Source organism: Dermacentor variabilis, chromosome 7 (genome assembly GCF_050947875.1).
Source record: "Dermacentor variabilis isolate Ectoservices chromosome 7, ASM5094787v1, whole genome shotgun sequence".
Classification (NCBI taxonomy): domain Eukaryota; kingdom Metazoa; phylum Arthropoda; class Arachnida; order Ixodida; family Ixodidae; genus Dermacentor; species Dermacentor variabilis.
In genome coordinates, this window is record NC_134574.1 from 140,576,114 (window position 1) to 140,637,189 (window position 61,076).

General features: G+C 47.5%; 1 protein-coding gene across 2 annotated transcripts; it reads left to right on the plus strand.

The window, feature by feature from the left end:
* Window positions 1–15,877: 15,877 nt before the first annotated feature.
* LOC142588004 (uncharacterized) lies at window positions 15,878–44,323 on the plus strand. 2 transcript variants are annotated; one of them, XM_075699421.1, is made up of 5 exons: window positions 15,878–16,308; window positions 35,478–35,558; window positions 36,850–37,038; window positions 39,986–40,109; window positions 44,115–44,323. In XM_075699421.1, exons 2-5 carry the CDS (start codon window positions 35,555–35,557, stop codon window positions 44,131–44,133), a joined length of 336 nt encoding a protein of 111 aa, XP_075555536.1. In that variant the 5' UTR covers window positions 15,878–16,308; window positions 35,478–35,554; the 3' UTR covers window positions 44,134–44,323. The 2 variants fall into 2 exon arrangements, with proteins under 2 accessions (XP_075555536.1, XP_075555535.1); XM_075699420.1 differs by lacking the exon at window positions 44,115–44,323 and having other exon boundaries at window positions 39,986–40,301.
* The last annotated feature ends 16,753 nt before the right edge of the window (window positions 44,324–61,076 follow it).

Here is a 61,076-nt window from a genome sequence, read left to right on the forward strand (position 1 = left end):
GACTGTCAGTCACATCTATGTGCAGGAGAGGGTGGACGTCCTTGCAAGTGATCTTGTTGATGTGCTGGTAGTCCACACAGAACCGTATGGAACCATCTTCATAACATGGACGATGGAGGATGGCCATGGACTCCTAAGATCAAATTACCTCGGGGCAAAGCATTTCACTAACTTGTTCATTGATTACACGACGTTCTGCAGGAGATGCAGGATACAGACGTTGCCGCAGTGGTAGTTTTTGAGCCAGTGTCGGTACAGTGTGTAACACTTCACGTCTGGCTCAGGGAACAGTGCCCAACATCGAAAGAACAAAATTCTTCTAATAGGCACAAAAGCTACAAATGCTGGACCAGTGTAAGGCCATCGACAATACAGGGACCAAACATACCACTGGGCGATGTCAGATGTAAAACTGCACTGAGTACAGTCTAACTAGCAGAGTAATTGTCGTCGGGCATGTCCATAACTTGTACGTCGTTGAGTACTTCTACATTGGTATAAGACATTCCCTGCGGAGCCCCATAACATGGTATGGGAATGGCTTGCAAATTAAAATGGTGCTGTAGCCCTGTGTGATGGCCACTGCCGCAAAACGTAGCAGCAGACCTTTCCGAGTTGTCAAGTGGATAAGTGGAGACGGTAGTGCAAGAGCATCTGAAATTCTGCTGCAGTACATGGACACGACCATTGATGCATTAGGAGGAACGTAGGTGGTGGCGTCTTCGACGAGTAGTTTCCTCGAAAGTGAATATTTCTCAGTGAGCAGTAAATCTAACAGTGGCGAGAGTTCTGTTTTGGCCTGTGCACAATGCCGTTGGCTAATGGCATTGTGGCGTGAGAGCGAATCCTAGCCTAGGATGTCATGAGAGCACGGGGGAAGGATGAATTCTATGTTGTATAGAATGTTGTCAATAACAAGCAGTGCAAGCCGCGAAGGAGTTAATCTGCTGAGTACTAACTTTGCAGAGGGACAGCCAAGAAAGGGGCACCGTAACTTTCTGAAGTAAGCTACAAAGCTTAGTGTCCATAACACATACGGTGGCTCCTGTTTCCACAAGTGCATATGCGCGAGTTGCGAACGTCAACAAAACAAAAATGTTTGAGGGTCTGCATTGAGGACTTTCACATTTCAACGGTGCTTCAGCCCTTGCCTCAACGACTGTGACAATTAGCTTTACTCCTCCCTTTACTGCATTTACTGCATGCATAGAGTAAGTATTCAAGCTTTACACTGGGAAGGCTTAAAAGATCAACGGCAAATATCTCAACTTTCGGTTTGTAGATGACATTCCACAACACTGGGGATGAATTGCAACAAATGAGTTAGGACTTTAAACCGAGAAAATGTAAATCTAGGTCAATTACTCAATGGGATCCCCGATCATGAGAAGGAAATTTACAGCATGTAAGCATGGGTTGGAATGCATACGACAGACATTATGAAATCCTGACTGGGATTGTTAAAAAAAGTGTACAGTCATTGCATTCTACTGGTGCAAACATATGGGGTAAGAATGTTGAGGTTAACAATGAAGCTGAAGTTAAGGGCTGTGCAAAGAGTGATGCAATGAAAAATGTTAGTAGGTGTAACATAAAAAGACAGGAAGAGCGTGGTGTAAATCGGAGAGTAAACTGAATAGCCAATATTCTAGTTTAAGACAAAAACTGCACTTGGGCAGGCCATGCAATGCGTAGGGCATAGACTTACAGAATGGGTGGCGAGAGAAAGGCGCAGTCAAGGAAAGCAGAAAATGAGGTAATCAGATGAAATTAGGCAGTTTGCAGCTGCAAGTTGTAACCGCCTAGTGCAGCACGGGTAAGATCAGCCTTCGTCCTGCAGTAAAGATAATGGCAGATTATGTTGATGCTTGGGGATTGCTTGCACCAAGCAAGCAATCCCTAACAACAAATACAACTTGAAGCCTTGAACCTTGCTCTAAATGGTGCCTGGCATGATGAACAAAATGCGATGACTTTAGGCATTCATGCCGGGCATATCAAGTCAAGCATGGGCTTAAAGTTAAGATGCATTTCTTAATAAAAGGGCAGCCGAGCTTGCTGCTCCTCTAAGTATATAAATATCAGTATATGAGTAAATAAAGCGCATTCATCCACCCCCACCTCCCCCCCGAAAAAAGAAAAGGTGTGCTCAGGGCAACCTCCCCCCCCCCTTTTTTTTTTCATGTCCGTAGTTTAAAACGCAAACACTTGCAGGTTTGCCTATGTTGACTGCTCCAATTCTTTTCAATGTTCATGTGACCACCCGTCCTGTTTAGAGCCATAATGCATTAAAGATGATGCGTTCAGTGAAGATTTGTTTACTCACGGCCGCGGCTCCAGAGTGTCTCGCAGAAAAAGCATATCATTGAAATGTTTCCACGTGGATGTGGGCTCTCCAGCGGCTGCACCACTCTTCTTTTTTGCGTCCCTTAGCTTCTTTGCGAATGTGTCCCTCAGGTTGCGCCATCTTTTGCTGATTTTTATTATTTCATCTGCAGAGAAAAGGCACAGTTGATACATTTTCTCTAAATCGAATCACATAGTAGTGTCATAGTATTACCAGCACCTAAATGTTGACATGTTATTCAATAAGTTGTCTATTTGACCTGCTACTGAAGTTTTCCTGAGCACAGAATGAACACAAAATTACAACTGATGCATCTGCCGTGTACTAAAGCTCCAATGAACATAAATATAGGGTTTTTTAGCAAAACCATTAGAGAATGTAGCTTGTTTGCGAGCTGCATGTTCTGCATAAGCTTGTGGCCAGTTCTGCATTTGATATTACTTTGCTATGTGAACATTCTTTCAGTGAGTGTATGTGACCGCTACCTTTTTCGGTATTTGGCCGGAATAATTTAACAATTCCACTCCCATGCCGTTATGCCGTTCCTTTTAGCGCTTCGCCAGTAGTCGGAGCGGAGCTCCGCCGGAATCATAGGCCGTGAAAAGAGTACGATACATTCGCGCGGAATAATAACAATAATAACCGGCTTATTAATAGGCTTATCTGCAACATCAACTAGATGAACCGTCTAAGCTACAGAATGGTCCTTCAAAACGAACGGACGGGTTGGCGAAACGCCAGAAACAGGCAGCCAACTTTCACGACACATGGCGATGAAATGACAATTATCTGCGCGGTTACACCACACACGCGCGCGCACACACACATAAATTGACCTCGTTGCTGGGCTACAGAATAGATGTTTGGTAGTTAAACACTGAGCACTCACCGTTCGTCCCTGCTAGCCCTAAGCTCTTGGCGACGGCAATCCAGCTTGCGGTGCGAAGTGACGTATTCCTATAGTCCACGCTGGCTTAGTCCCACAGCGCGGGGTGCCCGCGAACCAATGAAATTAACACTTCATTTTCGTTGGCACGAACTTCGGCGACGTTCATATTTCTTTTTCGACCGACTAGTGCCGCTTCTGTCAAAAAAATTAAAAAATGGCGTCCCTTGAGCAGCAGGGCTGTCGGAGGTCGGGGGCTACGTCATGTCGATGCCGCGCTGTCATTGGCTGCGGCCGTCCGACCGACGCGGCAGGCGCACGACAATATTCAGCCGGTCGGTCGCATGCGCGGCGTGCGATCCGACGCCGCATGCGGCGGATTCTGTTGGGAAACCGTTGAGTGCGGCAGCCGATGCGAATGGTCGTACGACCGTTCACACGGAAAATCGCACCACGTGTCTCCCGCATAAGTCAGTTGCCTTCGCTTCACATGCGCTGCCGAAAATTGTTGATATGTGAAGTTTCACCAGTCGCGAAAGCTGATTTATAATAAAAACAACATGCAAAATGTTGGGACGATGCGCGCCCATGAGAGGAAGCTCTAGCTCAGGGCCCCTATCTAAATGCATGGAAAAGAAGAAATTGCTTTTCTCTGTCGCCACTGCACCGAATTGTGTTGAAATTTGTCGAATTTAGAAAAGGCTGATCTGCAGTCACTGTAGCAAGTCGATTATTATTCCTATCAGCATTCTTGCCCACTTATGGCGTTCTGGCCCTATCTATCTATCTATCTATCTATCTATCTATCTATCTATCTATCTATCTATCTATCCCTCCCTCCATCCATCCATCCATCCATCCATCCATCTAGCTTATTACGCCGATACTGTGGCATAGGTTGTCTAAAGCTTGGACAACTAGGTAGGTATGTGGTCGGGGTCATGATGGCCGTCGTGGTCGTTCTATCATTGTCATTCCAGCTTTGTTATGTGTCTCGTTATGTCGTCGTCGCACCCTCCATGACGACCTAGTGTCCTTAGTTGTCTAATAGGTTGGGACATTAGATGGTGCTCGTGGGCGTGATACCGTAGTGGTCATTGCATCGCCATTATTCCAGCTTTGTCATCTGACTCTCTTCACGCCGTGGTCATCACACCATCGTCGTCATACAGTCGTCATGCAGTCGTGTTCACATCACCATCATGATGCCGTCATAATTGTTCATTGTCGTCAATCTAGCTTTGTTACACTAGCCTTGTCACGCTGCCGTTTTTATGTCATCGTCGTCATACAAGCTTCGTGATACAGTCGTCGTCAATCCATTGTCCTCATACCGCCGTCGTGCCACCGTCGTCGTACAGTCATTGTCATACACTCGTTGTCATACCATCCTCGAGATGCCGTCCACGTCATTTCATTGTCATCATTATAACTTCGACATCTATACTCTCGCCATGCCGCCGTCGCCATGCCCCATCATCCTCAGGCTGTCGCTTTACCGTCGGTATCATTCCTTAGTCGTTATATCGTAATTATCTTGTCATAGAATTGTGGTTATGCCATTGTTGCCATTGCATTTTCGTCTGACTGTCACTATACTGCACTTACCATCGTCTTCATGCCATCTTGGTCGTGTCATTGTCATCACTCAACCTTTTTAATCCGTTAGTTGTCATACCGTCGTCATCGCGCAATTGTCGCCATACGCCCATCCTTATCGGTTGCCCTCCTACGTCGTCGTCTCGCTGTCGTCGTTATAACCGGTGATCGTCATCATTTAAGAACCGTCATCACGTAGTCGTCGTCATACCACCTTGTCACTCCATCGACGTCATTCCTTCGTCATTCCATCATCGGCACTGCGTCAGCGTTGTATACAGTCGTCGTCATGTCGCTATGCTCATGGTCGACCTTGGCAAGCGAATGTCATAGCAAAGTGGGGTGATACTGGAGTATGCGTATATTGCCGAAGCAAACGAAGTCTCATAATGACCGCTACATATGTTAAATTGGAGTGACTTCGGAAATGGGGCCTCACTACAACGCCCGAATGCTTAACTACTGTAACAACTGTTATCCAATTGAACTGTTATCCGATTAACGGATAACAGTTGTGGCTAGCGGCGCCTCGGCGCCAAGAGCTTTGTCAATGCTTTTCTGTGTGTCTACAGTGGACGTCAGCGCCACAAGATGGCGTCACCAGCACTGCTGCGACTAGGTGACTATTGGGATGACTAGACTAGGTGACTATTTGTCGCCGCCCCGTTTCTAGGGGATGCCAGTGAATCATCGTCATTATCGTGCACATGTCTTTCCGATGTTCCGTTAAAATTCTACAGTGTGTTATAATAGGGGTAGTGGGCTCAGATAACGGCTCCGCCGGAGGCATTTCATGTCGCCTCCGAGAGATGGCGCTACCGACATTTTTACCGGAAGGCTTTGCAGTCTTGCACCTACGCTATGCGGGTTCTGCAGATTATTTCAACGAAGAGCGTAAATCTAAATAAGTTCTTGATATCTGTATTACCGGAAAGGCGCATTCACATTCGTTTTTTTGTACTGTATAGAAATACACTTCACCATTGTGACTGCGACGACTTGGGAAGCGTTATTGATGACCACGCGCGTGTATGGCTATGGGTGCTGGCTCGCTACCAAAGCGTGGGACTTGCGGTAGTTTGTAGCAGTTACTACGACAATAATATGAGCGAGATGATTCGTTTTATCTACATCTAGCGCCAGCAATCACCGTCTAATCGTCCACTGTGGTCCACTGAGGCCAGAGTTGAGCGTGCACCCCTCGCCTTAGCAGTGGACCGTTTCCCAAGTCAATCAACCCAAGTTGACCGCACTTGGTCAAGTTGCGGAGAGTTCTATTTCGTCATAAGTTCATGTACCCGACGCGTGGGTACACATCACCGGAAACAAAAATACGACATACGGCACGTCTAATTACGAAAACTTATTTCCCTTAGAATATCAAACAAGCTGATTTCCAGTTGTATACTATAATTCCAGCAATGATTTCAGCTAGCAGCGGCGTTATTCTTTGAGCGCATAAAATGAGGCTACAAAAATAAGCACGCTACAAAATAATCAAAATTTGTCAATTCGCGTCCTCGTGTCCAGGCTTCAGCAAGCGAGTGGCAGTGACGAGAGCGCATGGACTGGCACGGGTCTCCAGGTGGAAGCAGCTCCTGCGCCCCTAGCGGCCTGCGGCCCTGGCGACGTGAGCGGCTTCAGGTGGAAGCGCGCACCACATAGCGCGAGAGCACACTACCCAATATTCTAGTACGCTATAGTTATTCCGTAAAAAATAATGTATTTTATGGATATGGTAAAACTCTGTAATGACCCCGGCTTTTGAGAAGGAAGCAACTATTTGTTATATAACAGCATCTCAGAAAGGCACGACGTTCTTCCAGGTCGACATTTGAGAGTGCAGTACGGTGGGCGCGCTCCGCATTTCACAGTAGAGTCGGCTTCATATCTTGCTGATAATGTGTCTTCAGCGACCTGAAAATAGTCGTATTTGCACTGTATTTTACGGATGCAGAAATACCAGGGAGTCGGATGTGCGAAGCAGCGCTGGTTGGGCTGTTTCGTCAAAAAGAGCCCAAGAAGCTGTAATTACAATGATCGCATTCTGCCCATCTATGTACTAGTGCAAAGGCATTCGCAGCAAAAACAACTTTTGTGCAGTTGATTTCCTTCTCTTTTGCCCGCTTGCGGAAACGCTGACGCAGAATGAAAATGTTGATCCGTTGAGGTTTAAGAAAGCGTCACTAGATGACGTTACCTACAATGCTTCTATAAAACTCTATGAAATTTTAAGTAGCGACACTCTGCTCCCCGTAGCGCTTTTCTCCTCGATTCTCCTCGCGCACCGGCCGTGCGCGCTGCGCACGGCACACTTTTTCTCCTTGGCTCCCGCGGACGGGCTGCTGCATTCGATGGAGGCGCGTGATTTTGTGCCATTTGGACGCCCCAGTGACGTATAAAATTTTGAAAAATGCTGATAACAGCGTCGAGAATGCTGAAGGCAACTTTTATAAGGAGCTTGGTTTCTTTTTCAAAGCTGTACTAATAAGGCGTACTGCTGCAAAAGGACCGAACACAACGCACAAACGGATAGCTTTGCGGAACTTAACCCTCCTTTCTGTCTGACCGTGGAAGAAGGCTGTGCGGCATAGAAGTGGGACCTTTTTTTTACAGCCATTGGGAAAACAGGGCAACGCCCTATTCTCACTTCGTTGCCATCATTCAAAAGCTATTCGAAAACTTGCAAACGAATTCGATTTTGTAATAATTTTAAACTTTCACGGTTTGATTCGTTTACCGAATCGAATGGACGAAAATTTCGAATATGTGCACACCCCTCCAAGAAAGGTATCGTGGCAGTAGGGACTGCTTTGAGTATCACTGTGCCATTGGCACAACATAATGAATAAAAGGTGTAATTTGCCATTAGTCAAAACTGGTGCATGGCAAGCAGCAGGTAGGTCACGGCAGTCTTGAGATGGTCCTGGCGGAGGAATGAAATTATTGCATGAGCGCACGGCCGCTCACTGACTTTATGCGTATTTAAAGAAACAATAGCTTACAGCAGGGATCGCTTGGAGAAGGGACGGGCACTATTGCCGATAAATTGTAGCTTTCGGGCAAGCGTGCGGTGGCCGCAGGCGCTGTGTAAAAGATCGTAATGTCAAAGGAAGCAACAATAAAATGAATAAAAGTTACCATCTACCTTTGATCAAAACTGGTTCGTAGCAGCAGGTAGGTCAGAGCAGTCCTGAGATGGTGCTAATGGAGGAACGAAATTATTGCATGAGTGAACGGCCGCACACTAAATTCGTGTATGAAAAGAGACACTGACTTACAGTTGGTTCACTTGGAGAAGTGGCGGACCTTATAGCAGAGGCATTTTAGTTTGCGGGCAAACACGCCGTTGCGACAGGTCTGCATAAAGGATCATAGTGTCCTTTACTACGTTGTTAAGCCACCGAGACCATCATTGCTAAAATAATTAGCGGCGGGACAAAGAGCAAGCACCAGTAATTAGCTACTTCTATCAGTTCGAGGCTCGTGTCTCTGCCGAGGGTGCTTCCTGTGCTTCACGACAGCTCGGCAGGAGAAAACTCTTGGTACTGCGTTGGCTTTCAGTTCTTTTTTCCCCACCAGTTCTTGTAATATGCGCGGCTCATATTGGTCTTCAATGAAATGTAGCTAGAACATTTAGGAGTTGATCACTCGGGTAAGGTGAATAAAACACACTCTCACGTGGTTCCACGCTCCTATGGGATCCATCATGGGAGGCCCCACAAACCTCAACGAGCTGGCCCACTCCAAGGCGCGAGGTCTCGTTTTCCGCGGCTATGGTGAACTCCCCCGCCAGCCCGCAGTGGTGGAGAACAGAGAACAACCGACCACATACAATGAAATTACGCAGCACTTTTATATCGGCAGGAGAGTTTTTCCCTTCCTCACAAGAAGTTAAATAGAGCCCAGGCATTGACCCTCAGATTATTGCAAACGGGCTCAAATGCGAGCCCGGCTTTATTCCCCAAGCTTTATCCCGACACTTATGCCACTAGTTCTTGCAGGCGCTGCAATGATTTCGCTAGCCTGGACCATATGCTGTAGCGTTGCCCCTCGTTGCCTGGCACGGAACAATTCAAGGAGGACAAATGGCTCTCCGCTATCAAGAGCCCCGATGCCGGGGCGCAACTATGGGCTGTCCAGAGGGCCCACGATGCGATGGTCGGGCATGGCCTGACTGTCCCAACGTGGGAGCGGCCCGCAGCGCGCTGAGTAGCGTACCTCAGGACTTTCATTAAAGTTTTGCATCCATCCATCCATACAGTTGCAAGTGGCTAATACGTCGCAGTGCTAAACATTAGTGTCTGCAGAATATCCTCTGCACTACTACATCATAACCGTAATCATTATTGCGCGTTAAAACTTCGTAATCAGAGCGCATTGATGCAATGATCTTGGCTCGTGTTACATAGATGGAAAAAAAATTTCCCCCTAGCAAAACCACAGAAAGGTGGTTTTAAGGCATTCGCTACTAAAGAGAATATTTCCAGCCTCTGCCTAGAAGTCTGTATCAACAGAAAGCGTGTGCAATCATGTCAACACCCCCTGCACATTGCCTGTATCCCTGAGAAAGCCAAATTATAATCGTCAACTACTCATATGTGCGGGCAACCCAATTCTAAGCAAGGTCAAGAACTGAGAAAAAAAAACGCAATGTGGACTAGCTAGCGCTTATCACCGACAATACCACGGGTGTACATGCAGTTACATTTTTCAGTGCCTCCGTTCAGTGCATCTAAGTGGCTGAAGCACACATCGAAGCAAGCTAGAAAGAAAAACTCCTCACCAAGCCACTATTCCGATTTTCAATAAAACAGGCAATGGATCCTAACAATCACGAAAAGTGCTACCGAGAAGCTGTATCTTCGCCCATAATTGTTCACAGCGTAAATCAGAATCTATAGTGCTGTATTTCCGCCTGAATAACAGTTGGCGACATGCGAGGTGATAGAGTGCCAGCGTCGTATTGAGCATACTCAGGACAACCCCATTTTTATGCAATGTACATATTGCCGCAGAAAAATGTTGATGAGCAGGCCGGAATAATTAAAGAAACGCAGCATTAGGAGATGCTTTCATAAGAGTAATAGGAAAGGCGTCTTACTTCGCAAACGACGCTGTTCTTTGTCGGAACAAAGTTCTTTCGGCCAATGTTGTGCAACCACTGCTTCTTGCGCAAGCTGTCACGCTTCTTTTTTTGGGGGCATCAGAAAACTGCATAAGGATCTTCAGGCTTCTTGCTGCATTTATATGCTCAACAGCACGGCATAGCGCTAGCACGCAGTGCAGCAAACACAACGTGCAGCGTTCGCTACGCCATGCCAGCCGAACTAAGGAGGAAAATGGCACCAACAAAAAAACACACACAAATGCAAAATCTGCGCTTTTCCAAGGACAGTGGCAGCGAGACTAATCGTCGGCCCGAAAAACGGGCGCAAATAGGAGATGGGTAAGGGGCGACGAGGAGGTGACGAGGTCGCGCGGCGGCGACAGAGTTCAAGGAGTGACGGTACTTCCAAATTATCAAGGCATTTTGTGCTGCTATCATGCTGGCTGACTCACTCCAGAATTCACGTATTCCGTGAAACAATTCGTTTAGTTATTTTTATTCATCCTACCTTACAGCTTCCTATATGAAGCATTGAGTAAGGGACATAACATGATTAAAGTGGCCCCACATGACTACTCAAAGTAACATCAATAAATATTTGTGAAGCAGTATTGCGTTGTAAGAGTTGTCGGACGATCCCACCGCTGGCATGCAGTTGTAGGAGTTGTCGGACGATCTCGCCGCTGCCACAATTTGTAAGGGTTGACGGTCGTAGAGATGAACTTGGGAGGAACTAGGCGTACAGGGTTTATTTACAGTAATTACATTTTAAACAAGAAATACATCGACAGTCTAGCGTGGCTCCCAAATGGAGCACGCAAGACGAGCATACAGCAAACGAGCACACAGCTCACGAGCACGATCACAGAGCACGACGACGAGCACACCCAAGCAGCCGACAAATAGCCGCTTATAAACACTCCTTTCTCCCTAGATCCCTAGGTGAGAGAACCGTTCGACGTCATCGTCAACGCAGTCGACCCTCTGGTTGTCCATTATCTTGAGGCTTCAAAGGCGCGTCGGTTCCCCGAGCTGACCCCGGCAGCGCGGCTGCCGGTTGCCCATTGTCTTGCGCCTCTAAATTCCAGAGCTGCCTTTCTCCTGTAGTCGCCACGAGTGTCAGCAGACTGTGACGAATCCTGGGGCCCACGTACCGCAAAGCACCCTTTTGTAAGGGAAGCTCTTCTTGCTACGGAGAGAGACCATGAAGACCCGGCAAATCAACCAACAATACGTTGGGTGCCAAACGTGGCCCGCCCTGCTGTTGTCACCGATTCTCCGAACGATGCGCATGGAGGACTAGCGCTGTCGTCCTCGCTGGTTCTCCGAAGGGCGCCAGCACCGCGAGTCGATCGATGCACATGCAGCGGGCTGAAATAGCTTTGCAGAGCAATACCCCTGCAGGCCGATCCTAGCAGCGTCAATTAAGCAAAACACACTACAATCATATAGCAATTTACGCAGCACTTGAAGACAAAATGAGACAATGTGGGACATATATAAAGAATCAAACTCACACAAACAAGAAAGAAAAAGCGCAAGACTGCATCAACACGTTCGTGATTGGTCTATAGCGGTTGCATCTTGCAAGTCGGATCTGCAAGGAAAACGCGGGCTCGACGGTTCCCGACGAGACAGTAGATGATGATGATGATGATGATGATGATGATGATGATGATGATGATGATGTGGGTTTCTTGGCGCAAGGGCAAGGGATGGCCAAAGAGCGCGAGAATGCAGCATACAATTCACAGGAAAGATGTCATGCAGCCTTTGCTAGATGCACGGCACCCGACTACCCGAGCCATCACGCGCAAGGACAGGGTGCTGTTGTCACGGCACAGGATGCAGACGGAAGTAGGGGCTACTACCATTTGCACATGCAGATATTGCCCTTGGTTGCGGAAGTCTTATATCATTGGCTATGGAAAACATTTCTGTAACAAAATTTTCTTTCTGTCTCAGGCGTTTTAGAACGTTCATCCTCCTGGCCATTCACGTCTACAGCCATCCTTATCCCGCGCTATCCTTCTCGTATCATAATATTCTAACACTTTTACACAGGCAGGGCTCAGCGACTGTAACGCGACATTTGGCCCGCATGACGACCGCTGCTTATTCGCACCACCGCGTTGAGGCATCGCTGGGGAGCCAAATACAGTCACAAGGCGTCGCAAAGGTCCTCGCCTTCATCGCATACCACAGTGCATCAGCTCAGCCTCCCCAGTGCCCAAGCCCTCCGGAGGATCAAAAAATTGCCGGCAGCCATGTCGGCTGATGATCGCATTCGAATCGCTGAGCCTGCGCTGCACATCTTTCATGCGTATACCGGTTACGTACGTTCGACTTGCCCGCTCCGATGCTAACTCTCGCCATCAGCGTTGCTGCTTGCCGTTTTGCCTGATTGTCGGAGACATAAGACTGTGCGCCTTTTCCTGTACGCCAGAGGCTAATAGTACTATACCGGGCGGTGCCGGTGGCGGGTACCTTTTTGTAGGAGAGCAACAAACGAAACTGTGCGAGAAACGCTAGATTTCTACACGAAAGCTTTGACTTACGCGTACGCGTCTCCATCTCGGAAAATTTCAAGCTTAACACGTTCTTGCTCATTTATTTCGCTTGCTTTATGTTGTGTACGAACAAGTATAAGTATGTGTAGTAAGTATAAGTAAGTATTTTGTAACATAAGTAAGTATTTAACATAAGTATTTAGGCGTTACGTTGACGTTTGGCATCACATGGGGCACACACGTTGCCAACATTAAGGCAACCGCACTACGCAAGCTGTTCTATAAAAAGATGTTCAAGAATGGCACCCACGTCCGCAAACTAGCATACACTACATTCGTAAGACCAGTGCTAGAATATGCTACAGTTTGGTTCAGTGCTACAGTTTGGTTCCCCCGTTCCCTAACTAGTATAACAAAATTAGAGTCAGTACAGCGCTAAGCCACAAGATTTGTGCATAACAAGTATAAACGCACGGACTCTCCCACTAACCTTCTGGCTTCTTCTGGCATTATGACACTATCAACAAGGGCAAAGCAGGCACGTCTCAAGTTTTTCTTCCAACTGCTGCATGACATCTATAAGATAGATGTGTCCAAGTATGTCGAATTTTCACGGTCGTGCCTGACTCGTCATAAGCATAAATGCACAGTAACTGAATATTTTTTCATTAATGACTCGTTTGGGCAATCGTTTTTTTTTTTTTTCGCTTACGATACGCGAATGGAATCGGCTAATTCCAGATGACACGGACGCCGAAACAGTGTCCTAATTCGCTGCAAAGTGAGAACATACGTGTAGCCCCTATTACCATCGCCAATGCCGCGCACACTCTCCCATTTGAACGCTAGTCCCGTTTTCTTATATTCCTGCACTTATACAATGTATTTACTTTCCTAATATTTGTTGGTGATGGCCGATGAAATGTGTACCAGTTGTTTTGGGGTAAGAGATTTCTTATGCTATTGCACATAACTTTATTCTTGTACTATCACTTCCTTGCTTCTTTTTTCCGTTCCCATTATTGTAACAGATTGCAATACTGTGCCTGGTTGTGCTTCACTTTTTTATTTTCAATATTATTTCGTGGTGTTTGCACATTGCGCATGATCGATACGGCGTTGATTCTCCTTGCTTGGAAAAACTGACTGTAATCCTTCCTCGTGGTTGTGCTTCATTTCGTGTGCCCGGCATGCATGTTTTCGAAATGTTATATTTGAATTTGTGGGTGATCTTTGCTTTAAACGCTCTGTATAGAATCTTGCTTTCCTTTCTTTTTTCTCGAATGATATTTTTTGCACAGTGTGCTTGATTGTGCACTGTTAAACTTTATTACAATATTGATGTTCTTGGTGGAAAAACTGCTTCGACCACATTTATTGCTTTAATGCTATCCTGGTGGATGTGCTGCGTTATTTCCTTGTCGATCTTTCTTTTTGTTTTTCGTTTTTTTTTCTTATTTTTGAACATGATTGCCTTTGTAATGACCTCCTGCTATGCTCTCAACTGAGATCGACATGTTTGCACAGCGCAAAAGACGATGACTGAAGGAAGAGCACAACACCAACTCGCCCAAGCTTCTACCTTCTCGACTGAGAGTGGCAGCATTGAAAATAAATGAATAAATAAGCAATATACCGCGATCTTGCCAGTAAGGCATATTCTCGCGCTTCTAAGTCAACGGCGTCGGCCTTATTTTTGCCCGCGACCGCCGCCGCGTGCCTAAGGTCGCGTAAAGTGCGAACGGCCAGTTACAAGGCCGTCAAGCGACGACATAATGAAAAACAGATAAATAAATGCTTAATAACACAATAATAAGCTCCACACGCGCACGTAGGCTGCGAGGGGAGGCATGCCGGGTTGCTGTGCAGCGGATGAGCAGAGCGAGTGCACGATGAGGGGGAGGAGGGGGCAGCGAGCATGGGGAAGGAAAGACAAGAAAAGGAAAAGAAAGGAGTCAGCCAATAGTGAGGCTCGACAATCTCAGGTGGTGCTACGTCACCCGCGTGACGTCACTTTTTCGTTCGAGGCAAGCAGCGCCGCCGGAACCTGCGCTGCCTGCGTCCGAAATGCGCGCGCGCTGGCGTGCTCGCTCGCTCGTCGTCTTTGGTCGGCAGCACCGACCCGGGTTTGAACAATCGCGCCGCCGCCGCAGCCAGCCGTTCAGCGACCTTGGAATCCGCAGTTGTGCACGGACTCTGCCATTACTGTGCAATGTTGTATACGCCGCAACGACGGCGCCTGTCAATCAAACCCGACTAGCACTTGCTTACAATTGTGTTCTTCCGCGACTGCGTCGTCTGCTGTGAGAAAATAAGCAGGCGATGTGGCAGATCAACTCAGATCTATATTCTGTAAAAGAGTCCACCTATTGGACATGTCCATTTCGTCTGCTGCTGAAGTGCTGATTGGCTTTGGCGCCTGGTTCTTGCGGATGCGCAGCCCAGCCCATCCAATCAGAAGTTCAACAGCAGACGAAATGGACATGTCCATTAGGTGGACTCTTACAGAAAACTTTCCGTTTATTAGTATCAAAAACGCCAAAAAAGTTCGAAGAGAACAGCGAAGGTTCCGCGAGCTGTACAAAGCAACCGTGAGCGCCAAAACTGATTGAATCAATCATACAATAAATGCGCTTATAATTTTTTCACTCCCTTCTGTATTTTCCAGTGAGAGGTCTGAGAACAAGCCGGTTCGCTCTTCTGCCTGATGAATATACGTGGCGCATAATGTGGGGATATGGGGGGCGAGAGTTTCGTGTATTTCAATGTATTTCGAAACTGAAAACACTGAGCTTTAGTATGCCGAATTTTTCACATTCCTGCCGGTCATGGCGCAAAACGCGCTCGTCTTTTACTTGCTTATTTGTTGATACCACAAATGAGCCCTGTTACAAAGAGCGGGGCAATATTCCGCTGAAGTAGTTTACCATAGTAGTTAACGCTTAATAGAACAACTCATTGTATGATCGTCTTGAGTTAAGTAGACTAGCTCCAGCAGAACCTACAAGACCTATTGAGACATGGTAACTTTGTCTCCGAAGTAATGGACCTTAGTGAGCCGCCCAGCGATGAAAACGATACACGAAAAAAATGTAGTAACGTTTCCGTTAAGCCGCTCACGAAAGATGCACCTAGGAATAAAATTGAAGAGGTGTAATAGCGGCTTACAAAAAAAAAACGTCGAACTATTTTCTCCCGCGGAACTGAGAGTGCCTGAGCACGCAATACTGGCAGCAGCTGCCAGTGTGCTGCACAGTTTTAGAGAAAAGAGACGCGCGAACTGCTGGCTCGACTTGGCTAGGCTAGGCTCAACAAGCGTCGCGGCACTTTGTGGCGGCGGCGCTGCGTGCGCTATGAATGTACGGTTTTTGTGTTGCTTCTTCCGAGACGCGCGCCGGGTGGCGCTGAGCTCAGTGCGTGCATGATGCGTGCAGCTTCCGCCACGAATTTTTAGCGTTGACGTCGCGCGCGCGCCTCGCGACGTAGTTGCCGCTTCCGCCGCCGAGCCGAGAAGTTTCGTCACGCGCCCCTCGCCGCCCTGTTTCGCAAGTCTTTTGCGCACGTGAGGAGAAACACGGGGCTGGAGCGCCCGTGGCAGTTGGAGATCCGCGATCTTTGTACGCTGTTCTCTCCGCGTGCACTCCAGTCTGCGGCGACCTTTTGTCAGGTGCGCCGTTGCTGCCTTCACGAATGCATCTTGGGGAATCTACGGGGGCGAATACATGAAGCTATGAGAAACATTAAATGAGTACTGACACGACATTTCGGACTTGTCATATTCTTTCGCTTCAACTGATGGTATGACCTGTAGAGAAAATACTACGACAGAGAAGTACTGACGAGTGTCCGTAGCCATGTAAGTAAGTGAGCATTGCACTTGTTCCTACGGGTGAGTTCCGGTTTCGGTACACAGTAGGCGTTGTGGGTGCGCGCATCATGACGTCATGCTACACTGGATCACACTGTTGCTGCGTTCGCTGCGCCTACCACAGCGGAGCGCATCCGTAGGAAACGCGCACAACACTTATGCTCGTTTATGTTTTCAAAAGCAACATCATCATAGCTATCCAAACAAGGCAAAGTTCAGAGGAAGATGGAGGCTTGGAAGTGACTAACGGGGGTCTAACAAGGAATGTCGCGGAAACCAACGTTTCGACAAGGTAACTTGCGCTGGAGCAGCGCCTTTGTCGGAACGTTACCTTCAACGGCATTTCTTGTTCGACCACTCTTAATCTCACCATTACAGCTAGCCTTATTACTACGCAGCGCCGGTAAACCTTGTTCTGTGTCTAGACGTCACACGATATGGCCGACGACACCAGGTACGGTAATTCGAGACCAAATTTAGCATCAAATTAAAATATCTTATAAGAATTTACTAACCTTCATACTTGCTAAGTGCCATCCTTTTACGTGCGAGAAGCGTCTAGTAGAGTTTCTACAACAATATAAATAAGTGTCAGTACTCCTCAAAAAACAAAGAAAGGTAAGAGACTGACTCGCACGGACGGAGAAGCACTCTACTCGTGTAAGATGAGGTCTGATTTTGTGCTGGAAGCTGTTGCCAGTGCGCTCCATCTGCCTGTGGGGGCAAGCGCTTCGTCGGCATTTCATTTATTCACCGGCTTTTGTTTGCGTCTCGTACACTGTTTCCCGTTTCCTGATCCTATTGACCTTTCGATATTAGGCCGTGCGTTCGTCTCTATTCCTGGAGCCACGAACCTCTTTTCCCTTTCTCGTTCGTTATGGAAAGGGTGCGAACTTTTTCCGATAAGGGCACGGCGTGAAATATACACCGAGCGTTGCATAAGCAGAAGGACCAGGTTTACGTAGCACTTCGAGCTAAAGCTCTGGTAGATGTAGTTCAAAATTTCCCGCAGAGGTAACATTTCAAATTACGCCAAGTTTATAATCTGTTACGTTTGAGAGCATTATTTGCCTCTTCCACTCAGAAGAAGGCCGCAGTGCGCGTAGTCAGTGGGGGCGCCACTGAAAAAAATGCCAGTGTTGCCGCGACGTAACGGTGTTGCCGTCTGTTACCGCTACGGTGAAATACGCGTTGCACCATAACAGTGACAGATGGCACAACCATTCCATTGCAGAGAAATGACTTCTTTAATGGCGTCGCCGCAGGCGACGAGCACTCCGGCCTTGTTGTGGACGAAAGGCGGTACTATAATGCTCTCCAAATGTGGTATTCAAACTGAACCTACGCCAAGGTGGTGCCGCTTTGAGAGGTTAGAGGTGGAAACAGCCAGGTGTTAAGCGAGAAGAGTTAGGTATATCTGGCGTTCCCACTTATTCGACACTCAATGCATCTAACTATGGTCCGAAACTAGGCTGCAGCAGGAAAGGGCAGATCGCATGAACACAGAATAAGCTCCGTGTGCACTCTTGACCAAAACTTTCGCGTGCCCATCGCCAGGGCTACAGATGGGACGCGTATTAGCAGCACGCTTCAGACCTGTACAGACTGAATTATTCATTGATTCTATTCAACAATTCCGCGCAATACAGATTAAGTTAATGTCATGCTATATGGAGTTTCCCGAGTACCCGGTGCTCTACTTTGTTTCAACAGATGCTTCATATGTTTACAGAACGCCGAACTTCTCGTCTATAACACCGGTTTCAAGAAATGTGGCCCTTAAATGTGTCCTGAATTCGTTGCTATTCCACTTAAATTTTTCTTTCCGCTGTGCAGGAACATATTAACTTGAGCATCGCTGCATTTCGCCGCAGATTTTGAGTGCCTAATTCTCCAAACATACCCATACCCAAATTTCGAATGCTGGCTGACTGCAGTTCTGCAGTTACAGCATTCTCATTAAAATCATTATTATACAAGCTAATAAGTAAAACCTCGTTAATTAATAATCGCATGAGCCATTATACGGCAAAACAATGTCCAGCACTGCTATCAAGTTTCATCTCCGGTATTTATCGTTTTATCTCGAATGCACTGTTTAGAAAAATATGAGACAGCCCTAACACTAGGGGCTTGGAAGTACAAACGGCGATAAAGTTCCTTCTTGCTCCTTCTCTTCCTCCTCCTTCATCGGTAAGGAAGACAGGCTCTGATTCGCCGTACCAATCACTTGTCGTCTGAGGTACGCTAACAGCATCATTGTGCTTCGAAAGGCCTTCATCGACGCTTCCGAACGGTACCTTGAATAGTCCTGCGTTCCCCTTTCCAGTCGGCCAGTGCGAACAGTACGAGAAGGCAAAAGAAGCCTTCAAACATGTTCCTTGACCGAGCAGCGGAAAACCAGCGTGCCGAGCAACAGCGAAAGGGCAAGAAAGGCGGAGAAAGTATCGTCCCGATATTTATTGCGCCTCATTAATCATCACGGTTTCCTGCGAGCGAGCACCAACTCTCTCCTCCGCGCACGAACAGCCAACTACGCCTTCTCAATTCACTAGATCAAGGCACGCCGCGCTAAACACCACAGCTCAAAGCAGCCAATGCTTTCAGGGATCACCAGGAGCTCACTCCCATGCCGCGTATAATTCTCCGTAGACGCAGGGTTCCTGAATTTCAACCAAAAATAAATAACTCATCTCACTTACAAATAAAAAAACAATAACTTACAAATTGTCGCGCCACCTCTGGCTGAAAGAGTAAACTAAAATATAACGTTTTTATTCACGCTAAAAGAACCAATTAGTTTAAATATTTACGTAAAGGTGGCGCATAAATCGGCTAGCTCCACTTGCGTCCGTAATGGGTGTTTTGGCTAGGGGCGAGTGGCAACGGGAGTTGTGAAGCAATGTACGAACAGGATTCCATCCCACAAGGGGCGCCTGCGCGCCCTCTCGCGTATCCATGGGAACGATCGCGAGTTGAAACACGTTTCCGCAAGCGCGCCGAGTTTTGAAACGGGCAGAGGCGCGACCGGGACGGCTGGCTGCCGGCTTCGATCGGCTCTTTCGACGCGACAGCGCGTTCGCTCTCCGCGACCCCTGCCGCAGATACCGCTCGCCGGCTCGGCCGAAATGTCATCCCAGAAAAAAGAAAAGGCAACAGTTTCGTAACGTAGCAACGTGAAATCCGCTCGTCACGGAGGTAAAATCGACAACACTCAAGGCAACTGTTAAATAAGTGTATGCGATTATCTTATCGTGCTTATTCTGATGCCCCCTACCCCTCCCCACCGTTCCGGTAGGTATAAAAACATGCAGTAAGCTCGCCGAGTGACATGACGGACAAACCCCTGTTTCTCGAATTCAGGGCCAGAGCTACTAAGCCCAGACCACACGTACGCTTGCGGACGAGCGCTAACTCGCGTCTACGCGCGTTACCCCTGCCGCGCCTCGCGAGGAATGGCGGTTTGCATCCACAACGTCGCGTGACAGGGCGCGCTTACTGGGTTCACTCATAGACGACTTGGCAGACGCCAGTTCGTACTTTGTTGTTGAGAGTGTTTCAAAATGCTTCGATATCTATAAACGCAATCATTATATTGGCATAGCTGTTAGATTATCACAAAGAAAGAAAAGAAGAGGCACTCTTTTGCAGGATATATAAATCTGATTCAGTGTGAGTTGAATGTACCGCGCCGTAGCTGCCTACCCAGGCGCGCCGACGCGAGCCAGCTCAAGCGCCCGATAACGGTGAGGAGCTATTCACGGACGTCGCGCCGCGTTTCGACGCGTACGAGCCGTGCCGTAGTGTCTGCGCATGGATTGGCGCGCGCGGACGCGAGCCTGCGCGCGTCGGCAAGCGTACGTGTGGTCTGGGTTTTACACTGTTGACGAAATTTTTGCGGTGCTGGGCGGATTCAAACCCTCATTTCTTAAGTGAAGATCGAATACGAAGAAGTGACAAAAATTACTGTTAAATATCGCATCGACTACAGAAATGGGCTATTCATGTGGAGTCCGTTTGTTAAAAGCATGAGGCTTATTTACGTTATGTGGCTTTATCCGTATAATGCTGTTCCCGACAGAAATACTGGTCAGCTGAGGCGCTTATAAATGAGAAGCGAGTTTTGGGTTACCTGCCGCACCATGACAATGACAGTGATAAAACAAACCAAGAGAACGTCACCAAGCCCATGTAAAGTGTTGTGCTTGCTGAAATAACGGTACCATAGTACCACATATTCCTTTAAAGCAATGCAACTGTGATGGTACTGGCTAAACAATACATTTATTCAAGATACTATACGGATTTTTATATTGAATATCTAAATGCTGTGCATTTTTATTTACGATTGAGAATTACATGGCAGAAGTTATCTACACCATGCCTTTGGTTAGAAAGTGGTGCCTCTAACAGCGAATCAAACGTGGCTCTCGTGGAGAAGTACCATTCGGAACAGTCGTCACTTGCGTAGGTCTCTCTCTCGGGAGATCCCGACATATTCTGTTCACCGTGATATTCAAACAAGCACGCATATTCGACAATTTCGAATTGTGAACTCAAAGTCTAGTCGATTCGTATTCGATATTTCGAATATTCAGGCATCTCTAACTAGCGACGGCGACGGAGCGATCGCAGAGAGCAGTTACGAAAGAAAAGTTTCGCGAAATAGTCAGCCTGTTCGCAGAAACCAGTATTAAGCAAAATATTTAGGGCGCTAGCTCTGATGTTTGCCATTATTTTGTCTAATGTTTAGAGAGTCGAAAATTACGCGAGTCGGATATATACATATTTATATATCGTGTCGGTACTGATTCAGGAATAACAAATAGTGTACGTCACTCCATTAGAAGCAGCCGATGAAGGATCTGTGATAACTGTATGTGTAGGCTCAACGTCGTTTACGCGTGGCTATTTTTCTGCCCCTCCCAAGACAGAAACAAGTTCACTAGAAAACGTGGGCAGAGGTGAACTGTGAAGATGCAGCTTGTCGCTGCTGTTCATCTCGACAACAAATGTATTTGTCCCCGACATCCTGCGTCGTAAGTCCCACAGTACATTTTTCGATAGACGTTATTATCTACGCGAGCCAGTCGTCCTGTGCTGCGTACGTCATGCACTACTCCGATGCGCGCGGCATTTCAAATAACTCAACCCGACTCGTTTATGATTGATCTAGTATAGGCGATAAGCACCGAAGTGAAGAGAGGAAGTGGGAGAGAGATAAGGGTACTACATGGCGGTAAGTGCTTGTAAGTGTTTAAAAAAATCGGAAAGTGCCATTCACATCGTGTCCGACGCTTCGCTTAGGTGTTGGTGCTCGCTGCGTACTGAATTCGCGTTGCGTTTTATTTTTCGCTTGGGTCAGCGTCTAGCGCTCTTGGACAATGAACCTCGCTAGTATCGAGTTCTATACACTTTATAACGTTTTTTTTCTCGTTTTTTCTTCCATCCGGCAACAAAAATGGATAAAATATCTTGCCTAACGCTGACTTGTATGAATGTAAGTTTATCCCGCAGGCTCTCATGCAAAATTTAATCAGATGTGAGAGCTTGAATGCTATCGGGTATTTCTCCTAAAGATAGAAGCCTGCACATTCGATGTTACAGGCAATCGTTCGTGATATGTTGACCGATTACGGTACATGGGAACATTTCTCCTGGCCTCGCTAAAAGGTTATCGGCCATCGTGACGTCACCTTATCTTTATTATCTGCGATGACCCGCGTGTAGAGCTCCATACGTGGCTCCCAGTACTAGCGGCTAGTGTTGCAAACATGACATGCCGGTGTTGTCATTAAACAGAGGACTGACAATTCTTTTCAAAGGCAGAAATTCCTAGTCCCACAAGTGACTCCATTATTGGGAGCTATTACTCTCTAAAAGGAAGCGGAGTACTGAGAACTCATTTGTCAAGGAGTAATTTCTTGCCTCACAAAGGACTCCCTTTTCCGGGAGATATGTCAGTCACCTGTGCTGTACAGTTATTCGGCTTCCATAACAGTCTCGAAGGAGCTAACTAGTGCACCATTTTCGGCTGAGTCAAGATCTGCATGAAATGAGTAAACAGTAATTTCTATTGAACTGGTTACCATTTAGGCTCAGCTTATCCCACGAAACAGTATGTTAGAAATGTTGCTCACAAAAGTACAAATGACGTAAAATATCACTATTACCATTGCTTGTCCAGCACATAGAGACCCCCCCATGCTAGGGTTGCTGGCCCAGGACTCACAACTTCAGAATGCTCCGCTAAATGACACAGTAATTTATCTTAGTGGCGCCAGTCATGACCCCGTCTCAAATAGGGATCTTCATAAATCCAGCGATCGCTCTATCCATCTGTCCACTTCTTGTAGTTCTACACAGAGGACAGCATTAATTTGAGGAACCGGGCTTGAACTCTTTCACATAAAAACTTCCCGGTCTTTTTTCCTCATTTCTGCGATCTGTTGACTACAGATTATATTTCAGGAAAATCCCGCCGAATCATATGCAGACAGTCCATTGATCAAATGTCTACCGACGGCAAGCCCGATGAATGTAATTCAAGTTAGCAAACAATGTCAGTCTTGCTTATTAATGTATTCGTATATACTTCCATCAATAAACTGCTTGAAAGCGCATTAAAAAACTACTGGCTATGAATTTTGATTGATCAGTCAGTAAATCCGCAGCTTCATTAGTGAGATCACGGTGTTTACCATTCGTCAGAACGGCACACGCTGAGCAAGAAAACGAGGAATGCTTTTCGATTGTTCACAGGAACGAGTGAGAATGGAAATAAGTCGATTGGTAAACACAATTATGGTCATATACTGCAAATACTGGTATCAGTAAATACCCTAATTACGACGTATGTAGCACCGCAATATCTGCTCTTGGCAAAATAGTGTTGATACTCCGTAAAATTTATCACTGCATAGAAACCCAAACAAAAGGAAAGTACAGGCGTCTACAGCAAAACTATTTATAGCGTCACAGACGTACGAAACACTCGGCACGAAATGAATAAAGAGAAAAAGAAATACTTAAGGGAAAATGGCAATGGTGCACATAGTAAGACACTTGTCACGCCTGAGAAATCAAAAATGTTTAAATTCTAGAACTTATCGTCCAGGAACTGCGCATGGACGTCGTAGAGGAGGGCTCCAGCTTAAGCTTGATCTTCTGTTCTTTAACTTGCACATAAATTTAAGTACATGAGCACTTCTGCATTTCAACCCCATGTCAGTACGACCGCCGCGATCAGGAACAGAATCCGAGACATTGTGGTTAGTAGCTGAACTCCAACGCCACTGAAAAAAATAACAAGTCTTTCAGTAAGCGCAATCTTAAGGCGCCAGGAAGAACAATGTAATGAGAAAAGTGGTGGCGATACCACGTAGGAATTGTAGCGCCTGTCTTAAGTGTCAACAACGTTGGCGAGGGAATAATTCATTGCTGATGTTAAGCAGTTCATGAATTCAAAAGAAAAATGAGCTTCATTAGATTACGAAGAAAGCGAGGAATGAACGTATCAAAACTTTACCTACTTTCCGTGCCATAATGAATTTCTAGTACTCGAATACAGTGGGATGTTCGTAACCTCAGATTGACGTCATCGACGCACGCAGTTCGGGCGTGAAGTAAAAAGGAAACAGAAAGTAAATTTCAGCGTTAATCTTTTCTGTTAGCAATGAATTTTTTACAGAAAAATTTAAGATAGCGTTTTTAAGGCCAGAGCCACTAGTGTAAATAAACTCACAATTTATCTTTATATAATGTTCGCTTCAGGAGAAGCCGCTGTTTGTACAAGTATTTGAAAGGAACCTCAGAGGAGTGGGAAACTCAAGCTGAATTGCTAAATTCCACTTCTGAAATGCGAAATATTAGTCTTGCAGTTTGCGGAGACAGCAACGAGAAAAGAGGGGGAAATTAAAAAGCTGAGCAGACGATAATTTTGAGTTCCAGCACTAAGTCGCCATGACGTCAGGCCTACTTGTTTTAACTCATCCTCATCATCAGCCTATTTTTATGTACACTGCATGACGAAGGCCGCTCCTTGCGATCTCCAATTACCCCTGCCTTGCACCGACTCCAACTTGCGCCTGCGAATTTCCTCATTTCATCACCCTACCTAGTTTTCTGCCGCCCTCGACTTGGCTTCCCTTCTCTTGACCCTCATTCTGTAACTAATAGTCCACCGGTTATCTCTCCTGCGCATTACATGGCCTGCCCAGCTCCATATATTTAACTTATTGTCAATTAGAATATCGGCTATCCCTGTTTCCTCTCCGATCCACACCGCTCTCTTCCCGTCTCTTAACGTTACGGCTAATATTCTTCGTTCCATCGCTCTTTAAGCGGTCTTTAACTTGTTCTCGAGTTCTTTGTCAACCTCCAAGTTTCTGCCTCATATGTTAGCACCGTTAGAATGGATTGATTGTACACCTTTCTTTTCAGTCTAGTGGTAAGCTTCCAGTCAGGATCTGGCAATGTCTGCCGTTTGCACTCCAACCAACTTTTGTTCTGTAAATTTCCTTCTCGTAATCTGCGTCCTCTGCGAGTAACTGACTGTTGCGTTTCGCCTGCGACACGTGGTTTTGCCGGCGCGACTGCGGCGGGGCGGCAGACATTTTGGCCCGATCGTCGTCGCCGCAACACTCATCGGCAGGTGTTTCCAGGCGCGACTGCGGCGATGCGACCGCAAAGGATCACCCTCTCATTCCAGTCATTGTGCCCGAAACAGGCGATGCCAAAGCAGGGATCACCCTCGCATTCCAGTCATTGTGCCCGAAACAGGCGATGCCAAAGCAGGGATCATCCTCGCATTCCAGTCATTGTGCCCGAAACAGGCGATGCCAAAGCAGGGATCATCCTCTCATTACAGTCATTGTGCCCGACCGGCAGCGCTACAACAGGGTGCTACGAGATCGTGCTCGACAGGGTGCTACGAGATCGTGCTCGACATGGTGTTACGGCAGCGCTTCGACAGTGTGCGTCACCATTAGCCCATTGTACATTCACGTGCTCGTCTTTTGAGGGGTTCCTTCTTGCCCTCAACTGCGAGAGTATAAAAACAGCTGCCCCCGGACGCCAAAAGGAGGGCTCCGATTTCTTCTGTTGAGTAAAGTGCTCTCCCGTCTCTCTACTTCGGTCAACCTGACCGCCAACTCTTTGCGATGTTAAAATAAACAAGTTGTTTCGTTGTTACCAGTCGACTCATGCTTTGCCGGGACCTTCGGATGCTTCCAGTTGTACCCCAGGCCGCCAGGCCAACGCTACCCTTGGGGCTTGCGACCCAGGTACAACCACGGGCGTCAGCGCCGAGTTCCCAACAGATCGTACCAGCGGTGCGATCCCAAACATCTGGTTGGCAGCGGTGAGATCGCCTCCGACTTCAAACAACTGTCTGCCAGCGGTGAGATCGCGACAACGGAGGCCAGCAGCGAAGAGATGCAGTTGACTGTATGCTGAGCAGCTCAACGACGATCCGGGAGCAGTGCAACGAGCCCTGTGTGACGACTGGTTGCCTGCAGCGGAACGACTGCGCGGAATTCCTGCCTGCGAGGTTTGGTGAGTGCGGGACTTTCTTCTTCTGAGCTTTGCCAGGCTTTTGTTAGTGTCAGAAACAGAGCTGGTAATTGTGGTTGTCGTTGCTGCCGGGTTAGAGTGCGGCAAGACAATATTAGGCAGTAGAGAAAGCAGCATTCAGAGCAGCCATGGATTTGAAGTCGTTGCGCAAACCGAAATTGTTGGAGCTTGCAAGAGAGTTGGGTCTGGATGTCTCGGACAAACTCAGAAAACCTGAACTGCTAAAGGCTATTCTGGAGTTAGAGGCTGAGGATGACGAGCTGTCGGAATGCCTTGAGACCATTGAAGAGAGGGAGACTGCAAAAAGAGAAGAGCGTGAACGTAAAGAACAGAAAGAAAAAGAAGAGCGTGAACGTAAAGAACAGAAAGAGCGAGAGCAACAAGAGCGTGACCGTCAACACGCTTTGGAAATGAAGCGTCTTGAGGTAGAGATGGAACGCGCTCGTAATGGAAGTCAGGCACACGGTGCAGGAGAACGAGTATTGTTCAAAATGACTGACCTGATGCGGCCGTTTAAGCTTGGAGAGGACATTGGTTTGTTCCTGGTTAACTTTGAGCGAACGTGCGAGAAGCAGGGGTTCTCTCGGGAAACGTGGCCACAGCGCTTGCTCACTTTGTTACCCGGCGAGGCGGCCGACGTAGTCGCTCGCTTGGATAGAGAGGAAGCAGAGGATTTCGACAAAGTAAAATCGAGTCTGCTAAAAAAGTACCGGCTGTCTGCGGAGGCGTTCCGTCGGAAGTTTCGGGAAAATGAGAAAGGCAAAAGTGAGTCATATACAGAGTTTGCGTATAGGCTTATGTCGAACATGCAGGAGTGGCTCAAAGAAGAGAAAGCGTTTGGTGACCACGATAAAGTTCTGCAGTGCTTCGGGCTAGAACAGTTTTATAGTCGGTTACCGGAGAACGTGCGATACTGGGTCTTGGATAGGCCAGACGTTTGTACGGTGGCTAAAGCCGCTGAGCTAGCCGAGGAGTTTGTGACGCGTCGGGCTCGCGGAGCTAAGGACGGTCAAAAGGGTGAATTTGGCTCGAAGTTTGAGAGGCCGAAGTTCACGCCCATGAGATTAAAGGGGGACACGCGTAGTGCGGATGCGAGCGAAAGCAGTCCGACCAAACGTAAAGAGACGGCGGCAGCCAAACGCAGAAAGCGGTTCGAGATGAGGCGAGCGCGCTTGTGTTATACGTGCCAGAAGCCGGGTCACTTTTCGGCGCAGTGTCCGGAAACAACACCAAAAGTTGTGTTTTTTTCAATAGGCAGCACTGACGAGAACATAAAGCTTCTCGAGCCTTACATGCGAGACCTCCTCGTGAACGGGAAAGAGTGCCGAGTGCTTCGCGATTCCGCAGCTACGATGGATGTAGTTCACCCGTCTTACGTAGAACCCCATATGTTCACGGGCGAGTGCGCGTGGATCAAGCAAGCCGTGGAAGCTCATAGCGTGTGTCTGCCGGTAACAGCCACGGGGTACAGACACATTTTGACTGTGATCTGCCCAGCGACAAAGTTCCCTGAAGCAGTGCCGCTTAAAGAACTCAGCTCAGTTGAGATAGTTAATGCACTACTGTCCATATTTGCGCGAGTTGGTTTCCCTGCGGAAATCCAATCAGATCAGGGCACAGTGTTTACTAGCGCTTTGACGACAACTTTTCTCGAAAGGTGTGGGGTAAAGCTGCTACACAGCTCAGTGTACCACCCACAGTCGAATTCCGTTGAGAAGCTCCACTCCGTCATGAAGCGCGTGTTGAGAGCGTTGTGTTTTGAACATCGAACTGACTGGGAGCTGTGTCTGCCTGGGGTGATGTTTGCTTTAAGGACCCCGCCGCATGCGGCTACGGGGTTTTCGCCAGCTGAACTGGTGTACGGTCGCTCGCTTCGATCTCCGCTTCGCATGCTTCGAGAATCATGGGAAGGTAGGGGCGACGACCCAGTCGTGGTGGAGTACGTGCTTAAGCTCCTCGAACGCTTAAGAAGGGCACAGGAGTTGTCAGGTGAAGCAATGACAAAGGCCCAGCAGAGGGCCAAGGTTTATTATGATCGGACAGCCAGGGCCCGTCGTTTTGAGGTTGGCGATGAGGTCATGATATTGCGCACATCGCTAAACAACAAACTAGACGTGCAGTGGGAGGGCCCAGCACGAATTGTTCAGAAACTGTCGGACGTTAACTACGTGGTAAGTCTGCCAGGAAAGCGGAAAGCACAGCAAGTTTACCACTGTAATCTGCTCAAACCTTATAGACAAAGGGAAGCAGTGGTGTGCATGATGGTAAACGTTCCTGAAGAGCTTCCGGTCGAGCTTCCGGGACTAGGCTCAGTGACGAACAGGGAAGACACCGGTCAAGTCATTAGTGACCTTATCAGTAAAGCGCCGCTGTCGCCTGAGCAGAAAACCGAACTACACCAGCTATTACAAGAGTTTCAAGGTCTGTTCTCTGAGAGGCCTGGTAGGACTTCTGTACTTACTCATGATATAGAACTTACCTCCCCAGAGCCAGTACGATCCAAGGCGTATCGGGTGTCACCCCGCCAGAGCGATATTATGGAGGCTGAGGTAAAGAAAATGCTACAGCTCGGTGTTATTGAGGCAGGTGAGAGTGATTATACCTCCCCTTTGATTTTAGTTGAGGTACCGGGCAAGGAACCTCGTCCTTGCGTCGACTACCGCAGGCTTAATTCCATCACTAAGGATCAAATTTATCCGATCCCTAACATCGAGGAGCGCCTTGAGAAAGTTAGTAGCGCTCAGTTTATTTCCACCCTAGATCTTGTCAGGGGTTATTGGCAGGTTCCACTTACAGAAGAGGCTAGTAGGTATGCGGCGTTCATTTCACCAATGGGAACATTCCGTCCTAAAGTGTTGAGTTTTGGTTTGAAGAACGCGCCATACTGTTTTTCAAGTCTCATGGATAAAGTGTTGCGGGGACAGCAAGAATTCGCTTTACCGTATCTAGACGACGTAGCGATATTCTCCGCATCCTGGTCTGAGCATATGACACACTTGCGGGCAGTGCTAACCCGCCTGCGCGAAGCGGGCTTGACAGTCAAGGCTCCTAAGTGCCAGTTAGCACAGGCCGAGGTTGTCTACCTCGGTCACGTGATTGGTCAGGGTCGTCGCCGCCCCTCTGAAATAAAAGTGGCCGCTGTGCGAGACTTTCCGCAACCGCGCACCAAGACCGATATTCGGTCGTTCTTGGGTGTCGCCGGCTACTATCAGAGGTACATCCCTAGGTACTCTGATATCGCGGCTCCCCTGACGGATGCTCTAAGAAAAACAGAGCCTCAAACAGTCGTCTGGGACGAGACAAAGGAAAGAGCTTTTAGCGCCCTAAAGAGTGCCCTAACAAGCCAGCCTGTGCTACGATCGCCAGACTATACAAAAGGGTTCATTGTTCAGTGCGATGCTAGTGAGCGAGGCATGGGCGTTGTACTGTGCCAACGGGAAAATGGAGAAGTAGAACACCCCGTCCTGTATGCTAGTCGTAAGCTGTCCAGTCGTGAGCAGGCGTATAGCGCCACCGAGAAAGAGTGTGCGTGTCTCGTGTGGGCCGTTCAGAAATTGTCATGCTATCTAGCCGGCTCGAGGTTTATCATTGAGACGGATCACTGCCCTCTCCAATGGCTGCAGACCATCTCTCCCAAAAATGGCCGCCTCCTGCGCTGGAGCCTCGCTTTACAACAATATTCCTTTCAGGTGCGTTACAAAAAGGGGAGTCTCAACGGTAACGCCGATGGCTTAAGTCGAAGCCCCTAACGTAGGAATCAGCCGCAAAATTGTTTGTTACTGATGTTTTTCTTCCTGAGGCAGGATTTTTTTTTACATATTGCTTTTGTTTAGTGTTTCAAAGTGATGATATGCTTTCTAGTGCAATTTTTCAATTTGTGGACGCGTTCTGAGTGATGCTAGACTACTGTAAGGAACTAGGCAGTGGTATAAAAAGGGGAAAGAGCCTGGCAGGGCTTAGTGAGGGTTGTGCCGTGCTTGCTGACTGAGCGGTTGAGTTTCAGCGTAGTTCTAACGCTTGCCGGGAACGAGAACAAAAATGTGAACTCTCCCGAAGTCACTTTGCAGTGTCCCGTGCGAACCTGAACGAGAGAACGAGGCCTTCTCTGTGCGCTGCGCTCAAGAAACGTCGAGGGACGCCCGACTTCGGTTATGAGCATCATCGAGCGACATCCCTCCGGCCAGCGGATGCAGTCCCCTGTCCATCGGGATCTCCTTCCCCCGGCGGGGCGGTCTGTTGCGTTTCGCCTGCGACACGTGGTTTTGCCGGCGCGACTGCGGCGGGGCGGCAGACATTTTGGCCCGATCGTCGTCGCCGCAACACTCATCGGCAGGTGTTTCCAGGCGCGACTGCGGCGATGCGACCGCAAAGGATCACCCTCTCATTCCAGTCATTGTGCCCGAAACAGGCGATGCCAAAGCAGGGATCACCCTCGCATTCCAGTCATTGTGCCCGAAACAGGCGATGCCAAAGCAGGGATCATCCTCGCATTCCAGTCATTGTGCCCGAAACAGGCGATGCCAAAGCAGGGATCATCCTCTCATTACAGTCATTGTGCCCGACCGGCAGCGCTACAACAGGGTGCTACGAGATCGTGCTCGACAGGGTGCTACGAGATCGTGCTCGACATGGTGCTACGGCAGCGCTTCGACAGTGTGCGTCACCATTAGCCCATTGTACATTCACGTGCTCGTCTTTTGAGGGGTTCCTTCTTGCCCTCAACTGCGAGAGTATAAAAACAGCTGCCCCCGGACGCCAAAAGGAGGGCTCCGATTTCTTCTGTTGAGTAAAGTGCTCTCCCGTCTCTCTACTTCGGTCAACCTGACCGCCAACTCTTTGCGATGTTAAAATAAACAAGTTGTTTCGTTGTTACCAGTCGACTCATGCTTTGCCGGGACCTTCGGATGCTTCCAGTTGTACCCCAGGCCGCCAGGCCAACGCTACCCTTGGGGCTTGCGACCCAGGTACAACCACGGGCGTCAGCGCCGAGTTCCCAACAGATCGTACCAGCGGTGCGATCCCAAACATCACCTAGGTAAACGCACTCCTTCACATACTCTAGAGGCCGACTGGCGTTCTTGAACTCTTGTTTCCTTGCCAGGCTATATTTGCCTTCCGCCATATTAATATTCAACCCCACTCTTACTTTCTCTGCTAAGGTCCTCAATCATTTGTTGCAATTCGTCCCCACCGTTGCTGAACAAGACAATGTCATCTGCAAACTGAAGGTTGCTGAGATATTCGCCGTTGACCCTCACTCCTAAGCCTTCCCCGTCTAATAGCTTGAATACATCTAAGCATGCAGTGAATAGAATTGCAGAGACTGTCTCCTAGCCTCAGCCCTTTCTTGATAGGTAACTTTCTACTTTTCTTGTGGAGAATTAAGGTAGCTCAGGAATATTTGTAGATATTTCCCAAGACATTTACGTATGCCTCATATACTCCTTGATTTCGAAATGTCTCTATGACTGTTGAATTATACTTCCTCCAGTTGACTGTAACGATTACTCCGTTTTCATCGACTAACAATATTACACCGTATTCAAAAGAAACTAAATACTAAACAAGCCAGCTTTCACGATATTTTCTGCAAGCAGAAAGAAAGCAACAGTCCATACCCGCGATGTCCGTGACGTCACGGTGACGCACAGGCGCTCAGGATAAGTGGAATTCAAGAAAGGAAACTTCGGCCAGTAACATCTTAAAAAGTTACCAAACTTTCCTCGCCAAATAAAATTAATGTTTCCTAACCGGTTCTTGAGAGAATACAATTTAAATATCTAAACTCGCGCAACACTGCTCTTTGGAGTCTCCTTCAGAAGTCACGAATATAGAAAAGGAGAGAACACGATAAATTAAAGGCAGGCAACCAGGACAGAGGAGCCCAGTTGGCTACCCTGCACGAGGAAAGGGGGACAAAAAGATTAAGTCAAGGCGAGAAGAAAGTCAAAAGTCGATGTGCGCTCCGGAGGTCGCCGACAACGGAGTTCTCATCGCTCTGTCACAGAACTCGGGACGGTAATTCAGATTTCCTCCAGGAATGGTCGGATTACGTTTACTATAGACGAACAGTCAAGCCAGGGTCTTTAATCAGCAGGAGCAAAACAGACAGCGTCGGGTCGAGACCCCGCAGCTTGAAAAACATGCTCGCGCACGCGCGGCACACGCCGCGCCTATGATCGCGGTCGACCCAGTCGACGGCCTCGGATTGGGCGCCGCCGCCACCGCCGCGGCCCCGGCTGACGTCACATCACTGCCGCCCGCTCGACCGCTGCAAGAGCGCGCGAACGCGCGACCGGCTCCCGGAATGCTCCGCTGCTCGCGTGGGCGACGTAGGGCGACGCCGTCGTCGGCCGCACGCCGAAGAGAGCATGGGGGGGGACATCGGCGGCCGGCGGCCCGCGCGGGCGCGCGCTCGGGTCTTGCGACACGGAGCGGCAAAGGCCCGGCCTAGCAGGAACTCCCTTGCCACGGGTGTTTACTCGTCGCGGTGCCTGCTGGCTCCGCTTCTTCTGCAGCCGACGCCGCAGCGGCGGCCGTAGCAGTGAAGTACGACTCCACTTAATCCAGCCTCGAAAACGGGTCAAAACTCGGAATCAAATAGACACCGAAGTGAAAGCATTCGACAGTTTGCCCTGCGGAATAAAACGTGTGTGGAAGCATGGATTTTTTTTTGTACATGTACTGCTAGTTTTGTTCAATGAAGTCCAACAGGGCGTTGGGGTTTGTCCGGGTAACGTCAGAACATGAAAGCTTGCGCTTTATTTTCTCTTCCAGTAATCAGTCGTTTACCGCAAGATAACAGCGAAGGTTGAAAAATAATTTGTTTGACTAAATTGATTTGGTTTTCAATTTCACGTCACTTTGAATGGGCGCTGAGACGTGCTCCCTGCAGGGAAGCAGAAATAGTGCCCCTTCCCATCAAGCCTCTTTTGCTCGCGCTTTTAAAGAGTGTTGACACATATTTTCGGTGTTGTAGAAGCTCTGCCGCTCGCTTCTCCCACACAAAAGGACGACAGTTAGTACGACGATTCGGAAACACCTGTAAGGTGTTTCAATTAGGTACGAAAGTTCGTTTCAAAATGCAGGCTACATTGTCATGGACGTTATCGTGACGTCTTGACCCAGAGCAACACTTCCAGACGTCGTGTAGCGAGTATAAAGGATAGACATGTTGACGTTGCTCATGAAAAAAAATAATAAGCTACAGTTCTGCGCGTGTTTCTTCTGACTGTGCTCGCAAGGGATAGGCGTAGCATTTGCAGGGATGGAGCGAGGATTCGTATCGTGACGTCATGGCACATCCATCTCCTGGGTACTGAAACCGAAACTCGTTAGAAAATACAGGTGCCGTAATAAATTCTTTACGGTGCTCTGATGATTGCCAGTTTCGTTACTGTGTTGCCGAGGCTTCCGACCTTCATTTGACTCAAAAAATAATGAGTCGAACACGTCATATCACTACTCCTCAACACTGTAAGGCCCAGTGTATCACATGTGCTACACTCAGCCTGATGTCTCAAAATTTTGATTGAAACATGCGAAACTTCATGAAAAGCCCATAGTTGCATTTATATGCTGGAGTGGAGTTTCAGCTTTGTATAGTTTAACAAACCAATTACAAATAATTAAGTAGTAGTTTAATTCAGTTATGCCAGAAAATAATTAGTATTTTCTTTCTGAATACTTTATTTCCATAGCCAGGAATAAATACCAACAATTTGTTGCAATTTTCCTTGATGTGGAACTGTGTTTGGGCATTAGCGGGTTGTAACAGATAGATAGATAGATAGATAGATAGATAGATAGATAGATAGATAGATAGATAGACAGATAGACAGATAGATAGATAGATAGATAGATAGATAGATAGATAGATAGATAGATAGATAGATAGATAGCAACAGGTGTCAGCTTGCCATGAAGGGAATTGATGTGAACCGCATTTCCTTGATGCCCTAGAGTATATACTGCCCCATTCACATTCTTACATCCACCTCTTATGTATCCCTTGTTCAGGTTGATCCCCGCGAGGCTGTTTTTGAATCTTAATGCTACCTAGATAGCTGCGCTAGCCTTTAATAGTTATAGTGTCCTGCGATGTCACTGCGCGCTCCAAGTAGCTCGCGAAGTGGCACCAGGTCTACTTCTAGTGTCATTATTCCTACGCTGGCTCCCTAAGACAACAATCCAAAAGTGTACTCTAATATTCTCACTACGAAACTGTATACGATTCAGCATGGCTTATATATATTCTGGCGTCGTCGCCTTCAGCGCACGGCTTTGAGAGACCGGACACTGTACCATTCCGGCCGGGAAAAGTTCGACGATAACCAAGAAAGAAAGAACATGCAACAAATGAATGTTTTTTTTCTTGCTCCGTTACTGCAGACGCAGTTTCTCGTTAGTCTGAGTAGAGAAAAAAATAAATGGGAATGAAAAGAAACCTAGACCTGAATCAAGAGCCAAAATTTTACTATCCCCCACTCCTTGCGAGTGTGGCACGTGCGCTTTGAGTGTCTCGCTGGAGTTCGATCCACGCGGCGCTCGGTGTTCGATCGAACGGCGCGCGCCGCGTTGCCGGCCGTAGCGGACCGCGAGCGCATAGCGCCAGGCAGACGGGGTCACGGCGGTCTCTAGAAGCTGGTGCTGTCCGCGGAACTTGGACAAGGACCGGCTGCCGACCTCTTGAACGAAACAACGCGCGGGTCAACCGAGGCTGCATAGATCGCGAGTGATGCTGTTGCTGAATCGCATGCGTTGCTGAAAGCTGAATATCATGCTGGCTTAGGTTCGCCGCCAGAGAGAGAGAGAGAAAATATTTATTTGTGATGAGGTGGGGAGGCTTTCCTGCAGGATGGAGCCTCTATTTGGGGGCCCCATTGGCTCGCGCCACACCGCGGGCCCGCCGGATCAGCCGTCCGCTGCTCTCTGATCAGTGCAGTCCCCAAGAGGAAGGCGATGGTAAAGGAATAGGGGAGTAAACCGGAGGCTGTGGGCATTCCCCCGTGCAATTATATACTGTGGGCTTTGCTCCACAGTAGGGACAGTATGAGGAATATTGCCTGGTTTGGAAGTTCACCGTCAGAAGCTCACTGTCACACGAGTCAATGCATGAATCTGAGTCAATACATGAATCTTTCATTTTCATTTCGGAACTTCAGACTGCGCCTAAAGTTTGCGGAGAAACAGGCATATTCATCATCACCGCGGACAGTTTCTTAATGTCACTGCGTCGTTCCTTGTCAAAGCAGCAGTAGGCAGAGGTTTCTTCGCGTTCTGAATCTCTCGAAGATATTAATCTATAAAGATTAACAAATCGCACAGGGATAAATGTAAAACGTTCTCTGCGCGGCCAGAAAACCGTAAAATCTGACTATACACGTGCGGATACGCAAACATACACGCAAGATAAATATTTGGTTAGCCTTGACCATAAACAACAGCACACGTCAATATACGACCGCTGTGAGTGCACAATCAAAAGACAGCGGTCATTCTGTAACACCCTTTATGTCGAAGGCATTGCACTACTCGCACCTAGCTCCACTTGCAAGAGTTGCTTTTCCCTTTTCTTCTACAAGGAAAACAACCGCACCCGTGTCTACCATAGGGGCAAGTTCACTCTAATAAGAGAAGGAACAAAGGGAACTGCTCTCGCATGGGTAAGTTCATGACTCCTATTTAACTCCATTTGAGAGATTCGTACACCCCTTCTGTTCTAAGAAAAGAAAGAGTAACACCGATCCGTATCATCAGTGTGACTTGAACCATAACTAAAAAAGGGAAACACTGGCAACTCCTCTATGCGCGAGTAATTGCTTGGCCGGCATTTAACTCTCTTTGCGAGCGTTGTATTCGCGTGTTGACCTAATGAAAAAGCAGAACTCATCAGGTACGATCGATGTAAGTCCTCTCTAAAAGGAGCACGAGTGCTGTATAAGCTCCTTTAAGCGGGAGTAATTGCATACCCCATCTTTTAATCCACCCACGGGAGTCCCCTCACTTCTAGAAGGATTACGCTTACTGCACTTGTAGTCGATCAGGGAGAAAGTACTTCTTTTGAGGCGTACATGACCATGCACTTTTTAAGAAGTTTGCACCCTTTCTGGCGTATCTTCACCCACCACAATAATCGCCATCTGTCTTGCTCGTGCTTCCTTTCTTTTTTTGACGCTGCGGGCCCGGTACTTCCAGGTCACGAACGGCATACGCGTTATCAGCGTGACATAGCATTCTCAAACGGAAAGTAGCGAGCGCAGATTTTTCAAGAATGGAAAGGCAAGCAAGGCAGATGACGATTATTGTTGTGGGACAAACTAGTCCCAAAAGGGTGCAAACTTTTTTTAAGAATGTAACTCTTCAAAATGGAGTAGACATGCGAAACAATCACCTATATTTCCGCTGAAAGGAATTGTCACGCCCTTTCGTCCGTTGAGGAGGAGGGGGGAGAAGCATTGTTGTAAGACGTTTTAGGAAGTGTTGTCACTGTAGGGACAACTTTAAAAAAGTTACAAAAGGGGGAGCCGATTTTGACAAGGCTCCTAATGAGATATTTGTTTTCCAGGGGTCTTGGATTTTGATCAGCGGCGATTCCATATAAGGAAGTGAAATATTATGCAGTTTAAATGCATATCTTGAAATTTGTGTGAAGCGAAACTGTCGTGAAGCAGTTTACGAAATGCTGTAAATTTCCCAAATCATTCCTGCGTCTTCGGCGCAAACGGAACGGGCGCTTACGCATGCGCACCCACGCTATGCACCCAGGCAGTGATCATTTCAAACAGCTAGAGCATTGGGCTACTGTACTGAGGAACCGAGGTTCTATGCGACCATCGGGCATTTATTTCATTTTATTAATGTCAGATATAAGCAAGACAGCAGCGGTACCCAGCAGTCGTGGTAAGGAAAGTCCGGGAGGGTTCGCAAAATGAAAAGCTTCGCATTAAAACGCAGCTTCTCCGTTGGCGACCACCATCGTCAGCGAGCCGCAGAGCGCCCACGCCATCTCGGGACGCACTGGCAAAACTTGGACGCCTCATGCCCGCGGGTTGCGCAACAGGCACGACTACACTGCTACGTACGGCGGAGACAGCGCAGAGGCGCCAGCCGCCGCTGCCACAGATCGAAATTCGGGACGCCTCGGTATGTGTGCCTCACGCCCGCGAACATCGAACAACAGTTCTGTAGCAAAAATTAGTTTACCACAATTTGTTCTAAAAACGCACATGCACTTGAAAGAGAGGAAAATAATGGCAAGAGCACACCCGCAACTGCCACTGGAACGGGCTCAACGCCTGTCTACTCCTCTGGATGGAGGGGCCCGAGACATAGCATGGAAGGTAGGAAGAATGAAATGAAAGAGGGGGAAAAAGCGGAACGATCACAAACGCTACAGTATAAGAAGGACAAAGAATAGAGTACTGCTATACAATTAGAAATATTTTTACTGTTATTTTGAAGTTAACGGAACGTCAAAATAATACTAAGAAAGGGGGACAAAGTTTTACTTGTGATGCGCTGAGTACAACCGAGTAAAACTAATAACCACAATAGGATATAGCAGACAAGAATTACAAAGAGCAATTGGACGAGGACAACGAAGACAATTGCGTTTTGTGGTCCTTGTCTGGTGCGCCATATCGCGGTTATTAGTTTCACTCACTCGGGCTCAGCGCATTACAAGGTAAAACGAACACGAACTAGCCCAATTTCTCATTTTATGCTCATGAAGAAGTATCTGGTCTCCTCACTCGCGAAGAAAATGTACGTAAAAGTTTGGTAACTACAAAGAATTTCAACATCTGAGATTACGAGATTGTAATATCAGATGTAAGTGTACTGTTTTCCTTGCACGTCGCTATCGAGGTGGTCTTATTCACCTGCGGTGTACAATCTTCCATGAATGCTTGTAGGTGCTCGACATCATCAACCTCATCGCATTCTCGTTGCTTTTTATACGACTTTTAGTCTGCGGGGGATTTTTATCACAGAGTTTTACGCTATATATTCTTAAAGGAAATCTGTGGATCGGTGTCTGCATGCACCGTCAGTATGGATATTGTTATGACGTGGTGAGAAGTAGATCGCAGGAAGCTAGCCTCGGGCTTATGTAGTCGAAGAACAGGGCAGAGTCAAGGCACTGCTTAACAACACCTTACAGAATATTTACATGAAGGAAGTCGCATACGAGGGAGATTAAGAAACTGGACGCCAAGTGTTTTATACATCTTGGCCCTCGAAATTTTCCTAGTTTCCTGGATATTGTTAAGGCACAACTAAATGCGGCGCTAGTCAGAAGACAACTACATAACGTGTAGAGGTGCAATCGGTCTCGACAGCCATCTTGTTTATGTATCATTGTCTCTCTTGTAAATATTGTAAATGACCTTTATATGTGACTTCTGCAACGTAACAATATTATCGGAAGTTCTTTATTCGAATCCATCAAACTCGTGAATTAGCTATGCGTGCTGTCACAGTTTCATGCATATCTTGATGACGAGTCACACTTTCTTGTTCTCAGGTCGATTCTCTTTTTCTCAAGGGCAAATTTTTTTTACTTATCCGATCTGAGGTCCGTTAGGCTGAATCAAGCAAACAAATTTTAATAGTTGAGACAATGTAGGCAGACAAACGGTTCCAATCATAGCGTGTTTCTGGCACGAATGTCTTGGAGCACCATTTAGGCGCGCAACTTAGTATAGCGACTTTCATTTGCTTTTCAATACGAGGCGAGCTATATGTACTGGGAGGATCGAAATACGTAGGCCTGAATTTTTTTGCGCATATTTGCGGAGATATGTACGAGGCGAGAAATACCCTGGTCTAATTTTCACAAAGCTGTAATGTTTTCTTTTTAAAGAGACGTTGAAAGTAAAATAACATAGACCTAAGCATGCGGAACGCCTGTGGGGTAAGCAAACTGCACTCAACGAACAATTGTAGCTGGCCTTGCGCTCCATATCTTCCGCAAATATCACAAAGTGTCCCAAACGCAAGAGGCATACAACAGCTGTGAATGTGTTAGATACTTTTCTAACGATTGTTTTGGTGAAGCTGCAGCAATCAGTGCTACGATAACATGGGGAAAGCCATAGTTAGAATTTTCTTATCGTATATATCGTATGTTCCAGCAAATATTATTAGTAGCATGGACAGCAAAATATTTTGCGAGTCAGCGCATGTAGGATCCATATGTAAACAGCGCTGCAAAGCCTGTGCAGGTCAGCCGTAAGATGCTGTAAAAGGGCGAAAATCGAAATGTGCTGAAAGAATGGGGTTTATCAATTGCCACGGCAAGCCAACACGTTAGTGTACGACTGCTTCTGGTATAAATATCATATTCAGCACCGAAATGCTGCAAAACTACTGCCATCGTTGACACGCACAGAAGTGATTTAAAAACAACAAAGCGTGACTCGTTATTCAAGGTAAGTATGAAAATACGCACGTGTTCGATTGATGCAACCTTTGTCAATATCTGAAATGGCTACCTATGCTCACTTTGTTTGGCAACAAGTATTCTTATTTAGCCTCCGATTCCTTCCACAATACGGCTTTCGGAGCACTAGAAACAATAATAATTCCATAAAATCTCGAAAAATATTCCGTTCGGCTACTCGATGATGTCTGGTTACTTACCAAACATAATCCATATTTAATGACAGGCAAACTAGAAAGTGTCGTGTTTTGTTCATGCGCTGAAGATTTACGCGACTGGGTGGATTGAATCTGCGCATAAACCGTTTAGCTGCTCTAAAATAATATGGTGAATGTAGAACGCAAAGCAAGTGACCCACAGAGAAGAGCAAAAAAATTTTACTATGTGCTTTGTACAGTTGTCAAAATTTGTGCCATATGACAGAAAATTTTACGTACTACTCAAGATACTTATGGTACCTGCAAAATGACAGCTGTCAGACATCTGTCAAGAAATACCAAAACTCCATGATATGCATAGACTTCTCATAGACTGTAAAGACACAGACAACTGAGAACAATAGGTGACGTCTAAATCGCATTCCTTAGCGACCAGCTCTCTCACAATAAGAAAAGCTAATCTCGAAGGTCATGCTTTCATGTACTGCAGGCGCCGGAAGCGATTGGAGGAGCCACAAGCACATCACGAGTGTCGTGTTCCGTACACCGCCTCTAAGGACGGACCATCAACAGCAAATGAAACGCAAGACGGAGATGGACGATCAAAACACCTTGTACGCGTGCTTACATAGCAGTACAACGTATCATCGCTGTGTAGACGGTTTATAAGCATGGAATAGTCATAAACATACGTTTCAGAGTCTCAAATAGGCAACTGCTGTAGATGTAAGTGAAGCTGGAAACGGAGCAGCGCGAACAAATAGTTTTGGAATTGCTCGCGTTTTATGCTGATGGGGCGTACAAGTACAGGAAAAGAAGTAGGGCATCTACTGCGCTTGCTGTAGAAAGGGAACAGCATATTACGAGCCACAAGAATTGCAGTGTTTCAAGGGACATGCGGGCAATGCACCCATAGGGGCGCATTTGCCGTCCAGCTTTGCATAGGTGTGGGGTCATCGACGTTTAAGGGGATACCTCTTTAATACAAGACGCTTCACAGCTAGCCACTTCAATTTGAAAAGATCACCTGCACATCAAATCGGGGTTAGTCATTCATGCACATATATAGACAACCGCGTGTCACCTCACAAGGGTTACATTTTAAAAAGAAATCGGAGAAAGCGTTGCGGTTCTGTCAGACCGATTACTAATGAAGTAGTACCATTGGGGGGAACTAAATACTGCCTTCCTCTACCTGTAGAGAGCCAACGTTTTTAATAATGGCGATATCCGCAGGAAATGTCATCCTGCCTCTGATAAATATGTATACTGAATAGCACTTTTTATTCATGTTTGCCTTCAGGTTCTTTATTATTTGACCACCGTCGACAATCCTACCGGTTTTGATAAACCTATTCCCCTTATGTCCTCGTTGGCTGTTCCTTCAAGCACGAATAATAACTGACCCGTCGGCAATCATTGCTGCTTTTGGCAATTGTACTCTGTCTATGCCTTTCAGTTAAATGGCTATTGGCCTAGAAGGAGAGAGGTAGAGACACGAATGAGATGAAAGGCAAATAGGTTAACCAGAGTAACCGTCCCGTTGGGCTACTCTGCTGTGGAGGGAAATTGAAAGCGTAGAAAAGATGACAGAAAATCTCAAAGAATCTGTACGCACAAGCGCGATGAAGGCGCCTGACGATGGTTACAGCCTTTCATACAAACCCGCTTCTTTAATAACATTGCGACGTATGCATCCTTTAGTGGGGATGGCCTACTTTAATGTCATTAGCATTCTATCTTGTGAATAATGCTCAACTGTTGCTTATATGTTTTATATTATGAATATTACAAAAAGCGGCACGTACCAGTGGTACATAACTTGTGACCTCGGTGTGAGTCAAAGAGGTTCGTAAAGGAAGCTTGAAAACAAGTACCGCACAAAGAGCGATGGAACGAAGAATGCTAGGCATAACTTTGAGAGACAGAAAGAGAGCAAACGATCAGAGATCAGAGAGCAAACGGGTACAGACGATATTCAAATAGACATAAAGAGGAAAAAAATGGCGCTGCGCACGTCATGTAATGCGCAGGTTATATAAGCGTTGGACAATTAGGGTGACAGAACGGGTACCAAGAGAACGGAAGCGCAGTAGAGGACGGCAGAGGACTAGGTGGTGCGACGAAATTCGGAAATCTGCGGGTGCTAGTTGGAATCGGTTGGCGCAGGACAGGGGTAATTGGAGATCGCAGGGAGAGGCCTTCATCCTGCAGTGGACATATATGATGATGATGATGATGATGATGATGATGAACAAAGGGCCATACCCATTGACCCCCAGTGACCCATGTTGGCGGCAACGAGGTTCATTGCAGAGATGCATATAGCCAGTGACTCAATTTACTGTCAAAGATGTTCATTGAAGAGCAACACATACTCATTCACCCAAGTTGGCCAGACGGTTGTTTTTGAACCCCGTTCCATCAGCACAACAGCACGATCCTCTAATGATTGGACCGCGGGCTATCCAGCGACACAAGTTGGTGGGAAAGAGGATAGGTGCGGACATGTACACATAGACGTATAGGATATTCTGCAAGCTGGCTGAAATTCCCAAAGAATGCTAATAGCCTTAGAGAAGAAGCGTAGTATAGCGCCTTCAGAGAAAGTTGAGCTGGCAACGGTTGGGGCCAGGGACATAGGAAATCCGTTTTAGTAAATACCGCCATCACTAAATGTATCAAGAATATGCCTAGTCTATCATGATTCATGACTATGAATTGGGGACAATAGCAAACAGCCCCCCTAAAGTTGCCACGAGCTGAAAACGTGCGTGGTTTCCGTGGGAAAGTGCCACTTTATGACGGATTTAACTAGTGGCAGAGGCCCTCATTCACAACCGTTGCAGTCGTTAACGCCGTTTTTCAATGGCTATAACGGCAATTATTTGCGGCTATTACGGGAGATGACGTTGCTCATGTTCTCAGCTTCTGTTGTTTCACTATCTGCTTCTTTGAAGTCCCTGAATATTTTGTGATTATTGTTGATTAATACAATGCTAGTGCAGTTCCCGCAGATTCTGTATAGCTGTCTTGTTGCTGTTGTAGTTTGTGTTACGTTTACATTTACTTTTAGCATCATTGTTTTTTAAGAGACTTTATCTATTCTTTGCGCTAAAACACTGCATCTCAATCAAACTGCTTTTCCGGTTTCTTTGATCTTCGCTTGCCTCAGCTTCCCTGCTGAAAGCGCGCGCATTGGCGCTTTACGAACAAAGGATTACAACCAGGGCAACCTTGAAAGAAACACAAAGGTGAAAAAGAGTGTGAAGAGCTAGTACGCAGGTAGCACAATATTGGCAAAACCGTATTGTTGGCCATATGAATGCGTTCGCGGATGGCAAGGAAGCGCGCTCTCCTGAGACGTTCGCACCCCGCCTGTGCGATGGAAAAGCACCCAGGGACCTTCCCAACGGTGCGGCACGGCCGAGTCGCGGCCAGGCCTTGCTGCGCTGGAGCGAAGTCGCAGCCGTACTCGTACGTTCCGGCAGTCTCGGCAGGCAAAGACGGAAGTACAATGGCGCTTCGCACGCCCGTCATCTTTAGCATGAGCGAAAGAAGCTCAGAGGTCAAGGCCGAGGTCGTGCGGGATGTCGCACCATGGAGCCTGTGATTTTCTTTGTTCTTTTTTCAGGGAAGGAATAGGGAACGGGAACGCTCAAAGACAGCGTTGAACGTGAAGAGAGGTGTTACAAGTCACAAACCGCAAAAAAGTTACCACTTTTGTTATTGCAAGTTATTTGTGTGTTGGATGTTTGTAGCGACTACTTAAAAGCAGTATTTAGTTAACCAAGAAACTTTCGGTCAGTTTTTCGGGGTTATAAATAACGAACATATGAATATCAGAGCATCAGGCATCGTTTTGGGCTTTCTCCAAAGATGAGCTGATCTTAGTACGGATCAGTTCGGTCCTTTGAAATGGCACGCCGAATAGGCAAACCACGTAAACATTGAATAAAGAAGCGTTTTCCCCATCGTCACCGTGCGACATGCACTGCGCTTGTTATGGCAACGTGTACTGTCTAGTAGAATATTCGGCTGTAGATCAAAAACAGCATTAAAGTGTCCAGGTATTTCATGGTTTAATTTTTATTCGTATATTTATCCAATGTACTGCGGTAAAGTACATAGGTCAGAGATTTAATTGACTTCTAACGTATAAGTATTTCATGGCGAGGATTTCAGCCAACTTGCAGTCAGAATCTCTCACGAAGTTTATGCCAAGTTTACCACGTTTAATAATATGCAGCACGAAGCGAAACAGCTATCAGTGGCTATATCGCGATCCACTTCTGAGCAAAAAGTGATGGGGTTAGACTCCCTGGCCGTGGCGGCGACGTTCCGCTACCATCGGAGTGCAAAAAATAAACTCGTATGCCGTCTCTTGGTGCAGGTCAGGGAAATCCTTAGAGGTCGAGGTTAATACATGGACTACCACCCGACACCTATCTCTCCTTCACAAAAGTTGTTATAGAATGTCTGTTGTATGAATATTGAGTTTTTATTGACTTCTACATACGCATGTAATGCGTAGGGCAGATAACCGGTGGGCCATTAGAGTTGCAGAATGTGTGGAAAAGGAAGGGGAGCGCAATTTTTGAAATTTTCTGACATTCTAGGTTGAAATGCGGACGCTGAAAGGGATTCCTTGAGCGTGTATTGGACGGCCTGACATGAACATGCGTTCTCGGAAGCCAGTCCAAACAAATTTTTGGATTTATCTGGGACCTCGACCGATTCGCCTGGAAAAAAAGAGATTGGGCACATGTTTGCAACATTAATAATAATAATAATAATAATAATAATAATAATAACAATAATAATAAATAGCAAGAAATGAAATAAATCTACCAAGATTCATTGTTTCAATTCGATGGGTATACTGGAATCGTCTGTGAACAGCACATAGACTCACGAGCAGGAAGCATTGCCATATAGGCAAAGCACAAAATGTATGCACAATCGTACACCGTTGACTCACAAGAGGACAATGCCACCGACTGTGGGGATGTCTGTGCCGTACAAACGAAATGCGGAATTTTAATATCAACTGTGTACATACCTCCAGGCACACCCAAGTGTGATGTCGAGAAGTACATGACCACGCACTTGGCATGGGTCAGCCGCGATGAAACTACCCCTGTGATCATCGTTGGAGACTTCAATGCGGACATTTCAAAACCATACGAGAAATGGTTCACTCAGTCTGTGCTAGAAGAGTTTGGTTTGACGTGCCACATCAATCCAAGTCACTCAGCTACTAGACAACGGTCTTGTATAGATTGAACTATGGCCAAAATTATGTCTAAGGCTGTAACGAAACCAATCAGTATATATCACACTAATCACAAAGCTATCGTAATTACCATTACCAAATGATCCAAATAAATACATGTACCCTTGTCTAACCCTGTGTGATATGCTATAGCTTCGCTGGTCATCTACCTTCACAAAGTAGAATGACTCCTCTTTTTTTTTTCTTAGCGTATTTGGCGGTAATGGCAGTATACGCCTACTTTCGTCCTAGAATCACAAGTTGTGACTGCTGAGACGCTAAAGAGGAAGGCCACAGAGTAGTATCCTTGAGGAGTTTTCGAGAGCACTTTGGGTATGCTATCATGAAATAAGAACAACCAATTATTCTAGAATAAAATTTTTAAAAAAAACTTCCTTTTTTTTAACATCGCGTCAAAGCGGATTCGCTGATAGCCGTCAGTGAGAAACGACGGATGTGGGGGCAATATGGAGCTGTGTATTTCTTTCCCAATCTGTTCAGCTATCGTCGCTGGCTCGAGCACCTCCGCTGCTGCGCTGCAGGTACCACCGGGATAAGCTGCTGTGCGATGGAGATGAGAAAATTCGAAAGGGAAACGGATCGTTACAAAGTTGCCCCCACAAGTCTCTCAGAACCACCGAGGCTAAGTCCTCGCGTGCTTTGTAACGCAACGTGACCATTCCTTAACGTCATACAATTAACCGGGGTGGAGCAGAGCTTTCTATTGATATTCCTGACGTCACGCACAGATAGTGCGGGGAACTTGAGGTGGTGTCGCCACCTGTCGCAAGTTTTCCTTTTTTTTTCTTTCTTTCTGGCTCACCAGGTTGCCGCTCGTTGCAATATTTGCCGATTCGGGGTTAGAGGAGTTTGAATCTGCGACTCTCCGCTCTGAACTTCGTGTGTTACTCTTTAGAGCGCGTTTTTTAATTAAGAGTTCTCGACCCTTGCCGAGCGGAGCCGCTCGGCGAACCTCGGCAACGCGCGCGCGTACACGCACACACCGTCGCCGGTTGGATTCCACTCCGTGCGCACGCGTCGTCCTTGGCTGTCCTCCTCCCCTCTTAATGAGAAAGAGAGAAAACTTCAGCCGCGGCGGTGGCTTGCGTCCTTTCCCGTCGTCGCCGCCGAGGGCTTTCGCACAAAAGCAACTTCGGCCTCTTTTCTTTCTTTTCCTTTGCTCCCTTTATCATATAGTTCTTTTTTCTTCCTTCTGCTTCTTTTCCTTTCTCATCTGACGTCGCTCACCCCGCAGCCGCTGGCATTGCGGTGCGCTGGCTTTTTTTTCTCTCTCTCTCTCTTTCGTTCTATCCAGCCTGCTTCTTTCTGTTTGCCTGCCCGCGCGCGAACGCCGCGTTTTAGTTGCGGAGAACGCCGCGCGGTGGCGCGACCGACTCAGCTCCCGGATCGATGTGCGGTGTAGCGGATCTGCCCTTTTCCAAGGGTAGGAGGGAAAGAAATAAAGAGAAGCATGGTAAATGAATGACGAAAGAGCCGCCGCTGCTGCCTGCGTACCTTGCCCGAGTGGAGGGGCCCCGCAGCCGCTCCACAGCGCTAGTTCCTCGTCGCTGGCGCGAGGAGCGCGCGAGGTTTGCTCGAGAGCGACGGCGGTGCGCTGCTGCTGCTTACTGGCTGCCGAGACAGAGCCGGCGCTCGCGCTAGCGCCGCTCCACGAGTGCGTGCTCCCGTTACGGCGAGCGCGTTGGCCGCGAACTGAAGCAAAGTTAACGGGGCTCGTTTTCCTTTGGAAAGCCTCTAACCCTCCCTAAGCAACAAGAACGATAGGAAGAAACTCCCGCTTTATGACGCAGGAGCCTGAAACTATGTCTCCTACGGCTCTAGTGAACATAAATAATGTAGCGCGATAGACGTGACACAGCGCGAAAGTAGCACAAAGGCGAAACTCTTAGAGGCTAAGAGTAGCGCTTCGACTTATGTCACGTCTACCTCGCGCCCGACAACGCATCGTTTTCAGTCAATGCGAACTGGGCCAAATGACACATGTCAAGAATGTGTGCGAGAAATGAGTCATTTGAGTGAGGGTGGGGAAAGGATACCTTTAATTGTGTGCGCCGCATTTTCCGAGTTCATAACACGTAATCGAGAAAAATAAAATTCCGTTGTTATTGGTATCATTTAACCTGCTTTTGTTCCGCCTCAGTGCAAGAATGGCTCCCTGAGTTTCGTTATTCAATTGCCTCTTTCAAATACTAGCAGTGTGATGCACAGGACATTTTAATGATCATGACCCTTTGCAGTCATATCACCGCAGTTCAAATCAGAGCTTTCCCGCAACGGGCCAACTGTGCTTACGATGACAGCGAGGTAGCCAGACGCCCAAAGCCGCACGATCCGGCGAGCTTCGCGGCTTAACGCGCGTTATTTTTGAAATGCACGCCATGTTTCATGATGTCAGTGACATCAGCTTCTTGTTTACCAAATTAAAAATTACCGACGATTACGTTACTTCCTAATGCGAAATTTGAGCGCAGCAAATAAGCTGTTTCACCTTTTCGATAGATTGAGGCAAAGAAATCGAGCAACACATGTATGCGCTATCACAGAATTTTTTTTTTATTTTTCACACGTATTCCTTTAACAAAGACTCCACTAGGTAAGCTTCTGCTTCGGCGGCACGCACCTCTGGATTCTGACGGCGACGGCGCTGGGCCTCTGCTCTGGCAGCTCGTTTAGCAGCAGCAGCAGCAGCAGATGGAGGACTTCCATCGGTCGTCTCGCTCATGGCTCAGAAAGAACTGGCAGATAATTTCGCAGTGGCGAACGGCAGCGGCAATTTCGGCTCGGGTGGTGCACATATACAGATCCGCCGCCACCGATCTGGCTCTCTGATTGCCACCGCACAGGGCGAACGGCAGCGGCAATTTCGGCTCGGGCGGTGCACATATACAGATCCGCCGCCACCGATCTGGCTCTCTGATTGCCACCGCACAGGGGTTGCATTGGAGGAGGAGCGAAGAAAGGAATTAAGTTCGAGCCGGCGCTTTGACAACCGGAGACTCGCAGGAAGAGGGGGGAGGGGGGCGGCGTGTACACCCAGCGGCAAACGATGGGGGCAGAAGCGCGCGCAGCAAGCGGACAACACGATAAAGGGAGGAGGGAAGAGATAGCAGCGACTGACTGATGCCGCTGACGCCGATAGTGAGTCAACCCCAGCTGCGGAGTTGGTTTCAGGGACAACGCCGCCGATGCCGACACAAACAATATGATACCCTCGCTTCCGCAGCGCTAAGAACCAGGTCTAGCCGTGGGAAGGTGGTCACGTATTCGTCGACGTGCCGGGGCCTACGTGAGATAACCGGCGCGTCGGCAACTGAAGAGCACCCTATCCGCCACACAAGAACAGGGGGGGGGACCCTTTCCTCCTCTTTCTGCATGGCGGCGACGGTGTTCTATGCAGTCACGTTATCTTGACTCTCTAGCGGCGTCAGCGGCATCCAGCGGTATCAGTCGGTCGCTGCTAGCGCTGGGGGGATGAAAGGGGGGCGGAGCTGGTTACGAGGCCGACGACAACGCCGACGACGACGCGAAACCCAGGAACGGACGCCAAAGAGCTGCGCTCTAAAACTTGGCCGAATATCACCACCATTGAGTTTCCTACAAAAATTTGGAAAACGCCTAAGCTTCGCCTTTAAGAGTGGAACGCTATAGCATTCAGATCCATAAGTGCTTCTCACGCTTCCCGGCAACTGCACCTTATGTAACCGTAATGTTTACCGGGAAATGCTGGCGGCGAACGCGATACACGAAGGCGAGCTTTCTGGTAGAACCGCGGCCTCTTATGTGGACCGCGATGCGGCGGTGGCAAGCGTCATCTGCAGTTGTTGCAAGGAACCGGGAGCGCAGCTTTGTGGCCTTTGAGATTTGCGCGTGCAATTCTGGAAGGCCATGGCCGCTCTATGTATGGTAGAAACGCTGAAAAAGGGGTTAACGTATTTTTTTTTACTTCTCGCGTAGCAGAACTGTTTTATCGCATATTCAAATTACAGTCCGACGCTATCACGTCAGTAGGTTGTGTGTATGTCATACTTTACGATTTTTATATGTATCTAACCTAGGTAAATTCAATTAGTTCGGTAATTTCCTTGCGCCACATGGAGAGCCTGCGTGGTTGGATGTGCCTGGTTCGAAATTCTTTTTGTCGAAGCAACGTCAAACGCCGTGTGCCGGCGCGGGATACACGGAACCCTTAACGCTTTCGCGTTAAAATCTACTAGGCGGAATCCACACGCTGGCGTTTATGGGTGCAGCATGTATGGTGGAATTACAATGAAGCGCCATCGGATTTGCCTTAATTTCGTCTTTCTGTACTAAACGGCTTGGGGATCTTGCAAATTGATCGCTTGCACGTCCTGTCATCTTTCATGTCCATGTCAATCCAGCGCTATGACTTCAATTGATGCAACCAACTAGCCCAAACATCTGCACTCCTTCCTTCACACGTCTAGTATTATGTTTCTTGGAAATTCAGAAAAGCTAAAGCGTGATGACGCCAGAACAACGTTTGAAGCCAGAAGCACAAACAATCAGACAAATTCGTATACTAGCCATCGTTCCCATTTGGTAGACGAGCGACAACAGCTGATGAGTTAGTAAGTCTTGGAGCAAATTTTACGCCTGCCACCATGGTAATTTATTCATTGCCCTGAAGTTCAAGGTAGAGATGGGCGAGTCAACTAAAATCGCGTTGATGCCATAACGCATGTGTGTGATATAACAAAAGATACTGCGGTTCATGCCGTCAGCGTTAGCAAAGAAAGTCGCAGTTTCGCCCGAGAGGCGAAGAATTAATTGTGATAGCAAATTATTAAACAGCTATACGTAGTAAGGTTAGTAGTTTCATTAGGGATATAAAGTGCTGTAAGCCTTCGGCTTACAAACTAAACTAACAAACATCGTGTCACGCGCACGAGCAAATATGAACACATCTGACTCGATGACCACATGGTCCGGGCGGCCGCCCGGGCCGCTCTATCTTGAAAGCCATCTGTGACGGGGACAGAGTCCCGCCGCGCGCTGTTTTCGCGGCTCAGTTCACAGTGGGGGTGCTAGACGCAACACGAAGGTCAGTTCGCTCGCTGCAGCTGCCGCGCTTCGTCGCTACACCTTTCTGGCGGCGAATTTTCGCGGTCATCGAGTGAGATTTGTCCATTTTTGCTTGTGTGCGCGTGACATCATGCTTGTTAATTTAGTTAGTATGCCTATGTTTGCAAGTTTATACGGCCGATAAAAGTAATATCCATATTTCTATAGCTGTCCGCTAATTTGCTATAGCAATCGGTGTTTCGCTTTTCGGGAGAAACTGCTGTTTTTTTTTCTTTACAAGCCCTGCACCCAATCTGGCGAGGTTTGTTGCAATAAAAGAAAGTCAGAATACAGTAGCTGTCTTAAGTGAATTTTTATTTAGGCATGCAATCTTTTTATAAAAGGTCCCGAAATTTTTCAAATTTCATGAAACGAAACCATCAAGTCTACCCCCCCCCCAACTCTAACTTAGAAATAAAAAAAACGATATTACGATTTCGTAAACTGCACCTAATAGTACACCTGAAGCTGTGAAATGTGAAGGGTTAACCTACATGTTATATGAATTTGTTAGATTGTTTACGTGGGTTCTGCAAATGGCCTGCTACATATTAAAGGTGCACTTGAGAGCACTGTGTAACACGCGAATGTTGTTCCCTTTAGATACTCTAATAGATGCAGCTTACTGAAGTACGATATATAATTATGGTGCAAAGTTATAGACTTCTAAACTGCGCGCTTCTATTTTTTTTCCCGAACTTACCAATTTTCGGAAATTTTCATTAAGAAATTCAGGTATTAATCGGCAATTCCGCTTCGCACAGTTGCAAGAATTGCACTTTCCCCATTTAGGTGCCACAAGTTTAATTCATACTGGTCCAGGGGTTATCTCGGAAAAGCGTTTCTGCATTTTACGTGTATTTGAATAGGTGGCATTGCGAGTTGAATGCGAGTTAACGTTTTGAACCGTCAAACTCAACCTTGCATCCAATTGAATTCGTATATAGGGTCAAGGTGCACAAGCACCCGAGCTATCTAATTTAGCTTAAATAAACCTTACAGAGCACAAACTTACACGCGAAACCCGTAAATCCCGCTCGACGACTTTTATGTGTTTTTTTTTTCACTTAGCGTTAAATTTAGTGACCAAAGCCGCAATGACGTATGAATTGAGTTCCAACTACCACTACCCAGCGTTGCAGGGTGCCATTAAATGCTTCCGATAGGCAGACTGAAAGACAGATACAAAGAAAGAGGAAGTCAACAGACTGAAGATATGAAAGAAGAAGAGACATGGGTTATTTAACACGGCACAGTCATAAATATTCTTAAAGAAAGCCCGCAAGAAAAGAAGGACCCCTGTTCACTCTCTCAAATTTCAGTCAACAAACTCTCATCGTTATCATCGTTGTCGCATCGACGTCTCCTCGTCGCTGTCGTGCAATCGTCGTCGCCAACCGGTGCCACCAAGGCACACAAACAGTTATTAGTCGCGTATTACACTTACCATCGATAGTTCCTCCCCTTTGTTCGAGAAAAAAAGGTACATTGAGCCTGTGAAACTTGGATGCCTTCCTCGACTTGCATTTGAATGCAATGAGTGTATATATACGTATTTGTAACTTTGCGCAGTGAATGCCTTAAAGGGACACTAAAGACCAAAATAAAATTTGTTTGTGGCATGCTGGCAAATTGCATTAGCAATTTCACCGAGAAAGCAAGATGCAAGCATGACAGACAGATGGCAAGGACGTCTTGAAGTTCCGCATCAGCTCGTTGTGATGTCATGAATTGTGATGGGATCTGCTCAGGCCTACCAAATTTCAATCAATAAAGAGGCACTTAATTGTATTCCAAAATGGCTTACGGTTGAGCTTACTAGGTTTTAGGAAGGCTGCAATGGCTAAAAATGTGGAAACAACTACTTTTGAATTCTTCATATATAGGAAATGGGTCTTTAGCGCGAAATTTAAATTTTGACCTCAATTTTATCTTTTAATAATCGGCCTCTTACCGCTAAATTAACCAAAATTGAGTTTCTAAAGAATACTTTATCAGTTTAAGCTTATTTAGTATTTTTCTTCGGTGTCCTTTTAACGGGTATCAAATGCAATGACATTTTTGAACTTCGTAAAATGCCTAGTTTCGATGGTGTATAGCCTCTGTGCAATGTTTCAGTCTTGAAGTACAAGTGGACGCATCCCGAAAAACTCAAAGAATAGACACTCGCAAGAATATGCATAACGATAACCGAAAGAAAAAAGCGCCGCCAGAAATGACGCACCACTCAGAAGACCAGCGCGACTCTTCGCATGACCTCCGAGATTAGGCGACGTCACGGCGCGCTAACCATAGAGTTTCTCACTATAACACCTAGAGGGTAATCTGGCGCCACCGTCTATGGGAGTTTCTTAAGGGGGCACCGTGCCGTCATGGGAATGACGGTATATGTGTCTGCGAGGCTCGTCTTGGCTGGTGTTGTAAGAGGCTTCGTCTAAAACATAGATATGGCTACACAAATAACGCGTTCTCAAAGTAAAATCTTCATGAAATGTTTCCATTCACGCATATAACATCTTTACTCACCTACAATGCATGACCAAGGGAAGAAAAGCAAGAACAGACGACCAACTGTTTCAAAGCGAGCGCGAACCTCGTCGTCTGTCCTCCAACTTTAGCGGCCCGCTGATACTTTTTACGTGTATATCTAATAGTACACGCAACAACAAGTTCTCATAGTTAAACAAAACATGTTTCCGCGTAATAATAAAGCTAAAACAGCTTTTCACGTGCTGTTTTAGTGGAAAATGAATAATTGTGACAGACGGAACGGTACTTGCAAGGGCGTCTTCAAGGTGTCCTGACTCTCCGAGAACGATGCCAATCCGAAGTCACAACATACCGGCAATTCCATGCATACCACAGCGCAGCAGCGCCAGATTTCCCTCTAGGTAATGTAGTGAGAAACTCTATGGCGCTAACAATCTCGGAAGGGTCGTCGCGGGTTTGCGTCACATCCGCTAATTACCAGCTGCACGTGTCGTCTACTAAGGTATGGTATAAATGTTATTAATTAATCAATTTGACAATTAACAGTCCTGCAGCTTGGCCAAGATTGCTTCAAAGGTATACATGCTTGTTTATAACACAGTTAGCCTAAGTGAAGTTTCATTGAAGCTGGCACTTAAGCGGTGCCGAAATTATATTTCCGTCTATTCGTTTGTTTTTGTCTTTTCTTGCGTTAAGTGGAGGTTTTAGATTTTTAAACCATATAAAGAATAGTGACAAGTCTCGGAGCGCCGTGAATAATTTAATATAAGTGCTTTTCTACAACAAGTTTCGGTTTCGTTTCCCATAAGGATGCTGTGTTGTCACGTCACGACACACTGTGTGGACACGTGGGAGCAGGACATTGCCGTGACGCAGCGACGTTTTGACACTCGCTCCGACTCACCCGGTTGCCTCGCATGCAGCCACTCGTTCCGAGAGCCGGTGTAGCAGCACAGCTGACGGCTGAGTCGTATTTCAAAACGTCGCAACGTGTTGCTCCCACTTACAAGGTCGTGACGCCGCGACGCCGTATCCTCCTGCAAACTAAACTGAAACTTACTAGAAGATGCTGTTATATTAAATCAGTAGCGGCTCTCCGAGCCTTCTGGCTCACTGCTTTTTTTTCTAGGGTTTAGAAGTCGAGGACGTACATTTAACGCAAGAAATGAATGGTCCAAAATAACATGTCAGCACCCCATTAAGAGTTCTGAGGTGTTTGTACTTGATAATAAAGACGTGTTGGTGACGGCCACGTGTTCACTATCTGCAGGGGGAACAGGAGAGGGTGCTGAGACTTAGTTATGTTAGGGTGATTTGATGTTACCGCGCCCATCTCAACAAAGAAATAGGCAGAATGCCGGAATAGCACCTGCTGCGTATTCTGCTCCAATGTCTGATCAGCCTACATGGTAGCGCTGCACTGGAATCCTTCCCCCATGTATTTCCCATTTTTCTCATTTCAACCTCCTTTCTCTCTACCTAAGTACTTATAAGGTGTCTTGGAAGAAATTTTGATTTTTAACGCAACAAGCGCTCAGTTCTGCGAAGAAACGATTTTAATGACCTTCGGCCTGTTCTCACGAGTTTCGTGCCAACAAACTGTGTTTTTTTTTTACAGCGAAGCTGTTTATGGTTAGGGTTCAGTGAAATTTTCACGTGTGCGAGCAAAAACTATAATCATCAGCAATGGCTCGTGCCACTGCTCGCGCGTTCGTCGTCATCGTCTTCTACCACCGCTGGCTCCGATGGCGCTCATCACGCCAGCGTTCCCATGGATGGATGGAAACAACTTTATTCTGAATCCGGCAAATTTGATGACCCGGGCTCAGGTCTCCCATGAGGGGACTTCGAGGCCTTGCCTCGTCGCCGCCTCTCGGGCTTGCTGGACAGCCCACTCTTGTGTCTTGAGGTTGGAGCTGCGCAGAGCGGCGGCCCACTTCGACGCAAGAGCCTCCGGAGCTACTGCCATTGTAGCTGATGTAACCCGACACTCCCACAACATGTGTGACAGCGTCGCTCTAGTTTCCTGACATAATTTACAAAGAGCAGTCGGGTATTGCGCGGGGAAAATGTGCTGCAATCGCACCGGACTGGGGAATGTTCCCGTACTGTCCCATCCGCTGCGAAGGCGCTCGCGGCACGGGTTCACTGCCAGTCAGTGCGGTAGTTTCGGTCTCAAATTATTTGCCTCAGTGTATCGCGAATGTATAACACGAATGAATGTGAATGTATAAAAATGTGTGAGCGTACCTTTCGTCACGATGACCACCGATAAAGACAATAAATATGTTCGTACCTGTGTTCAAAATTCTGTGTCGCCTCTTTGTCGTGTGCTACACAGCTTCGCTGGCCATCCGCCTTCTTATTAAGCTTTTGCGCGCACAAAGACAGGATGTCGGACGAAGAAGGGACACACAACATGCATTCAACAACCAACTCGCCTAAAACGTAATAAGAACCATGTACGACCAACTCGCCCAAGACGTCACGCTTTTGATCCACCTTCGGAGAGTGGAATGGCTTATGGTTCTCATTGCTGCCTTAACGGTGGAGCCGACATATGCAGAAATACTTAACCACTACAGAGGAAGGAGACTTAAATACCCCCCACCCCACACATCGCTCCCACAACACGAGGCAGTCAGCTGGCGAAGACTGCAAGCAGGCACGTTCTTCAGCCTGCACACACTACACAAAATGTTTCCTACCCAGTACAGGGATACATGTCCGTGGTGTGGGGCAACCCCCACGTTATACCACATCACGTGGGAATGCAAGCGTAATTTCGCATTCCATAAAGTAAATAACCCAAGTGCGAAACAATGGGAGGGTCTGCTCACCAGCAGCAAGCTCGCAGCCCAACGGGCAATCGTGCAGCACGCCTGCGAGGCAGCAAGACTCAGCGGTGCCCTGGAATAGGCGCGCCGACCTTGTGAAGCGGCGAGGACTCAAGACACGAAGACACCGGCCCACCGCCAATCTCTCTGAGATATAGAGCAGTAAATTTTTTCCATTTCATTCCATTTCTTCTTTTCCTGTCGCGGCAAACTTTTCGCTTACAAATACGAAGATTCGGTCTACTTTCCATCTGTTCAGAATCACTCGAAGTAGCAGAACAGCAAAGTGATACTGGGACGCCAATGCACCTGATCCGTTCTACATATACTGCCAATGAACATCGCCGAAAGCGGGCGGCGAAAGAAATCGAGACTGTCATTGAAACGTCGTCTGTTCTTTTCAACTGCTCTTCTGCTACACCCTCGTACCCGTGTTCTTTTCTGCAGTAGCTATACGTCGCAGCGACCTCTTCGTTTACAAACACCACAGCCGTCTGCAGTTATTCCGCAAAAGAAGGTAAACCATAAAAAAAAACGAATAAAGAATCACGAATTCTCGCTCATATACAGAAATAAATGTCCGAGCGGAAGGGACGCGCCCGCCGCTGCAGCTGGGAATTGCGCTGTACGGTCGCAATCGGGAAACCTGATAGCGACTCGGGCGCGATAAACCCAGGGCCATTCTTTATCGCCGCGTTGGCCTATCGTCGGTGCGTCACGCGCCTCGCTACGATGCACGAGCGCAGTCTGCGCCACAGGTAGCGATTGCAAGAGCAGCGTAATTCGTAGTCTATAGACCACAAAGAATGAGCTTCCTGTAAGTGATCTCTTGCAGGCCTCTGGAATTCTCAGGAATCGTTCCATCGGTGTTGCTAATGCTTCGTTTGCAGTATAATTGCATTTTAGGATAATAAAGACGTAGGGATATATTTTCATCAAGCATAGGAAGCGGGTTCGCCTCCCGCGGGCGGCCCGTTGCTTTTCGTGCAGTTTAATTTCACCTTATCAGTTGTACATTTATATTAAAGGAGGAAATAACTTCCCCTCTGCTTTCCTCGGCTTTCTTATATTGGCTTCACATGGTTGTGACGAACGGAATTCGGTATCCCCGAATGTGTTACCTAAAGTTTCGCGTGATTCGAGGCTATTTGAGTGTTCCAAACTAGTCGAAATTAGCGAGGCCCCACGGCTACGACACCGATAAGCAAGGAGGCCAGAGTTTTCCGCAGCTACGATTTCTGCGAATGCGTATTTTGCATTACCGTCTCACATGCACGGCGCGGCAGCTGCGATTTCCACATTTGTGAGCACCTAGCGGAGGACTGAATTATTCTTGGCGTCAGTTCACTTCGGTGAAAACAAAGTAAAGCAACTTAGAAACTGTTTTCGTGAAAGTTCTTTGTGTTGGAGTGCGTTACATTATAAAAACGAACATTAAGTAGGAAGGCCACAATGACGTATCTTCGATCCCCGTTGTGATTGGTACCCCGTCCTTGACGCATGTGCGTTTTCGCAGAGAAGTTCAGCACTCCGAACATCGAAAAATCGCACGCACGAAGGGTCCGACGGCTCATTTGCCGCAACTGCGCAAAAAAAAAAACGCAGTGAAATTCGTAGCATGTGAAACGGGCTTAAAGGTAAGTCTATCCGACGTACCTTTCTTTAGCTTCTGGGATTCGCATACGTCCAACATACCTTTAGACACAGCGATCACCAAGTGGGGCGTCAGTGCCCACTGCTTTGCCTGGTTCACCGTGCCGGCAGCAAGCGTCGGAGCGTAAAACAAGTTCGCCGATGGGCATCGCCAGCGCGCCATCTCGCCAAAAGTCGTCGCCGCCATTGGACTGCGCCAGCAACATCCAAGGAGACACGCGAGGAAAACTTGTGGACGACCGTCACTCCATCAACACACAGACACACGGCCTCACTCCGCAATGCTGGCACGCCTAGGGACAAACGCATGCAAAACGAGCAAAAAAACTTCTCTGTAGTACCTAGGCAAAGTCGCGAAGAAGGGGGAACCGAGGGGCTCGATTTCATTGTCTGTTGGCTTTGCCTAGGCAAAGTCAGATACTCAAGGAGCAAAAGCCCCCACGTTTTCTCTCTTGCACCAGATTTCGCTCGCGCCTGCGCACAAACGTCGGCCGGTTCCTGAAAGGACCGTCTCGTCTGCCAAAGCAACACGTCATGACCAAAGACAGCCGAGTTGCGCGTAGGTCTGCCACCTTGCGCGCTTAAGCATCCACACTATGCGGGAAAGGCACTCCTACTGACTGCAGGAGAGGCGTACGGGACAGCGGAAAAGGTGCGCTCTCGTTCGTTTCACATCGTTGCCGATAGCAAAACTATCGTTTCAAATGTAAAATAAGAAATCTTCGGCAAATAACCATTCCCCATGAAACAAGTGCTACGATTTGGCTGTGATTTGTATTTGATCAATAAATCAAACCGTCGAGAATTTGGATTAGATTTAGGTAGATGGCGTGCAACGGATGGGCTGGCAACGTTTATACTGCGCAGTTTGATTAAATATATTACGCTACCCACCACAGTGGCATAGCGGCTATGATGTTGTGCTGCTAAGCACGTGGTAGCGGGATAAATCCCCGCCGCGGCGTCCGCAATTCGAGTGGGGTGAAATGCAAAAAAGCATCAAACAGGGGCACTCACACGCATAATGAGGGAATGCAGCTCGTTCTTGTTTTTTCATCCCCCGGTCAGCAGCGAGACCGACTGGACAGCCTGGCTCGGTTCCGGGGACGTCGGACGACAGCTTGAACTGGTGGACTGGGAGGAGAAGGCCAAGCAGGCCCAGGGCCATGCTTGAGCCCGATCCCTCTGCCACCTCCCCCTTTCCCCTTCCCCCTTTCGATAAAATTTACCACCACCACCCCGAAGAGCATCCTTGTCCCGGGCATTGGGGGGCACGTTAAGTTTCCCCTGGTGGTCAAAATTCATCCGGTGTCCCCCACTAAGGCGTGCCTCATAATCAAATCATGGTTTTGGCATGTGAAACCCCGGAATTCAATTCAATTAAATATATTATGCTGTCATGCTAGATCTGTTGGTGCATCTTTGCATATCGACATGCGCATGTTCTTACCTGTTTTTGATGGCCATTGTGCACTGGGTAACGACTGTTACAAAAATACCGCTTGGCGCAAGACGTGCGTACATGCTCTAGAACTGTCTGGAATGTTGCTGCCGATTCTACGTCGAATTAATTCAAATCAAGTCGCCTGCTTGACGCGAATTATGGGGCCCATTCTGACACGTGATGGAACGTATGAGTCGTGTATATAAATAGCTAATGCAATCTCCCCGTGGGTCAGTTGTAACCCTTCAATTTTGTAGCGCTGGAAAGCACCGACCGATCTTTAAGAAGATCGCAACAGCGAAGCAACACCAACGGACATAGCAGGTTGAAAAATATCCCAGGACACCTAAGCACTTCTTACTAGTTGTGATAGTTGTGACAGCATTAATTTCCGATTGAATGCCTCTGAGCGGTCCTTTGAGTTATGAAATCCTCGCAGGGCCTCCCGCGGGGGCCTCCCAATCCGATCCTAAGGGTGGCGCTGTCGTTTGACCGTGTCAGCCTTGTCCTGCAATGAGTTGCGAAGCTTCTGGATGTTCGCGAGATGCGCAGCTAATGTCAAAAGACCCAAGCGGAAGTTTTAGGTATATTCACTAGACATCGAGCACACTACACCTACACACTCGCGCCTTTGTAGATGGTGACATGGGGTGCGATCTTGTACGCGTTCCTAAATCGAACGTAGGTGCTCCGTTCTTTACGTCACGAAATAGGCGGTCCGTTCCGTTGCGTTCGTCCGATAGCAGACGGCACGGAATGATTGACAGCAGATATCACGTCACAATTGACGTCATGGCGTTCGTCACGGTTAAAATTGACCAATCGTGTGCGGCTCGGTGGAACGGACCGCCTCCGTTCTATTTTGGAACGCGTACAAGATCGCACCCCATGGTGACAATTTTAAAGAAAAAACGACCACGCCGCCGAATTTTCTAGCTTGAAACTATGGGCGCACTCGGTGCGCTAGAAAACTGTTATTTCATTTATTTTTATATCGCACTCGGAACTCACGGTATAGTCTAGCAACGCTAGTAGGTGCTTTCTGCTTCCGACGGCTCTATCAAAGTCACGAATGCCACTCTCGGAGGCCATGCCTTTGTGTACTGCAAACGCGGGAAGCCATTGCAGAAGCCGGAAACGCATTATAGTCGCCATGTTTTTTGCTATGTGTGTCTACGGACTACGGAGCGTAACTAGAGTCTGCAAAAAAAAAAAGAAAACGTAGCTTCTGTGCGAGGTATTCGCGCGGTTATTTTTTAGCATGCGTGTCTCAGTGGTCAGCGCACGATAGTTTCCGCAGGCGTTGTCTGCTTCGTGCTGCTTTCATTGCGCGAGTGAAACAAGTGCGGCCGAAATTCGCGTCGTTCCGTGAATACAGGACATGCTGCTCATTTCCAGGGGAGGACATCGTGTACTGGGGTTCCTGCTTGAGCAGAAACCGTTTCGTATTCGTTTACTTTGCACCGCTGTGTCTGTTAAAATCGCTAGCTTTCATGGCCAAGGTCTCCTGGCCGCTTGACCAGCAGTGGACTCTCGCACGCTGAACTTAAAGCGCCATGTATATGGTGCCAAATAAATGCTTTTCCTCCTCCTCATGCTTTCATGCGCAAGCGTACGTCATGGAGTGTTTCAATCGCTTCAAGACACTAGCAACCACGCACGAAGAAAAGCGTGAGCCATGTCAATCATCGCCAGTGTCATGGCGAGCAGCCTGCGAGCTACCAGTTGCTAGGCCTTTATTTTTCCCGATATCCAGTATTAGTCTGAACAAGACCGCCTTTACTGTGCTGCTCAGGCTGAAGGTTAGCAAAAGTCTGCAACGCTATTCCCGTGATGGAGTCAAATGAGTCAGAAATGGCTAGCTGTTTGACCTGATGCGAAGAGGCTTTGCTCAGCCATAACGCACCATGGCTGGGTTTCCGTTCCCCTCTGGAACGGAAGTCTGCGAGTGACTTATCCACGAACCGCGTCTGCGGTAAAACAGCTCCGAGATCTGACAAGTGCACTAGACAAGAGCTCACTCCCTCACAAGGTATAATTACGAAACTAACGATATGTACACATCGAGAGTTCGTTCCGTGTGCTCATCGTCATTGTCACATTCAGTGCTTCTTTTTCTCTCTCTCTTCTACGAACTAGATACAACTCGAGGCTCTTCTGTAGTCGAAGGCGACGACGGAGGTTCAATGTTCCACGTGCACAACGAACTACGTACGAGTCCACGAACCCTGCCCGCCGTAACCATGGCACGTCATTGACGCAACACGTGTCACTTCACGGTCACGCCTGCACCCAACACCGCGGGAAAGGTGACGCAGATCTTCGCGTACAACTTAGACCTACAGCTTACAGTGAACGAACCAACAGAAAGGAGATACTCGGACGAGGCCTGAAGAGTTCGAACGCGTCGAAAAAGACAAAGGGGATCGAGTGTGACTGTTCCGAGAAGCGGCGCCACGCCGCCAGCGATTGATCGACACGGGCCGCGCGTTCGGACCAAGAGGGGAGGACGCGGCGCTCCGCCGAGGGGACGGACGGCCGGATACTCGTTCGGGCTCCCTCCCGACGGTTGGACCTTCACCCCTCGCCAGAAAAGCAGTACGGGAACTGGCCCGCGCCGAACCTGGAGAGATGGGAGCGCCGTGGCTCCTTTTCTTTTTCTATTCCCTCTCTGCCTGTACCCGTTCCGAGAACTGGCGCCCGACCCGACAGCCAGTTCCCCAGTGCCGTCGAAGGGAGCTCGGGTCGCGGAGTATGGGGAGAGCGCGGGCACTGGAGC

Coding starts and splice junctions, on each gene's coding strand:
- LOC142588004 (XM_075699420.1), top strand. Junction 37,039..39,985: donor TCGAAATTCGGGACGCCTCG/GTATGTGTGCCT, acceptor CATGTACTGCAG/GCGCCGGAAGCGATTGGAGG.